Source organism: Ochotona curzoniae, unplaced genomic scaffold (genome assembly GCF_017591425.1).
Source record: "Ochotona curzoniae isolate NIBS_2020 unplaced genomic scaffold, NIBS_Ocur_1.0 contig_3255, whole genome shotgun sequence".
NCBI lineage: Eukaryota > Metazoa > Chordata > Mammalia > Lagomorpha > Ochotonidae > Ochotona > Ochotona curzoniae.
The window spans coordinates 4,165,867-4,234,856 of NW_024465777.1; the positions used below are offsets into that span (position 1 = coordinate 4,165,867).

The 68,990-nt window shown below is 51.8% G+C and overlaps 3 protein-coding genes across 4 annotated transcripts; 2 read left to right on the forward strand and 1 right to left on the reverse strand.

The window, feature by feature from the left end:
• The first annotated feature begins 439 nt into the window (after positions 1–439).
• Positions 440–35,800, forward strand: CEP85 (centrosomal protein 85). Of its 2 annotated transcripts, none has more exons than XM_040979618.1 (13): positions 440–545; positions 3,697–3,849; positions 16,327–17,021; positions 17,774–17,907; positions 18,302–18,419; positions 19,370–19,555; positions 26,306–26,458; positions 26,642–26,790; positions 27,690–27,786; positions 29,114–29,164; positions 32,657–32,764; positions 33,651–33,876; positions 34,209–35,800. In XM_040979618.1, exons 1-13 carry the CDS (start codon positions 440–442, stop codon positions 34,367–34,369), a joined length of 2,337 nt encoding a protein of 778 aa, XP_040835552.1. In that variant the 3' UTR covers positions 34,370–35,800. The 2 variants fall into 2 exon arrangements, with proteins under 2 accessions (XP_040835552.1, XP_040835553.1); XM_040979619.1 differs by having other exon boundaries at positions 17,780–17,907.
• A 962-nt stretch (positions 35,801–36,762) lies between these two features.
• Positions 36,763–38,024, forward strand: SH3BGRL3 (SH3 domain binding glutamate rich protein like 3). The gene is made up of 3 exons (XM_040979620.1): positions 36,763–36,883; positions 37,355–37,522; positions 37,631–38,024. The coding sequence occupies exons 1-3, from the start codon at positions 36,836–36,838 to the stop codon at positions 37,694–37,696; spliced, it is 282 nt and encodes a 93-aa protein (XP_040835554.1). The 5' UTR covers positions 36,763–36,835; the 3' UTR covers positions 37,697–38,024.
• A 597-nt stretch (positions 38,025–38,621) lies between these two features.
• Positions 38,622–54,095, reverse strand: UBXN11 (UBX domain protein 11). The gene is made up of 14 exons (XM_040979736.1): positions 53,661–54,095; positions 53,138–53,166; positions 52,476–52,571; positions 49,037–49,137; positions 48,647–48,701; positions 48,256–48,332; positions 45,673–45,793; positions 41,283–41,497; positions 41,055–41,132; positions 40,123–40,243; positions 39,930–40,033; positions 39,098–39,171; positions 38,886–39,026; positions 38,622–38,805 (listed from the first exon to the last, which is right to left on the reverse strand). The coding sequence occupies exons 1-14, from the start codon at positions 53,840–53,842 to the stop codon at positions 38,622–38,624; spliced, it is 1,578 nt and encodes a 525-aa protein (XP_040835670.1). The 5' UTR covers positions 53,843–54,095.
• Between the last annotated feature and the right edge of the window lie 14,895 nt (positions 54,096–68,990).

Sequence of the window (68,990 nt, forward strand, 5' to 3'; positions counted from 1 at the left end):
ACGGAGCCTCCGGGATTAGAACCTGCACTCATTTGGTATTCTGGCACGTTCAAGGTTGAAACTTTAGCTGCTCGGCTGCCGCACCAGACCCTGTTTGTTTATTTCCAAGGCAGAACAAGAGAGACCTTCCATCTGTTGGTTCACACCCCAAATATCCACAGTAGCCTGGTTTGGGTCAAGCTGTAGTCAGAGTCCAGAACTCCAGCCAAATCTCCTATGCACTTGATCCATCCCTTCTGGTGCCTGGAGTGTGCAGTGGCACGAAGCTGGAGCAATAGCTATGTCACCAGTACCTGAACTGGGCACTACAACGTGGGCCTTGACTGTCCCAGGTGGCAGTGTCACTGCTACGCCCCAGAGACTGAGTTCTTGGCATTCTTGTGTTCTTACGTGGCTTTATAGTTTCAGTTGAGTGAGAACTGTTACAGGGAGTCAGAAGATGCTGGGGTGTCTGACCTGTCATTTCTTTGTTGTGCAGCTCAGGTCTGTGATGGCCATGCAGGAGAAATACACCGGGGAAAGGGTTTCCCATGCCGCCTCTCCAGGTGAGTAGTCAGAAACTTTCTTGGAGTAAAATCTGACCTTTGCTATTTTATGTTTTTAATTTTTTTTAAAAAAAGTTTATTTATTGCAAAGTCAGATAGATATAGAGAGGAGAGACAGAGAGGAAGCTTATTCCGGGTCTGCCTCGCGGGGGCTGGGTCCCAAGGCTTTGAGCTGTCTTCCACTGCTTTCCCAGGTCACAAGCAGGGAGCTGGATGGGAAGCCGGGCCGCCGAGGTCAGAACCAGTTGCCTATATGGGATCCCGGCGCATGCAATGCGAGGACTTAGCCACTAGGTTCCTACACTGGACCCAATGCGAATTTTTCTAAGATTTGTTTTTTTTTTTAAAGCAGATGTTACAGAGAGAGGAGAGATAGAGATCTTCATCTGCTGGTTCACCAGCTAAATTGCCTCAGTGGCCAGAGCTGAGCTGATCCAAAGTTGAGATCCAGGAGCTTTTTCTGTGTCTCCCATGTGCGTGCAGGGTCCCCAAAACTTGAGCCATCCTCTGCTGCTTTCCCAGGCCATGAGCATGAAGCTGAATGGAAAGTGGAGCAGCTAGGATGTGAACCCGGGGCCGATGTGGAATGCCAGTGCCGCAGGCTCGGGATTAGCCTGCTCTACCGCTGTACTGGCTCCTATGATGCAGTTGTTTTTAAATGAAATTCTTAACAGCTCACTGCATTTGTCTCTTTTCATCAGTATGTCATTCAGATTACTGATCTTAATAATTGGTAGGAGACATATTATAACTTTAAAAACTTTAGCTTTCACATTTGAATTTTGAAGTAAGTATAAGCATGTATAAATATACCATAAATATTTTATTTTTAGGGATTTATTTATTTAGTTGAATGACATAGTTACAGAGGGAGAGAGAGAAATCTTCATCCACTAGTTTGTTCCTCAAATTGTTGCATTGGCCAGGGTTTGGCCAGGTGAAACCAGACGCTTTATCCAGGTTTCCTGCATGGGTGCAGGAATCTAAGCATTTGGACCATCTCCTGCTGCTTTTCCAAGTGCATTAGGAGGAAGCTAGATTGGAAGTACAGCAGCTGGGACTTGAACCACCAAGTGGATGGTACATCAAGTGATGGCTGAACTTGCTGCCCCACAACACTGGCCTCTGATTGTTTTTAACCAAATATTTCTTTAGTTTTGGGTAATGGAGTGTGTGGACAGAAAAGTAGTGTTGATGAGAGGGAGGTTAGGAGGAGGAATGGGGCATGGTTTCCAGTGGGGGGCTAGTAGTAACAGGGACAATCAGTTGGAACGGACTGGCTAATGAGATGAAGGTGTGTGGACTTGCCAGCAGCTTGGGTTTCCGTGCTTCAGTCTAGGCTTACACTGAGGTAGTGCCGCGGTAACGCTGGCTCATCTTGGGCTGTGCGGAGGCTTGGACTGGTGCCTGAGTCTTCTATTCAGATACGTCGAATTCACAAATACATATGGATTGGGAAAATTCTCTCAGATCAGGCACTCTGTAATGACCCAAAGTGGAGAGGAGTCCTTGGGGAAGTTAGGGTGAATAAATTAGATGGCAGAAGTAGGGATAACAGGAAAAAGAAAAGAGCAAAAGTGAAAAAAAGTTATTTATAAATAGGAGAAATATTTGGAAAAAATAATTTTTGTTCAAGTATTACTTGCTTCCTGCTAGATCAATATCTGTAGAATCTTATTTTCTGGTTTTAATTTCAGCTTTGACAGCTTAGGTTAAATGGAGGATAAGTCATTGCTGTTATTTTTATAGATCTTTAGGATACGACTTAGGAAGATGGTAGTGATTTTTACTGGCCAGCCTTGCAGGTTAAGTTACTGCTTATGATGCTGGCATCTTGTATGAGTGCTTGTTCAGGTCCTGGCTGGTCTACTGATCCAGCTCCCTGCTGATGTGTCTGCCCTCTTCCTCATCTGGGTCGGCCATTTGCAGCCATCTGGGGAGTGATCCAGTGGATGAAAGAGCCTTCTGTCACTCTTTGAAACTGTGCCTTTTGAATAAAATCAATATTTAAAAATAAGGAAAAAAAAAGGAAAAATTTGTGATTTTTAAAAATTAATTTGTCTTTGCTAGTATGTTACTAAATCAAATATTTACAGAATGCCTCACACCTACTGGCTCTCGAACAGCAAATTTAAAGTCAAATCTTAGACTTTTTATTTATTTGTTTATTGCTTGCTTGCTTAGAAGATTTATAACTTTCATTGTATTAACCTCAAGCCTTGGAGCTGCCATTGTGGCACAGTGGGTTAAACCATTGTGTGTGATGGCAGCATTTTATGTGAGCACTTGCTTGAGTCCCCCCCAGCCCAGCTGCTTGCCAGTGTGCCTGGGAAAGCAGCAGAGGATGGCCCATGTGCCTAGCCCTGCCATGCCCATGGGGAGCCCAGGTGGACTAGCAGGCTTCTACCTTGGATCTGACTCAGTACTGTCATTGGGGAGTGAACCCGTAGTTGGAAAAATCTTTATTTCTCCTTTATCTGTAACTGCCTTTCAAATAAACTAAATATTTAAAAAAATTAAAAATTAAGCCTTGAAATCTTCCGGTTGACTTTCCAAATTTACCTTGATCTGATCTGAATCCACCAGTGAGGGTACCCTGGTTCAAATAATGGAGTCTGGATTGTCTTGTTACTTGAGGAGATATTTGGAAATGAATGGGATATTTTCTACTTTTACAGTGCTGGTAGGATTGGGTGAGGGTTGCTGTTGGCATTTAGTGGATGGGGACCAGGGATGCCAAAGCATTCTGTAGTGTAGGTTACACAGACTTCATGCTGCAGAGTTGTCATTAGCAACAAGTCAGGCTTAGATCCAGCTCTGTCCTCTGTGGAACAGGAATGACACGTGGCAGCAGTGCGTGAGATCGTGTTTGTAAAGGTGCTGAGGCGTCTAGGTTTTAGTAAACAGTAACTGCTGCTAAATATGATTTTCTGTCCCAGCAAACGGGACTTCTTGGTCTTATTTCTGTCCTGAACATTCTCACTTCTATAATTAAAATCAACTAGCTCAGTGTAGCTACAATGAAGCTCAGGAGGGAAAGGGGTACAATGCTGCTCTTTTTGTAGGTTGCAGTGCCTTTTTTTTTTTTAACAGACTGACAGGTAATCTCAGCTGGTTCACACTAACGGTGGAAAATGCCTCTTTGTTTCAGGTCCCAGTGCAGTTCAGAAGGTTGGTTCCCTGGGGGCTGAATGGCAGACCCCAGTGCTCTCGGAGGCGTTTCGGAGCCGCTTCAGCCGCTGCCCGAGTGTAGCTGATAGTGGGGACACAGCTATTGGCACATCATGCTCAGATCTTGCAGAGGGTAAGTTTAGATTAATGTAAAAAGTATTATCTCCCTTATTTTTCAAAAGATAAATTCAGCGAGATTGCCTGTTAACTTATATTTTCTCTTCAGTGCCTGAAATAGCCAGGACTGGGTTAGGCAGAATCTAGGAGCTGAAACTCTCTCTAAATCTCCCTATTGGGTGGCAAAGGCCCAAGTGCTAGAGCCGTTATCAGCTGCTTCCTTGGGTGTGCAGGATCCAGCAGGAAGCTGGATTGGAAGGGAGTCATGGGGACTTGATCTGGCACCTTCTAAATGGGCTGGGAGCAGCCCAAGCAGTGACTTAACTGCTGCTGAAGCAAGTACCTGCCCTTGAATCAATGGTTTGATTATCGACATATTTTTGCTCGCATATTTTATTCCACATCTGTTGTCATTTCCAGAACATTGGTAAGGTCACCCTCCAGTCAGGGTATTTGCTTGATTTTTTTTAAGGATTTATTTATTATTGTTAGAAAGGCAAGGCAGATTTACAGAGAGAAGGAGAGACAGAGAGAAAGATCTTCCATCTACTGGATTACTCCCCAAGTGGCCAAAACTGCTGGAGCTGAGCTGATTCAAAGCCAGGGGCCAGGAGCTTCCTCTGGGTCTCCCACGCAGGTACAGGGTCCCAAGGCTGCTTTCCCAGGCCACAAGCAGGAAGTTAAAGGGAAAGTGGAACAGCAGGGATATGAACCGGTGCCCATATCCTGCTGGATACAAGGCAAGGACTTTAGCCACTAGGCTACAGCACCGAGCTCAACATGCTTGATTCTTACTACTCCATCTTTTTCACATGGGGTTACTTCATCTCATTTTCCTCTGTTTATCCTGAATCTGGAGTAACTTTTTTTTTTTAAGATTTTTTTATTTATTTTTATTGGAAAGTCAGATTTACAGAGAGAAGGATAGATAGGAAGAAAGATCTTCCAAGTGGCTGCAGTGGCTGGCGCTGAGCTGAGCTGAACTGATCTGAAGCCAGGAGCCAGGAGCTTCTCTAGATCTCCCAAGTTGGTGCAGGGTCCCAAAGCTGTGGGCCAGTCTACTGCTTACCCAGGCAGGGAGCTGGATGGGAAGTGGGGCAGCTGGGACATAAAGTGGCACCCATATGGGATCATGGTGCGTGTAAGGGGATGATTTACCCTCTAGGCTACTGCACCAGGCCCTGGAGCAGCTTTATAATAGGTTGCTTGGTGCCTCAGATCTTTGTACTGTCAAGTTTAACTTACTACAAGCTTGATTGCATAGTTGCTTTCTTTTTTTCCAGTACATTGAATATGATTGTATTGCTCTTTGACACTATACAAATATGGAACCCTTCACAGATTTGCATGAATGTTGTCTGTATCATTCTGATCTTATTGTATATGCAGCCTCATGGTTGCTGTTTCTCGGAGGACTTCGGTTCCCAATACTTGGAGGGTAATTCAGAGGCCTCAGGTCTGTGATCTGACCTTACCCAGCCCATTCAAGCGTGTTTCTTGCTATCACCAGGTCTGTGTCTGATGCTATCGAAGTTCCAGCCTCTTTTTTGTTGCCTCAGCAGTCGTACCGTTTCTTGAATCTGGGCGCATTGTGGTGTTACACCTCTCTTGACCGCTTCAAGGCTGTGCTGATCTTACTCTTCAAGATCCAGCAAAGGGTTCCACAAAGATAATCTTTGTCTCTGTAATCTTGCAACCTTATTATCTCTGCCACTTTTTTTTCATTCCAAAGCAAATTTTATTGTCTAACTAACACAAGTTTAATGGGCCTTGCACTATAATGGTATTTTCTGTATTAAGCATAAATACAACTGTGTAAGGTATATCCATGGCCCATTGGAGACACAGCATCTAAATACTTCCTAGGGATTACACCGTGGATTGAAGTCAACTCTACTTAATCGCAGGGTTACAGTGAGCATTGCTTCAAGTTCATATTTTAAAAACATTGTACTGTACATTTATCATTTTTCCTTAGTAATACCAGCTTTATTGTTACCAATTAATGGGGCTTAGTTTTGTGAAAATTACCTTACATTTCCTTCCTTTATAAGTTACATTTTTTTTTGCATTTGTTTTTAAAGATTTATTTATTTTTATTGGAAAGGCAGATATACAGAGAGGAGAGACAGAGAGGAAGATCTTCCATCCGATGATTCACTCCCCAAGTGAGCGCAACGGCCGATGCTATGCCGATCCGAAGCCAGGAGCCTCTTCCAGGTCTCCCACGCGGGTGCAGGATCCCAAAGCTTTGGGCCATCCTTGACTGCTTTCCCAGGCCACAAGTAGGGAGCTGGAAGGGAAGCAGGGCTCCGGGATAGAACCGGCACCCATATGGGATCCCGGGCGTGCAAGGCGAGGACCTTAACCACTTGCGCCACCGTGCCGGGCCCTATAAGTTACATTTGATTTTGTTTTTTTTTTAAGAAATTTTAAAAGGTAAGGTAGTGATGATGTGTTGACATATCTGTCCTGCTACAGTCTGGGCAGAAGGACTTTGGACCACAAGGACCATTTTTATTAATATTGGAGGACAGTGCTCACTGCTCTCTTTATTTTTTATCAAAGATGTGTTTAGGGCCCAGTGCATGGTTTAGTGGCTAAAATCCTCACCTTGCATCTGCCGGGATCCCATTTGGGTACCGGTTTGTATCCTGGCTGCCCCACTTCTTTTGCAGCTCCCTGCTTGTGGGCTGGGAGAGCAGTCAAGGATGGTCTAAGGTGTTGGGATGCTGCACCTGCGTGGGAGACCCGGAAGAGGCTCCTGACTCCAGATCGGCTCAGATCTAGCTGTTGCGGCCACTTGGGAAATGAATCAATGAATCTCTCTGTATGTTCTCTCTGTAAATTTGACTTTCCAATAAAAATAAGTAAATATTTTTAAGAAATCAATTATTTTTTAAAAGATTTATTTATTTGTTGGAAAGGCAGAGTTACAGCAACAGAAAGAGAGTAATCTTCTATTTGCTGGTTCACTCCTCAGATGGCTGAGCCTGACTGAAGCCAGGAACTTTATCTGAGTCTCGTACGTGGGTAGCAGGAGCCCAAGCACATTGATCATCCTTTGCTGCTTTCCCAAGTGTGTCAGCAGGGAGCTGGATTGGAAGTGGAACCGTTGGGACTTGAACTGGTACCCATATAGGAAGGATGTTGGTGCTGCAGGTGCATGTGGCTTTATCCTGGTATGTGATAACACTGGCCCTGATGTAGGTGTTTTTTTGATCATGCACTGGGGACAGGTGTTTGGCCCACTGGCTAAGGCGCAGCCTAGGATACCTGTATCCCATATCACATTCCCTGGGATTGAGTCTTGAAATTGAATCTACTTCCCATTCCAGGTTCCTGCTAATGTATTCCCTGGGAAGCAGCAGCTGGTATATCAGATACTTGGTTCCTGTCACCCATGGAGGAGACCCAGATTGAATCCTCTGACCTTGGCCTGGCCCAGTGCAGTTATTGTAGACTTTTGGAAAGTGAATCAGTAGTTGGAGAATCTGTGTTTTTCTGCCTTTCAAATAAATAAATAAATATCTTTAATTTTAAAGAAAAAGGCCAGAGGTTCTAGGCCAGGTCCATCTTCATGCTTGGAGCCCCGATTCCAGCCACTGCGTACATGCAGTGAACTGTCCCCGGGCGGCCAGTATGCCATTTGGTCCCAGGCTCCGCCTGCTGGCTGCCGAGTGGCGAGTGGCGAGCCCTGGGGTTTGGGGCTGTGAATTGCTGCTTAAGCACCTCCATGTTGAGCCCACTGTGCTTCTGGGTTGCAAATCAATCCTGAAGACTCCTAACAAAGTAACTTTTCCTTTGAAGGTAAGCAAGGGTACTGAGACCTGGTAGGTTGGAGGAGAGGGACCAGATGACCTTTATGGGTAAGACTGATATACCAGCCTCCTTTGAGTCCTATGTAGAACTTGTTATCACTGAATAATGCTGACCACTGTACACCACTCCATGCAAAAGCTAAGGCTGGGGCTTGTCTAGCAGGACCATATCCTAATGCCTGACATAATGATGGATCGGGGACGGATCACATTAGGCAGGGCCGTGACATTAACTAGCACACGAGAGAACCTTTTCCGGGGGGGTAGATTCTGTGGGGGATGTGTGAGCCAAACCCTGTGGAAACACTAGCCCCACTGATTAGCTCAAGAGTTGGGGTGGTAATGGACTAAGCTAAGTGTGACCAAGGAGCCTGCCATCACTCACAGGTAAAGGAACCAACAGCGGTCTGGACTGGTCAAGGCAGTAGCACCCAAATGTGCATCCTGAATAGGGTGTGGGGTGGGTCGGGCTACAACATTCACCAGCTCATACAAGGCCAAATGGAAGGCCAGACTGTACCGGGCACTGGCCCTAAACCCAATGGCATGTATGAGAACTGGGTCTGGGAGTGGATCAAGTGGAGGAACTTGGGAAACTCCTCTGGTGGGTCATAGCTCCTGCGGGTAAACACGTAGTCCAGACCTGGGGGTCGGACAAGCTGGGCAAAGTAGCTCCAGTGGATGGCTGATGTGTGGGTTGGTAATGGAACAGGGTGGACCGGGCAGGACTGAGCAAACCTTAGCTCAGAAGCAAAAATAGAAATCAGAATGGAGCCCAGGTCATGCCGAGCTAGGCTCTTACACCTACTGGTCTGCATGAGCCAGGGACGCTAAGACACGGCATCAAAGGCAAAGGCCAAGACAGGTGAGGGGCTATGCCAAACTGAGTCAGAGCAGCCACTGGCATGCATACAATCTATGGCTGGGAAGGGGATGCACTAGCTGGGTTGCGGTTCCCACTGAGGAGCGTGGGTGCAGGAGTGGGGGCTGCTGGGTTCTGGTCTGGATATGGCTGCAGTCTCTCAGCACAAGTGTGAACTGGGACTGGATGCACCAAGCCGGGCTAGACTCCAACACCATCTGGTGCTCCTGAGGACCAGGGTAGATGTGGGATGAATTAGGCTAGGTCTCTACCTCTGCCGAGCCATGTGTGGGCTGTTTGGATATGGACAAGCCTTGGCTGGGCTGAAACATCCAACAGTAAGAACCAGAATGGATTGAAGGCCATTCAGGAAAGGCCACTATTCCTGCTAGGACAGGAGGTGGACTGAGTAGGGCTGGCTCATGGACCTACCAATATGCGCAAGATCTGACATTGGGAGAAGTTCTAATGGAGGGGCCTGGGCAACTCCTCTGACAGGACACAGTCCCTACAGGTAAGCACAAGAAGCACAATAGGGAACAGCCCAGACCAGGCCATGGAAAGGTATCCACCGGCATACATTTGGAATGGGGCGGGGGGCGGGGGTGGAGAGGAGACAAGGCTGAACCAGTTCACATCACCTGCTGGCGAATCCAAGCACCAGAACAGAGTGTGGGTCGAGCCATGTTTGGTCATGACAAAAACCAGTGCACATTACAGAATGCAAAGGTGAGGTGACCTGTACCAGATGTGGCCACAGGGCCCAAACAGCTTCAGGTGAGAACCAGGGAGGAAGGGGGCAGAGCCGGCAGGGTGAATATGAGGGTGTTCCCCTGCTGGAAACCACTCCCACTGGAGAGCGTGAGCTGGGATGGGGGCATACCAGGCCAGGCAGGGCTACAACATCTGTGGGCCTCATGTGAACTAGATCAGGGAAATGCCAGGTTGGGCTGACTGTTCCGACTGGTGCAAAGAAAAATTAGAGTGGGTGAGGGTTGCTTGGGCTTTGCCACAGCATCAGCTGGAATCTGGGAGTGGGAGAGGCCTGGCAAGGGCTGGCACTGGAGGCTAAATCTGTCAAGTTAAATTCCAGAACCACCTGGAGAGTGCATAATCCAGGAGTGGGAGTGGCCTAGAAGGGAAATAGTGGGCTCCTCCCTCTTGGGTTACTACTCCCACTGGAGAGCACAGGGGCTGGGGTGGCTAGACAGAAAGGCACCCAACAGTATGTGTGTGGGCTAGATAGTGAAGCTGGTTTGGTTGAACTAGGCTTCAATGCCCATTGACATGTATGAGAGCTAAATGGGATGTGGGACAGACTGGACTAGTCTGCTGTACATACTGACAAGCATGGGAACCAGGACGGGGGCAGGCCTGGTGGGGGTTACTGGGGTCACTCCGTCTAGGCTGCAGCTCCCACTGGTTTATGTGAGGGCTGAGTGTGTGCTGGACAGAATCAGGCTGGACTGCAACACCCATTGTTTCCAGTGGAAGATAGGGCTGGAAACAGAACTGACCCAGCAATTGCAACCACTAGCTGATTGGGGCGATGGACTGTACTGGGCCCTGTACTTGCTAGTACATAAAAAATCTGGTCTGGGATCTCCCCAGTTTAATGTCTGGACTCGGAACCCATGGACCTGCCATGGAGTGCAAGTGCCAGAGCCGAGCCTCCTCAGAGGCTCAGACGGAGCAGTGGAGAGCATAACCAGCTGCACATGGAGCATATGGCAGTCTGTCAGATACATGGCATGACATCAGAGGACAGAGCATATCAGTCAACTACCCCAGCCAATAGTTGGCAGTGAAAAACTGGGCAAACGGAGACTCTATCGATGGATTCTGCAGCGACCTCATCGAGCTTGGAATGGCAAGAGTGGCAGCAATTTGTAACTGTTGAACTGTCAAAACCACTTGAGCAGAAGCCTCGGTGCATGCCCCACATCAGGGACCTGGGATGGGTGGGAGACTGGGTGGGGCTTCTCCCTTTATCTCCCCCTTTATCCCAGAACAGGAAAAAAAATGTGGAAATAATAGTCTTAACCACTTTCCTGTAGCCCTTGAACCTTTGTGCCCTAATTAATTATCAAAAATAAAGAAAACAAATAGAAAAAAAAAAGGCCAGATTTGCTCTCCCCATTAAACAAATTGGTTATATTTAATTCAATCAGATTGCAATACAGACTGTATATGTCTCTTGTTTTTTATTCCTTTGGGGAAATACGTATCTTTTCTAGTACATCCTTTTAAAATGGTGGTAGCCTTGAAAGAGTGGTAAAGTCATCGGTATAGGAGGTTTGGGTTTTTTTTTTTAAAGGAAAGTATGTTTTGCCTTTTCTAAGGTCTTTTATTATTAGTATTCCATGATGTTTCTCTCTCTTTTTTTAATATTTATTTTATTTTTATTGGAAAGGCGGATATACAGAGAGGAGAGACAGAGAGGAAGCTCTTCCATCCAATGATTCACTCCCCAAGTGAGCGCAACGGCCGATGCTATGCCGGTCCGAAGCCAGGAGCCTCTTCCAGGTCTCCCACGCGGGTGCAGGGTCCCAAAGCTTTGGGCCGTCCTTGACTGCTTTCCGGGGCCACAGGCAGGAAGCTGGAAGGGAAGCAGGCCGCCGGGATAGAACCGGAGCCCATATGGGATCCCGGGCGTGCAAGGCGAGGACCTTAACCACCGTGCCACCGTGCCGGGCCCATGATGTTTCTCTTAACTTTTGGTTATTTGGCTCATGAATCTGGCTTGGAACCTAGGTGACAAAAAGTATTACGACAGTTACAAAACGTTCATTCTTACATCCTTAAATTGCTTCTTAAAAAAAAAAAGGATGCATGTATTTTAATCTGAAAGGCAGATTTACAGAGAGAAAACAGATCTACTGGTTCACTCCCCAAATGGCCATAGTGGCCAGAGCTGAGCTGATGCAAACCAGAAGCCAGAAACTTCTTGCAGTCTCCCATGTGGGTGCAGGTGCCCAATACTCTGGGCCGTCTTCTAGTTTTCCCAGGCTACAAAATGGATCAGTAGTGGAGCAGCCAGGACGGGAACAAGCGCCCATATGGGATGTGGATGCTGTAGGTGGAGAGTCAGCTGGCTGCTCCTAAATTGCTTCTGATTCTACCCTTCACTTAGATATGTTCACATCCTCAGGGGACCGGGCAAAAGTGAGTACTCAGTAAGCTCAGAATGCTTTTCCCTTTCTAAAGACTGCAAATCTAAAATCAGTAGTGATGGTGTGCAAGCTCATATTTCAAAGCCGAAAAAAACTCCAAAATCTAAAACAGTTTTGCTTCAAATCATTTCTTTTTTTTTTTTTAAGGTTTATTTATTTATTTATTTATTTTGGAAAGGCAGATATACAGAGAGGAGGAGGAGAGACAGAGAGCAAGATCTTCTGTCCAATGATTCACTCCCCAAGTGACCACAACGGCTGGAGCTGAGCCAGTTAGAAGCCAGGAGCCAGGAGCCTTGAGCCTCTTCCAGGTCTCCCATGTGGGTGCAGGATCCCAAAGCTTTGGGCCATCCTTGACTACTTTCCCAGGCCACAGGCAGGGAGCTGGATGGGAAGTGGAGCTGCCGGGATTAGAACTGGGGTCCATACAGGATCCCGGTGCATTCAAGGTGAGGAATTCAACCACTACACTATTGCACCGGGCCCAATCTCAATCATTTCTTACAAGATATTTTGCCCATGGCTAATATGACAGGTGTATAGAGTTGCTGTTGGCATCTCATACAAGAACTGGTTTGTCCACTTGAGTAAGAACCTCAGAGCATGCCCTGCATCCAGGACCTGGGTGGCTGGGAGACTGGGTGGACCTTCTCCCTTAATACCCCCCTTTGCCTCAGATATATGAAGGAAACAATATGGAAATAATAGTCTTACCCACTTTCCTATAGCCCTTGTACCTTTTTACCCTAATTAACTACGTAAAGATTGTCAAAAAAAGAAAAAAAAAAACTGGTTTGTGTCCTGGTGGCTGTATTTTGGATCCAGCTCATTGCTATGGCCTGGGAAATGTACCAAAAGATGGTGCAGTGTTTGGGTCCCTGCACCCACGTGGAGACCAGGATAAAACTGGTTTTAGCTTTCCTCAGCACCAGCCATTGCGACTGTCTGGGTAGTTAAGCAGTGGATGAAAGAGTCTCTCTCTGTACAAGTGTCTTTCCCCCACACTCCTAACTTAGAAATACATAATCCTTTATTTTTATTGCAAAGTCAGATACACAGAGAGAGGAGAGGAGAGATAGAAAGATCTTCCATCTGATGATTCTCTCCCCAAGTGACCGCAACAGCTGGTGCTGGGCCGATTCGAAGCCAGGAACCAGGAACCTCCTCCAGGTCTGCCACGTGAGTGCAGGGTCCTAAGGCTTTGGGCCATCCTCGACTGCTTTCCCAGGCCACAAACAGAGCTGAATGGGAAGTGGAGCTGCTGGGATTAGAACCAGTACCCATATAGGAATCCAGCATGTTCAAAGCTAGGGCTTTAGCTGCTAGGCTACTGCGCTGTGCCCACAAATGTATAATCTTAAAAAAAAAATTAGTTCAAATTATTGTATTTCATAATTGGATGTAAACAGAAGTAATTGAAATTTAGTAGTTGTTAAATTTACCCTTACTGTGAGAAGAGGTTTGCAAGAAAGAATGAAATGTTGGAACCTGGAATCAGTGATGTTGAGACATTTAAAACTGTATCCAACTATAGAGTTCTCTAAATAAAAATCGCATGGTCTATACACTTACTTCGAAACACCTGCGGAAACTATGAGCTCGCACCCCTTTTGAAAATAAGTGTAGGGCTCAGCACAGTGGTCTAATGGCTAAAGTCCTTACCTTGAAAGTGCTGGGATCCCATATGGGCACTGGTTTTAATCCCAGCAGCTCCACTTCCCATCCAGCTCTCTGCCTGTGGCCTGGGAAAGCAGTCGAGGACGGCCCAATGCTTTGAGACCCTGCACTCGCGTGGGAGTCCTGGAGGAGGTTCTTAGCTCCTGGCTTTAGGTCGGCGCAGCACTGGCTATTGTGGTCACTTGGGGAGTGAATCAGACGCAAGATCTTCCTCTTTATCTCTCCTTCTCTCTATATATCTGACTTTGCAATAAAAATAAATCTTAAAAAAAAAAAACAAAAAAAAAAGAAAACAAGTGTAGGACCCTGCATGATAGACTAGTGGCTAAAGTCCTCGCCTTGCATCTGCCAGGATCCCATATGACCTCCAGTTCATATCCTGGCTGCTCCACTCCCTGCTTGTGGCCTGGGAAAGTAGTCGAGGATGGCCCAAAGCCTTGGGACCCTGCACCCATGTGGGAGACCTGAAAAAGTCTCCTGGCTTCAGATCAGCTCAGCTCTGCCTTTTGTGGCTACTTGGGGAGTGAACCAGTAGATGGAAGATCTTTCTTTCTGTCTCTCCTCTCTGTATATTTGCCTGTCTGATTAAAAAAAAAAATTAAAGAAATACCAAGTTGTTTAGCAAAAAGAGAATGAGTGTTGCTTTGTTTCAGAATGTTCTAAAGCACATACTAGATTCAAGGTGTGCCTTGCCATTATATGGCACTCTTTATCAGAATCAGGCATTATAAGTGCAACTGGGAAATACAGACAAGAACTTCACTTTACTGCTTCATCTATAGGTGGACTGTGTGCTCTTTGATTAGAAAAACAGATCTTCGGTTTGGCATGTTATTTTGACGGTTGTGGCGCAAACGGAAGTTGGTGAGTCTTGAGTCAAGAGTAGTACTTTGGTTACAGAATGGAAGGAAGTGTTACTAACTTCCCTGTGACAGCAGCCCTTCCCTCATGGATCACACTTCCCTGTCTTGTACAGTTAGAACTGTCATGGGAGCAGGGACCCTTGGGAGAGCTGACACTCTGGTGCTATTATGGAGGATCGTAAACAGATCATTTACTGTCCTGGAAGCATCTGTCACCTCCACTGGGTCTTTGCCTTGCTGACTAGTCTGACAACTTACATTGTGGGATATCAAAATTGTCTTTGTACTCAGAAATGTCTTCGATTCTTGGTCTGAAGAGGCTATTGTGTGTTCCCAGAAATTAGGCAATTTTTTTTTAAGATTTATTTTGTTTGTATTGGAAAGTCAGATACACAAAGAGAAAGAGAGACAGAGAAAGATCTTCCATCTGAAGATTCACTCCCCAAGCGGCTGCATCGGCTGGAGCTGAGCCGATCCAAAGCCAGGAACCTCTCCTAGGTCTTCCATGTGGGTGCAGGGTCCCAAGCCTTTGGGCCATCCTCTACTGCTTTCCCAGGCCACAAGCAGGGAACTGGATGTGAAGCGGGGCTGCTGGGATTAGAACTGTCACCCATTGGATTAGAACTGGTGCATTCAAGGCAGGGACTTTAACCGCTAGACTACTGCGCCAGGCCCAAATTATGCAGTTTTAAACAGCTGCTTAGAGGGAAAGATTATAATGTCTGCTTTGTTTAACTGAGTGGGCTCTGTGTTGGTTGATTGAAAAAGAGAACCAGATTGGCAATTATTTTTCTTCATGGTAGATGTGCTTGGTTTGGGAGAGGTTACTGGACATATTGAAAGAGCAGAATTTAGTGTTTGCCCTCTTAGTCTGCTTCCTGCTGTCACCTACAGGTGGTGGGGTCTTGCAAATCGCTTGCACCCTACTCTCCTGCCATATTGGTTGGTTCTGTGCCCTCAGAGTAGGGCCTGGAAGCCTGAGGTGAGTAGAAACAGGAAGCTTTTTTTTTAAAGATTTATTTTTATTATTTTTTTATTGGAAAGGCGGATATACAGAGAGGAGAGACAGAGAGGAAGATCTTCCATCCGATGATTCACTCCCCAAGTGAGCGCAACGGGCCGATACTATGCCGATCCGAAGCCAGGAGCCTTTTCCGGGTCTCCCACTTGGGTGCAGGGTCCCAAAGCTTTGGGCCGTCCTCGACTGCCTTCCCGGGCCACGGGCAGGGAGCTGGAAGGCAAGCAGGGCTGCCGGGATTAGAACCGGCACCCATATGGGATCCCGGGCGTGCAAGGCGAGGACCTTAACCACTTGCGCCACCGTGCCGGGCCCAGGAAGCTTCTTTATGGGGCTCATCAGAGCCAAAGGAAACATCGGTGTAGTCGTAGGTTATATATTACAGTTGGGCACAAACAAGGAGGCAAACGGAGTCAAAGCACGGAATCAGTGGGTTTCAGCATGTACACACTTAGAAGTGCTCCCTGTGCTGGAGTGAAACCCGAGAGTTACTAAGAATAGCTGCATATATCCAGAGTCAGGCCTGGGGTTGTGGGAGAGGACAGAGCCTCCGGTGCTGCACTCCGCCCTGGGTGCGGGCAAGACTGTAGTCTGTCTTATTCTTCAGATTATCAACATTCATAGCTCACCTTCACTGGAGAACCTTGGGAGGTTGCAGAAGATTCTGGCAGCCCTTGGAAAAAGTGTTTTTATTTGACTGGATTATAGCATAGATTTGCTCAACTTCCAGAAAAGTAGAATGTAATCCATTTCCTTTAAGTAAGTGATATTTTTTCCTAAGCTTTGTTGTTTGTTTTCCTAAGTTTTAGGCTTTGTTTGTTGATCAGCAAGATGTTTTTTTTATTGAAGAGCAAATTAGAAGTGAAGCTGTCGTTGCCTTTTGTTGGCTTACCTTGTTGGGATGAACATTTGGAAGCCTGAGGAACATTGTCCGGTCAAGTTTGCTTTGCCTTTCTGTCTGATGCTTATAATACTCGCTCTCCTGGCTCCAGGACGGGCAGAGCGCATCGCACATAGCAGCAAACTCCTCAAAGCCTGCTCCTTCCATTGTGACTTACAAAGTACTATTCTTTCTGCAGATTTTTGCAGTTCAAGTGGCAGTTCTTCTTTCCAGCCCATCAAAAGCCACATAACCATTCCAACAGCCCATGTGATGCCTTCTACTTTGGGGACTTCTCCTGCCAAACCAAATTCTACACCTGCTGGGCCTTCTTCCTCCAAACTCCCTTTGTCTGGGTTGGGTGAAAATGTGACGATGACAAGAAATGGAGACCTCGGTGCAATGAAACGTTCCCCGGGCCTGTCTCGAGACCTTATGTATCTCTGTGGTGCTGCTGGAGACAACGGGAATGAGCAGTCTTGGTTTCCAGCAGTGGGCCATGAAAGAGAGGAACAAGTGAGGAAGTTTGAAATTCCTAGCGTGGAACCGACCCTCAATCAGTCAGCAGTGATGGAAACCCTTTATTCAGATCCTCACTACCGAGTCCACTTCCACAATCCAAGAACTGACACGAGCAAGGAGTTGTACAAAGTGTTACCTGAGGCCAAGAAGGCACCAGGCAGTGGGGCAGTATTTGAGCGAAATGGACCACACCCTAGCAGTAACGGGGTGCATCACTTGGGGCTCCAGCCTGCTCCTGGGCTCTCAAAGGCTCTGCCCTCTCAGGTGTGGCAACCAAATCCTGACCCTTGGCATCCTCGGGAGCAGTCTTGTGAACTCAGCACCTGTCGGCAGCAGCTGGAATTGATCCGGTTACAGATGGAGCAAATGCAGGTAAAGCACCTTCCTGGAGGTTCTTTGGGGTTTCTAGAACTGGAAAGCCTTGTCCTGTATGTTTTAACACCAAAGGAAACATTTGTTAAGGAAGAAAGATATTAGTAGATAAGAAGTAAAGGCTTTTGAGCTGTTGAGGATTGAATTTGTTGATGACCTGATTAAACACCAGATAAATTCTCTAAAGTGGAAGGTTATGAGGAAAAAGCCAACAAGGAAGGACGCTAACGCTGGCTGCATGCTTCCTGTGTGTCAGGTAGTAGGTTAGGATCTTTGACATATAGAATCTTACTTAATTCTCATTGCATCCTGCTAAGGTAAATGTAGTCGCTGATTAGGTTTTTAAAGTAATCTGGATTAAGTCACAAAGGTAGCAGGTGGCAGAACCAGGATTTAAAACCCTCTTTGAATCCTGTGTTCTGTCTTCTGTGTTACTATTACACACACACATATATATTTTAAAGTCTTTGTATTAGAGCAGAAAGGGGCGTATTCTCCTTCCCTGAATGATGAGGACATCCTTGCTCCTGGTTGGCTTCTGTTGCCAGATAAAAAGATAATTGACCTTTTCTTAGAAACTGGAGCCCTTCTGAGCAGAGATGTTCCTGGCAGGTTCTTTCCAGTCATGCATCAGAGCTAAAATTACCTCATAAACACTGGCTTTATCAGGCTGAGCCAAATTGGATCCTGAATATAGACCCGGCGGGGTGTGCTCAGGTGTTGAAGCACCTGTGGATTGCTTGTCTTTTCAGCTTCAGAACGGAACCCTCTGCCATCATCCTGCTACTTTTGCTCCTTTACTGCCCACCTTAGAGCCAGCCCAGTGGATCAGCATCTTGAACAACAATGAACACCTTCTTAAGGAAAAGGAGCTCCTCATTGACAAGTAAGACAAGGGAGTGCTGCAGGGCCAGCCTCTGCTCAGGTCTCACTGAGGCACCCAAGGTCTTCTCAATGGGAAGTACGCTGTCTTTAGTTCAGGTCCACACCCTGTTTCAAAGCAGAGCTGAGCTGATGTGCTGCCTAATCTTAATCTGACTAATAAAGGCCAGTTGTGTATCTCTTTGGGGGCAGGAGGGGTGGGGCCTAGGGAATATCCCAAATGCTGATGTCTTGGAGCTCATCTTTCCTCACTTCCCCTGAATCATGTTGGTCCGTTGTGCAAACCATTAATACCAATTCAGTAAAGCTGGTTATTCATCTGTCTAAGGAAAGTAGGGATTCATCTTCTAACAGGGTTTGTGTTAGAACTCCAGACCTGATTCTATTGGCTTTTGCAGGCAGAGGAAACACATTTCCCAGCTGGAGCAGAAAGTTCGAGAGAGTGAGCTGCAAGTCCACAGTGCCCTTTTGGGTCGCCCTGCTCCCCTTGGGGATGTCTGCTTGCTCAGGCTACAGGTAACTGTTGGAAGCTTGAATGGTATTCTGCTTGTCATAGCTCAGTGTATTCCCTGTTGGCACCATTAGGTACCAAGAGATATGGAAGGGATCAAGTGATGCGAGTGTCCCTTCTCTCGAAGAGTGAGCATCTTGACTGTAGCGTACCCTTCAGAGGAGGCATAGGGTAAAACAAGGTCAAAGTTTGGGAGCCTTGGTGTCAGGACATACCTGGGAGAAAAGGAAAGCAGAGCGCAGCAGATAGTAAGTTCCTGGGAAATTGTCATCTGCCAGCTCTAGCCAAGTGGAAGAGAGGCAGCAGGGATGGATGCTTTAGAGCTGGTCTCACTTTTATTTTTCTGTGTCTGAGGGTACTTGAAGAAAAGCAGATTCCCCCTGAGCTCAGTGCTGTGGGGATCAAGAGCTTGAATGTAAGCTTGCTTTGTTGACCGAGCGTCTGCGCCTTGGACTGTGGAGTGTTTAGATGGATTGTGGTACTGGTTTTGCCACCTAGTGGGCTTCCATCTCATAAAATCTTCAAGGAAGGGCTGGTCCTTAGAGAAAAATCTAGTTCAGTCTTCTGTTTTATTGGTGAAGAAAATAGAGGGAGAACTTGGCCTAAGATCATAGAGAGAAAGAGGGGTCAGAACCTGGCCTTGAACCCAGGTCCTCTGATACCCACTGCAGTGCTTTAAAGCTGTGGCTGTCCAACAGGAAAGTGCATTTTAATGGAAATGAGATTATTTGAACCTATCTTCAGAGTTTCTGATTTAACTAGACCTAAGAATTAAACTCAAACATTTGTCTTTTCTAACATTCTAGCATCCGGTAATGTTGATAACATATAGTCCTGGAACCATATTTTGAGATGCCCTGCTTGGAGAAGTTCTTAATACAAAGGGGTTAAGGATGATGGAAGTGGATGGACTGTGAGGGTGGTGACAGTGACACATTGGGACTCTGTCTGGCAGGAATTGCAGCGGGAAAACACTTTCTTACGTGCTCAGTTTGCACAAAAGACGGAGGCCTTGAGCAAAGAGAAAATCGAGCTGGAAAAAAAGCTGTCTGCTGCAGAAGTGGAAGTCCAGCTCATCAGAGAATCTCTCAAAGTGACACTGCAGAAGCATTCGGAGGAGGGGAAGAAGCAAGAAGAAAGGGTAAGCTGAGGGGCTGGTGATGCCCTTGTGGCCAAGGCCCAGGCAGCAAGCTGCTGGTTGCCTGGGGCTGCTTCTGGGCAAGACACTACACTGGCTTCTCAGGCAGGACCAGTCTGCTGGAAATGGAGCCCTCCTTGGCACATTGTCTCCACTGAGCTACCACGGTCGGGGAAGAGTGTGCAGTCCTTCACAGTCTCAGGCGATGACGTGCTGCCAGGGGAAAAACCAGCCTGGGCGGTTCGACCAGACAACACTGTGCCAGGGTGTTTAAATACCTGTGGGAAGTTGGTGTGCACAATGTGGTTTCTCCTCTGAAAAGTAGAGAGAAATTCTATGTGCAGCTAGTTTGAGAGTTTATTTCTACCTGTGCTCTTAGACCTGGCTTAGGATGATTGATTATTGGAGAAACTAATTTTAAATCTTTCAGTTCTGCTGGTGCCTCCTCTTCACAAGTTGCTGCAAATCTAAAGTACTTGTTTTGAGGGCTCAGTTTAATAATGTTTAATTCTGGACTACTTGTCAAAATAGGAGCAATGCTCTCAAGCCTTTTTTTTTTTTTAGATTTAGTTATTTTATTGAGAAGACTGCACTCCAGCTGTTGTAGCCACCTGGGGAATGAAACAGCAGTCTCTCCTCCTCTGCATATATCTGACTTTCCAATAAAAATAAATCTACCAAAAAAAAAAAAAAACCCACACACAACAGGTGGAGCTGAGTTATCTGAAGTCAGGAGCCAGGAGATTCTGGTTTCTCGAGTGGGTGCAGGGTCCCAAGGTTTTGGGCATCATCCACTGCTTTCCCAAACCACAAGCAGGGAGCTGGCTGGAAAATGAAGCAGCCAGGATATGAATCAGTGCCCATATGGGTTCCCATTGCATGTAAGCCTGGAGTTTAAGTGACTAGTCTACCACATCAGGCTCAATTTTTTTTTTTAATAAATAAATGAAATGAAATAAATCAGATCCACTGTGAGCAGTTGGGCTAGTGGTTAAACTCTGATTAGAACACCTACACGTGTGTGCTTAGCAGAGCACTCTTTAGCACCCCTGCTTCCTGCTAAGGCAGACCTTGGGAGGCAGTAGTGATGATGACTCATGTAATTGCGTTCCTGCCACCTACGTGGGAGAGCTGCAGAGGTATTCCTGGCTCCTGGCCCCAGCCATTGTAGGCACTGAAGGGGTGAGTTAATGGATTGGAGTGCAGTTTGCCTTTCTGTCTCTCACATAAATAAAAACTAGTATAAAAATTGGGAATTGGCAATGTGGTGGCATAACAGTTTAAAGATGGCAGCTGCAATGACAGCAACCTGTATGAGTTCTTATTCAATTTCTAGACTTACTGCTGCTATACCTCTGTGCTGATGCACCTGAGAGCAGAGCAGCAGAAGATGGCCCAAGTACTAGGGATCCTCTGCCCACCTGGAAGACCTGGATAGAATTCTAGGCTCCTGGCTTTAGCCTGTCTCAGCACTGGCTGGCAGTGTGGCGATTTGGAGAGTGAACCAGTGGATAAAAGATGGCCTCTCTCTCTGTGTTTCTCTCTCTCTCTCTCACTCTTTCAGGTAAATAAATATATCTATCTTTTAAAAAGGACGAAGAAAATTACAATTAAATAATTTGTGTGTTTTTTAAATGCCGGTTCAGATTCACTTGTGGGAATAGGCATGAAGTCACACATTTTGACAGGCTTCCAGGTGCTGTTGCCATTAGTATAGCAGAGTTTAGAAGGCTTGTTAAAAATGAAAATATTGTATGTATCTAAGTTATCAGATACCAGTGGTTTTATAATAACAATCAGAAGTTCTGTATCCCTGCTCACTCCAGAAAGGTATTCATCCTCAGCTCTTTCTCTTTCCCCTGGAACATGCCTCTGTTTCTCAAAGGTGTGCTTCTACATTTTTTGGTAGATTTTATATGTGTGTGTGTCATAGATAGAGTAGCTTATCTGTAATCCTGTTGACTATGATTTCTCTGGGTGTCTGCATCTACTTACAGTGTTGTTTCTTGTTCCCTTCTGGTCTTTTTTGTTTTGTTTTCCTGTTTCAGTGTCTTTCATGTTGGTGGCTTGGTGGCCTTTGAATGGGCACTCATATGGATCTGTGAGAGTATTGTTTTGGCACAGCCAGGTAGAGTGCCACTTTGACGCCCTCATGTCCTAGCAGACAGAATGCTTGTTTGAGTCCTGGCTGCTCCACTTCCCATCCAGCCTTTGCTGATCTGCTGGGAGGTAACAGAGGGCAGCTGAAGTATGTGGGCCCCTGCCGTGCAAGTAGGAAGTGCAGATGGGCGTCCTGGCTTCTCGCTTTAGCCTGACCCAGTCCTGCTTGTTGCAGCCATGTGGGGAGTGAATAAATCAGTTTATGGATGGATGGTTGAGCTTTATCTAAGACACCTGCATGCCACGTAGGAGTAACTAGGTTCTAGCTTCATGCTGGTGCGTGTACTGGGAGGCAGCAGGTGATGGCCCAAGTGGTTGGGTTCCTATAAAACTCTGAGTTCCTGGCTCCTGGCTTTAGCTCGGTCCTGCCGCAGCTGGTGTGGGCATTTGAGGAATAAAGTTACAGCTGAAAAATCTCTGTTTCTGCCTCTCTGCCTTTCGTGTATAAAAGTTGGGGGAAAGTCCTCACTGTAAGGTGATCAGCCTTGGACTTTGTGTTCCATTTCAGGGTCTGGATGTCTCTTATCTCTAGTGATTGTTCGGTCTGCTGTTGCTGGTGGAGAGGGCTGGGCAGGAAAGCTTTTGTCCTTTGAAATCTCAGTGCTGACAAGGATGTTAGGCTTAGATCCCACAGTTTTGTACGTAGGTTTTTATTTATACTTGTTTTCCACCCCGAACCTACCCTCTTTGTTATGACTGTGTTCCTTACTTGATTGTCCTGTTAATAAAGCCCGGGTGAGGGTAGTGTTGGCTGGCTGGTCCTCGGGCGTCTGGTGGTCTTCCCCGGGGTTCACTCTCGCTGAGACCTATCTGCAGAGGTAGGTGCTTGTGGGAGTGCAACACCTAGCCGACCGGGAGAGGTCCACCATCTCCCACGCTGTCCCTTCCCTTTGCCTACTCTCATCTTTGAAAGATATTTTACAATATCCCATGTGCCTTTTCGTTTAGTATCTTTTTTTTGTTGTTTTTTAAAGTACTGATTTATTTAAAAAGCAGAATTACGGAGAGGGAGAAAGAGTCAGCTCTTCTGTTAGTTCGTTCCTTAAATGGCCACAAGCCAGACTTAAGCTGGCACTCATACGTGATGCCTGCAATGCAGGCAGCAGCTTAGCTCACTGCATCTCAGTGCACCCTCCCCTATATGTATGTCATTTCTGTTGCCTTTTTTTAGGTTAGTACCAAAGATTTATGTATTTTGCAAGTCACAGAGAGAGAGAGAAACAGATCTTCTATCCACTAATGTGCTTCCCAAATGGCCGCAACAGTCATAGCTGGGCTAGTCCAGAACCAGGAACCAGAAGCTTCTTTGGGTCTCCCACGTGAGTGCAGGGTCCCAAGGCTTTGGCCCGTCCTCGACTGCTTTCCCAGGCCACAAGCAGGGAGGTAGGGGGGAAGTGAGGCAGCCAGGATTTGAACCGGTGTCTGCATGGGGTGCTGGTGCAGCAGGCTGAGGATTATGATTTACCACGCTGCTGAACTCAGTTTATCAATTTATTTTTAATCCAGAGTTGATTGCCAGTTTTGTTGGTAGTTTTCCAGGTGATTCTAATCCTTACTGAAATGTGAAATCAGAACTGGAAGGATATGGATTAGACCTGTGGTCAAACCTTTGGCATATTTTCAGGGAATTTTTTTTAAAAGATTTATTTTATTTTTGTCGCAAAGTCAGATGTACGGAGAGGAGGAGAGACAGAGGAAGATCTGTTGATTCACTCCCCAAATGGCTGCAATGGCCGGAGCTGAGCCAATCCAGGGCAAGGATCCAGGAAGTTCCTCCACGTCTCCCATGCAGGTGCTTGATTCCAAGGCTTTAGGCCTTCCTCGACTGCTTTCTCAGGCCACAAGCAGGGAGCTGGATGGGAAGTGGGGCCTCTGGGATTAGAACCAGTGCCCATATGGGATCCCGGCACATGCAAGGTGAGAACTTCAGCCACAAGGCTACAGTGCCGGGCCTAATTTTTTTTAAGTAAGATTTATTTATGTATTTGGGAAGTCAGCAGTACAGAGAGCGGGAAAGACAGAGAGATCCTCCATTCACTGGTTCATTCCTCAAATTGAAATGGCCACAATGGTCAGAAGTGAGCCAGTTCAAAGCTAGGAGCTCAGAGCATCCCCCGTGGACTCAGGGGCCAAGGACTTGGGCTTTCCTTCTCTGCTTTCCAGGATCTTTGTTAGTACTATCTTTGAATAAATGCCTCTTTGATGTCAGTGGTACTTTCTCACCTTTGTCTTGTTGATTTGGCTTATTTCAGCTTCCTTTGTTCATAAGCCACAGAAGCCCCTGTAAGTGTGGATGAGAAGTCTCCTTTCAGCAGCTCTTTATTGTGTACCTTCATTGTGCTCAGCCTTAGAGCCAGGATAATTAAAGTTGACCCAGCCTCTCTAAGCTGGGAGTCTCAGTAGACCTTTCAGATGAGTGTGTGGTGTTTACCTGTCTCACCGGGACAGACCAGAGTGCTGTGTGCAGTTTAACTCTGGAGTTACTGGCCAGCTCATCTTCCAGGCATCGTGTCCGACAAGTCTGCACATTAGATGCCATCTGTGAGATCTGGGGTCCCCAAGTCACCCACGCTTTTAAACTTGCTTAAAATATTGTCTTTTAAAATATTTACTTGAAAGCAAGCCTGGCATGATAGCATAGTGGTTAAAGTCCTTGCCTTGAATGTGCCAGGATCCCATATGGGCACTAGTTCTATTCCCAGCAGCCCCGCTTCCCATCCAGCTCCCTGCTTGTGGCCTGGGAAAGCAATCGAGGACGGCCCAAAGGCTTGGGACCCTGCGCCCATATGGTAGACCTAGAGGAGGTTCCTGGTTCCTGGCTTCAGACCAGCTCAGCACTGGCTGTGCAGCCACTTGGGGAATAAATCATTGGACAGAAAATCTTCCTGTCTCTCCTCCTGTCTATATCTCTGTCTTGGCAATAAAAATAAATATTTTTTCTTTTTTAAAAATTTAAAGCAGAGAGAAAGAGATCTGTCCATTTCCCATCCATTGGTTTACTTCTTTGCAACAGCTAGGGCTGGACCAGGCCAAAAACAGGAGACAGGGACTCCATCCTGGTCTCCCCCACGGGTGAGGCTCCACGTGCTTGTGCCATCTTCCACTGTTTCCAGACATGTTAATAGGAAGCTGGATTGGAAGCAGAGCAGCCAGAACTTGAACCAGCACTTGGATACGGGATGCTGATGTTACGAACAGTGGCTTAACCTGATGCACCATACTGCCAGTCCCCACTCAGACTTGTGATCACTGATTCAAATTCAGTAAGTTCCCTAGAACAGACCCCACAAGCCCACAAAGGCCTGTACTACTTCATTATAAACTCAGTCCAGGATTAGCCAAATGAAAAGAAGCATAGAGAGGTCTGGGAGAATCCTGGGAGGAGGCCGCTTTCCCTGGGTATCAGGTCCTGTGACCTTTCCCTCTCATCCATGTATGTGCCAGCCTGGAAGCTCCAGCTGGCTTTGATGTGATGGTGTTTCCTGGAGTTTGGTTGTGTAGGTCCTTCTTCCCCCAGGAGGTGACACTCAGATACACCTGCCCTGCTGGTGACCAACCCTTGTGCTTGTTAGCACAGATTATTCTCTGTGGAATTTGGCCCACTAGAAATGATAAAATCTATTGAGTGGGTTGCTGAAGGCCTAGAGGTTAACCCAGGAACCTAGGACAAAGACCAGATATAATACTGATTATACAATAGAAATGACAACAATTTAAATTTTTAGAAAAATGTGGCTAAACAGGCTAATCCTTTACCTATAAGTGCTGGCATCCCATCTGGGCACCAAAGTTCTGTCTATTCTACTTCCCATCCAGCTTCCTGTTTTTGGCCTGGAAAAGCAGTAGAGAACGGCCCAAAGCCTTGGAATCCTGTACCCATGTGGGAGACTCAGAAGAAGCTCCTGGCTTCAGAATGCCCCAGCTCCAGCAGTTGTAACCATTTGGAGAGTAAACCAGTAAATGGAGGATCTTTTTCTTTATCTCTTTTTCTTTGTAGACCCACCTTCCCCTAAAAATAAAATATTTTTGTTGGAAAGGCAGATAAACAGAGAGGAGAGACATTCCATCCACTGGCTTATTCTCCCAAATGGCCTCAGTGGCTGGAATAGGCCAGGCTGAAGCCAGGGGCTTTTTCACTCCCAAAATACCCACAGTGGCCAAGGTTGAGCCAGGTCGAGGCCAGGAGCCCGAGCTTAATCCTCCTATCTGGGTAGAGTGACTCCAATACTTGACACATCACCTGTGGTCTCTGAGTGTGCGTTAGCTGTAAGCTAGAATGCTGACTAGAACCAGGAGGCAGAAGTCCCTAGCAGTGACTTACCTGCTATGGACTTACCTGTCCCAGAGCTACCAAATTTTAAAGAATTGTTTAGGGAGCCATTTGATTCTGCCTTTACCTGGAAAGTTCATATGTGTTTGCTTTGCAGTTTATGCCTAATCCCAAATGGCAAAATCTGATTAACCCTCTGCATTCACTGCAGTAGACTCATATGCACAGTCCCAAGGGCAGACAGTGGCCACTTGCTAGGATATTTGAGGATCAGGGTCCTAGAGGAATAAATGCAGACAGACTCTTCAAAAATTTTTTTCCAGGTAAAGAGTCGTGATAAACACATCAATAATTTGAAAAAGAAATGTCAAAAGGAAACAGAGCAGAACCGGGAGAAGCAGCAACGTATTGAAACCTTGGAGCGCTACTTGGCTGATCTTCCCACACTGGAAGACCATCAGAAGCAGAGTCAGCAGGTAGCAGCAGTATCTGCATACCTGGGGCGCCCAGGGGGCGGCAGGAAGGCGAGCTTTCTCACTGCCTCGTTACACGTGCCTCCCAAAGCAGCCACACCCAGATTCACATCTTGTGACTCTGTCACTAGACTGCTGCTCTTTAGAGGTGCCCAGGCAATGTACGTATTAGCTTTTGTATCTCAGCTTCAGGATTCTGAATTGAAGAGCACAGAGCTACAAGAGAGAGTGACTGAGCTGGAGAGTTTGCTGGAGGAAAGCCAAGCGGCCTGCCGGGAGAAGGAGGTTCAACTGGAAAGCCTGAGAGAGCGGGAAGCAGAATTTTCCAGACACAAGTAAATGATGTGCTTGTGGGATTTGGGAAAGCAATAGAGAACTAGGTTCTTGTCCCAGCTACCCCACTCATTACTTACATGATTTTGGAGAGAAATCATTGTCCTCTAAATTTTCTCTTAGCAATGAATGGATTGTGACCATTGCTTATGGGCAGACACTGTATCTTTAGAATGGTGTGTGAATGTGGGTACTGAAAGTGGAGGTAAGTACTGAATAAGTGAAAACACATAATAAACTGAAAAAGGGACTGTGTGCACATTTTTCCAGAGTCGATCCTGGTGCTGAGAGTGAGGCGTTCCCTACATTGTGAACCTTGTATGTGAAGGGCTTTCAGGAGCATCTGTTTCACCTTAGCCCTCGGGGATGCTCTGACTGCCGTGACAGGTCCGAGAACAAAACAAGATGCCACAGTGTGCTCCCAAGGTGCTTTGGGAGCCTCCTGCCTATTAGTAACAGTCTCTGAGAATGTGATGGTTTTGTTGCAGTACTTCTTGGACCAAATCCAATTTCTAATGGAGTTGATTGGATTTCTCATCCCACAGTCAACTACAGTGGCTTCTTGTTGGTCTCGGCAGAGGGGCTGTGTTGGAAGTGATTTGTGGGCGGCCCGCTGGAGAAGACAGAGTCAAAAGCAGAGTTAGGGAACAGTATCTATACCCCCAAAAAAGAAATGTATGTGAAATGTAAGAACAAGAATGGGGCAAATGGAGGGAGAATCAGTGGTATGTTGTATAGACCTGACGTGGGCAGCAACTTCTCTATGACTCAGCAGCTACAGATACCAGACAAGAAGCCTCCCCAGCCAGAGCTTGGAGGAGCCCACGTGGCTTGTCCTGAAACAGTAGACAGAGGAACATCTCTCAGACTTCAAAGTTGTTGAAGAGCCATTGTCTTTCAGCCTGCAAGAGAAGCAGTCCATGGAGAACACCAGTGGAGGTGAAGGCCCCAGCACGGACGTAGAGACCTGGCAGCAGGAATGTGACTCCCTCCGCAAGGTGACTGGGTGGGGGCTGGGAGGGAGAAAAGATGGTGTATTGAGAAATAAGCACACATTCTCAGTCTGGGGCCACCTTGGATTTACTGCTGAGTGCTTTTATTTTCTGAGAAGTTACTCCTGCGTGCTGAGGGTGCATTTGAGTTATCCATCCTTGGGACAGGCAGACTTCACTCATCTAGAGTACAGGCAGAAGACTTGAATTTACTCCAGATGACTCAATGTGAAGTCAGTTTCCTGCTGTAACTTCTAGCCAATGAGTGCCCTGCTTGCTCAGGTCAGCAGAGACTGACTGACTGCAGGTCCAGGTCAGTGAAACCAAGTCCCAAGGATGGTTCAGACTGCCTCAGGTTCTAATGGACCAGAGGTCAGGATGGTACAGGGTCTCTCCTTGGGTCATTAGTGTGACTAAAGCTGTAAGTCTAAGGAGCGATTTGAAGGTCGTCATGGAGACCTGCCACCCTAGACCCGGAGCCATTTCCTCTTCAAGGCTCATGAAATGTGCGCTGGTCCACCTGTTCATCAATCAGACAATCCAGCATCACTTGAAAATCTAATCCTTCATCTCCCAGCCCCACCCCGCCCACTTCCCAGTTATCCTCAGGCATTCATTTGCAGACACCAGTCCCCTGACCCCTGCCTTCAGTCTCTCCTGAGCCCCTACCCCCTGTGCCTTGCGGGCTCACCTGAACGTAATGAGCCCCAGGTACCTATATCTGGCCTTCCCCTTGCTGCCTTTGCACCACTTCAGTCCTGTTCCTGCCCCGCTGGAGGTGCCTTCATGTTCCCTTTTCCTTGCTGCTCTTCCCACCACCTCGGTCCCGTTCCTGCCGCGCTGGACTAAACCACCTAAAGTGCCTCATTGCGTCTGGTGTTTTCGGCTAACGATAAAAGAACCAGGCTGCAGGAATTAGCTGCCCATATAGTGTAAAAACCGGAACTCTAACTTTTTAAATAACTAACAGTAACAATAACCTGAGTGGGGCAGGATTTGTGAAACTGGAGGCCAAAGAAGCAGTGTTTACTGACGGTGTGTAAAATTGGTCCCACCAGCTGGGAGTTATTAGTGTGAACATCTCCCTGCACCCTGTCCCTGTCACATACACCGCCGTGGCCGTGGGTCCACACTGCAACTCCTCAGAGGCCCCTTTGGGACTGTGTGAAGCTAGTTAGCCAGACCTGGGAGTCCTTAGGCAGAGCTAGCTGCACTCGCCATTCATGCGCTAATAAGCCATCAGTGTTGTGGATCCCCTACCAGGCTGTGAGGTGTCCCTTTGCCCTCTGACCTTTGACCTCTGCAGCCTTGCTCAATAACTTTCCCTTGTCAGGTCGTGGAGAAACAACAGCAGAAGATAGATCAGCTGCACTCACGAGTGCAGGTGAGTGGAGATGGGATGAGAACACTCTAGAATTCAGCCACATTGAATTCTGTCTTCTGCCCTGGCTGGGCATGGATGTTAAGGGTGCAAGAGGAGTGACGCCTGGCAGTGCTTTGGATCCCATAGTCCTGGAGGGACAAGCACAGGGGTTCCATGGCAGGAATGGAACATCGGGGATTTTTCTGGACACCCTGAGCCTTGAAGGATGAGGAAGAGCTAGGTGGGATGATCCTGGACCTAACGTATGTAAAGAACAGCATGAATGGGGCATCATCTGTGTGAAAGAGCATAGTTTGAACATAGACCTGCAGACACTATGTATGGTCCAGCTTACTGAAGGGGATGGAATGCGTATGGAAGAAATGCACTGGGCATTTTTTCTTTCTTTTTTTAAGATTTTTTTTATTATTATTAGACAGATACACAGGAGGAGATATAGGAAGATCTTCTGTCCACTGGTTTACTCCCCAAGTGGCCACAGTGGCCACAGCTGAGCCAGTCTGAAGCCAGGAGCCAGGAACCTCCTCCAGGTCTCCCATGTGGGAGCAGGGTTCCAAGCCTTTGGGCCGTCCTCTGCTGCTTCTCCAGGCCACAAGCAGGGAGCTGGATGGGAAGCGGGGCTGCCAGGATGCAAACCGACACCCATATAGGATCCCAGCAGATGCAAGATGAAGATTTAGCCACTGGGCACTTTCCCTGCCATGTGCCCATCATAGTGTGCTTGCACTGATGAGACCACTGTGACATCCCCAGAGAATTGCTGTCACATAATTTGCTCTATGTTTGGGGGAAATGTGCTCCTGTCACTTATGACTGTTGGGTTTGAGGTAGTGAGTGGACAGGTAGGGCTCCAGGTGGTGGAGGGCTTCATTTGTCCAACCTAAGTTAGCTTTTATTCTCCAGGTATGTGAGGGACTCTGTTAAAACATCCAACTGAGGGCCCGGTGTGGTAACCTAGTGGCTATAGTCCTTGCCTTGCATGCATTAGCATACCATATGGGTGCCAGTTCTGATTCTGGCTGCCTCACCTCCCCTCCAGCTGCTTGCTTGTGGCCTGGGAAAATAGTTGAGGACGGCCCAAAGCCTTGGGACCCGACATCCACGTGGGAGACCCAGAAGAAGCTCCTGGCCCTTGGCTTCATATCGGCTCAGCCCTGGCTGTTGTGATCACTTGGGGAGTGAACCAGTGGACAAAAGATGTTTGTCTCTCCTCTTCGTAAATCTGAATTTCCAATAAAAATAAGTCTTTAAAAAATAAATCCAGCCGAGGCGTGATGTGGTTGGGTTTCAGTGTAGAAGATTGGCAGCCTGCAGAGAGGCAAAGTTGCAGAGTGTGAGGAAGAGGGCAGGGTAGAGGAGGGGCTGAGGGACATTGCAGTGACTTAGGAGGAGAGTCGGGGAGTCAGTGAACCGGGAGAACTCTCGGAGGGTTCCTGCCAAAGTGGCAGTGCTCTGCCATGGAAAACCAGTGGGAGGCAGGTTCCCTGCATTCTATCAGACCCCAGGACGCATGAACTTCACTTACTCTGAGGGGCAGTCGAAGGTTGCAGTCAGGTTTATTCAGGCTTTTAGTAGAATTTTTATGGAGACTCCATATAGATTTCCTGAAATACTGTAATTCCACAATGATTGAAAAAGTCTGGAATTGTTAAGTTAGCTGTTAAGCCTAAAATGTAAAATGTCAGTGGAGCCAGCAGGGAAGGGGAGTGGTGGCAGGCAGCGGGGGAGGGAGGACAGCCCCCCCTAGGATGCCACATCCCACATGAGTATTCAATTAAGTCTTAATCCCTCTGCTTCCAGACCTTCTTGGGCTTCCTGGGGTGCAGTGGGGATGGCTCCTTGGACTTGGAGTTACCACCCAGATGGACTCCCTGCCTCCTGGCCTTGGCCGTCCAGGAACGGTGTTGGTATTTGGAGGGTGAATCAGTGTGTACTTCTTTTGGCTCACTTTTTTAAAATAATTTTTTTCCCTGGAAATGCAGATTTTACAGAGAAGGAGAGACAGGTCTTCAGCTGATCTGAAGCCAGAATATTCTTTTGGGTTGCTCACATGTCTGCAGGGTCCCAAGGCTTTAAGCTGTCCTCCACTGCTTTCTCAGGCCACAAGCAGGGAGCTGGATGGGAAGTAGGGTAGCTGGAACACAAACCGGCACCCATTTGGGGCTGACCAGTTGAGCCATCACACCAGCCCCCAATTTTCTCTTTTAAGTAGATGGCAGGAAATACATATTTTTTAAATCTCAGATGAATTTGTTAGAATACAGTGGGTTCATCATGGTCATCTTGAGTATTTCATGTAGTTATATTGGCAGTTACATTTTTTTAATAGAAAAATTTCAAGAAATTTTCTTTTTATAAGCAGTTAATGTTTATTCCATTTATTTTTATTTAAGAGGTAGATTTTTTTTAAAGTGGATAGTGAGATACACAGAGAGGAGGAGAGGCGGAGAGGAAGATCTTCCATCCCTTGATTTGCTCCCTAAGCGGTCATGATGGCCGGAGTGGAGCTGATCCAAAATCAGGAGCCCAGAGCCGCTTCCGATCTCCCATGCAGGTGCAGTATCCCAAGGCTTTGGGCTGTCATTGACTGCTTTCCCAGGTCACAGGCAAGGAGCTAGATGGGAAGTGGTGCTGCTGGGATTAGAACCAGCGCCCATATGGGACCCTGGTATGTGCAAGGTGAAGACTTTAGCTGCTAGGCTACCATGCCAGACCCTCAAGAAATTCTTTATTCTGATGAATTTCAAAATAAATTAGAATGAAATTAAGAAAATTATCTTGCTGCCTCTGACCCTGACCATGCCAACAAACGTACATACACTTCCACATGTCCACACTGTCAACAGCCTAGTGGGTTCTCTCCTTCTTGTCACCTCCATTAAAAGCATTCAGGCTGCATCATCTTCCTGTGCACATAGCTGGTACTGTTAGCACCTCAGAGACAGAGCTGTTTGTTGTTCTGTGTAGTGCTGGGTGCCTGTCACAGTAAGTGCTCAATAAATTGAGACCGCGTGAGAATGACCTAGTGCCTGCCCCCCAGAAAGCGGTGGTGGGTGCAGCTGGGATACTTTGGGGTCACAGGTGGTGTGAGTGATAGGGAGGGATTTGGACCACCTGGATTTCATTTGCTGGTGGAGGAAAATGGGGTGAGCATAGAGATTTCCTGTGGTGACAGAGCAGAAGAGCAATTGGAGTGGCGAGGACGGGGGCTGAGTGGAGGCGTTGGAGCATGAAGGCGCATCAGTGCCTGTGCCAGGATCAGGGGCATGTGTGGGCGATGTGGGCGATGAGACAGGGCTGGGAGGTGAGGAGGGCCTGTGAGAAGCTGCTGTCCATCTGTCTGTTAGGGCTGTGGAAGACGGATTGGGAAGTCGGGGTCAGAACTGGTCTGTGGCAATGGCAGCAGAGTGTGGGTGGGCCAGAGATGAGGTGATCTGAATCAGACTAGTCACCCTGGTGTGTTCTTCTGCAATCCTGTGCCTGGGGATGCAGAGCCTTGAGCAGGAAGTGGCTCAAGAAGAAGGAACATGCCAGGTCCTGCGAGAGGAAGCCCAGCGGAGAGAGACAGCTCTGCAGCAGATGCGCACAGCTGTGAAGGAGGTAAGTGGCCTCAGCCAGGCCTCCCCACTCCCACACCAGGGTTTGCTGTCTGCCATTTCCATCCCTGCAGCCCCCTTTATGTCCTGCTGTGTAGCAGAGGCCCTCAACCCACCTTAGGCAGACCATAGTTGCCAAGGAATGTTGTTTGGATGTCTAAGAAAACTGTCCCAAGATGATCACATTGTCCAGGGGTGGTTTGCGGCCAGGACTGAAAGAGAAGGTCTGTTCACAAGCGTTAAAACAACCGAGAGAGGGAGGCAAGGAGAGTGGACTCCGGCATCGGGGAGGGGGGCAGAGTACCTGCAGTCAGTGCACAAGAGCCTGAGTCACTGAGGTGAAGGTGGGCCTCGGCAGGCTGTGACGCAGCTCAGAACCCCCAGTCTCCAGCTTCTCCTGCTGTGACTTGGTGACCACGCCCTACCAGACTGTCTTCCTGGCTCTGCCCCGTCAGTCCTTTGACTGGCTGGTGGCCACCCACTTTGGTCTGGGTGGCACGGAGAGATTGAAAGCAGTGTCTCCTCAGATTGCAGCCTTGACGGTGAGCCGTCTCTAATAGCCTGACTAACAGAGTTGGCTGAGGGACTGGCTTCAGATAGAGTTCCTAGGTGTGGGCGCATCTTCTCTGGTTCCTGCATAGAAGCCCAGAGGCTGGTGAGTCAGTCGGCTGGGAGCAGCAACTTCCTTTCCAGCGCTGCCTCCCCAGGGGCCTACGCAGCCCCTAGGGGAACCAAGCCAGTTCTGGGGCAGAAGGTGGAGAGCTGAGGAAGGGGGACATTGTCTGTGACTCAGGCCTTCCCCCACATGCACATCCATGGCCACCCACCCTCAGGGAAGGAAGCTCTGCCTCTTGGCATGGGTACATGTTCTTGCCCATCTTTGTGCTTAGCTTTCAGTACAAAACCAGGACCTGATTGAGAAGAATCTGACCCTGCAGGAGCACCTGCGCCAAGCCCAGCCGGGGACCTTGCCTTCAGCAGACACAGCCCAGCTGGTGTCTGAGCTGCTCCAGGAGCTGACTCGTTGCCTTCAGGATCTGCAGGCTGTCTGCAGCATCATCACCCAGAGGGCCCAGGGTCATGACCCTAATCTCTCCCTGCTCTTGGGCATTCACTGTGAGTTCTCGGGAGTGTGTGATGCCCATAGCAGAAGGATCTTCCTCCTCTCACCCTGAAAGCTTTCCTGTTGAGACGGACAGGCAGGAGCCTAGAGGCCTGATCCCTGCTCTCTGTGGCTTGCTATGTTTCACAGAGTTGATGCTCCATCAATCTGCTTTGGAAATGAGCATCCTTAAATACCTTGCATGCAGGACAAACAAAGTTGCTCCTGGGCAGCCCGTTTGCAGCCCGCTGTACACAGCTGCCTTTTAAAAGGTGCATGTCCTGAGGTCTTGGGCCTTTTTGGGTTGCAACCCTTAATGTCTCTCTTGAAATGCTCTCCTCCCCAGCTACACAGCATCTGGAGACACAGCAGGATTTTCAGAAGCCAGATGTGATCAAGAGGAAGCTGGAAGAGGTTCAACAGCTACGCCGGGAAATCGAGGACTTAAGGACCACCATGTCAGACAGATATGCCCAGGACATGGGAGAAAACTGTGCCACACAGTGAGGAATGCGGGGCTGGGACTGGCTGCACCACAGGGCCTGCAGGAGCCTAGTGCAAGGGATTCCTGCCCTAACACTGTGTTGCCTTCTGTGTGTGGCTCCCAGGGGAGAGCCTGCATCTGGAGGCTAAGGGTTGCTGAGGGAACTGTTGCCCATCCCAGCTGGCTTTGCCTTGTGGGATTGCATTTGTTCTGTTACCCTGATTGACCTCCCGAGGGTGAGTGACTAACTGGCAGGTACAGTGGGTGAGTCCTCCCAGGCCGTTCCGAGCCCTAGGCTGGCATCAGAAGCCAACAGTCTGCTCACCTCCTCCTCTCTTCTGGGATGGAGCCACATGCATTCCCACTCCCTGCCTTGGCCCTGTCAGTCCCTGCATCTCACTGGAAGGGCTGGAAATCCCAGGTATCACGAACAGCGATGATTTGAGGATCCCAGGCCCCTCATGGCAGCCTTCCTGGGCCCTGAGCTGCCTGGCTGGCTTCCCCAGGCTTCTGCTGCTTCCTCAGGGCGAGTTCTTCGTTATCAGAGTACCCACTTGGATTGTGAGCCTAGGGGTTCTGCCAGGGTTCTTCTGCTCTTTGCTGCCAATCCTACAGGGATCCCCTTTCCCCAGCTATCCTGCTGTCCCCTGGATCCTGGCCATGTCTGCAAGAGCTGCCTCCCGTGTTCTCAGGCCTCCCAGGTAGCTCCTGCCTTGGGCTTTAACTACAGACTCCTCTGTCTGGTCTGGGAAGACTTTTCCCCCAGCAGGCTCCAGGGCATTTGTCAAGCTGCTTCTGCCTTGCCCCAGGTTTGAGACTGCCTGGCCTCTGGATTGTGCCTCCTGTCTTGGGGGAGGGGAGTGCTTTCCCTGTTCTGGCCTCCCAGAGTACCCAGCCTAGGCCAGCTTTGTGAAGGCACAGCTTTTGTTAACTTAGTGTTTTTTGTTTGTACCGGCTGCTTTCTTGTTTTTTCTTGCCTCCTGTTTAGGGTGCATCTCACAATTGTTTTTATGTGGTGGCAAGGCCCACCCCAGGCCTTTTTCTAGACTTGGAGCCTGGCCAGGCAGGGACCACATGTGAGTGTAATGCACTGGGCAGATCCAGGGACCTAGAAGCTGCCACTGCAGTATTGTCACTAAGCTTCTCAGGCTGATGGCCACCTCCTGGACTGCACTCCTGGGCCTGAATGAGGCTCCTTCCTAAGTGTTTTTGCAAGTTAGTGTTTTATTTATGGAGTGACTTATCCCTTCCATTGAAAGGAGCTCCACCCGCTGGCCTTCCCTGAGCCCCTGGGCTTCGGCCTCCACCCTGTGCTGGGAGCCTGGCCACACGTTCACGGGTGGTGCTCTGAGTGCTCTAAGTGTTCAAGTTTCCAAGCGGTTATTTATATGAATCTTTGTTATGTCAACTGTTTGTATTGCCCATTTTGACTACAGAATAAAGTACTTAACAGACTCCAGCCCTCCTAATCTTACATCAGCATCTTCCCTCCACCCCATCCCTGGCTTGCTGGAGACAGATGGTGTATGCCTTGGCCCAGTTCCCCAGGGCAGCAACCATGGGGACCTTCAGCAAGGCCAGCCTCTTGCCCGCCAGTCAGGGGGCAAGCCAGGTGTTTTCTGTGGCACAGAGCTACCCAGGGAGGAGGCCACATCCCTGTGGCCTGACTGGGCCCCGGGTGTGGAGGGGCTTCGGTGAGGCTGTCTCTGATGCTGGGCCAGCCTCCTGGTGCCTGCTCAAAGTGGCATTTTGGGTTGCCATCTGCAGCAACGAACCGGGCTGAGCTGGGGCTGCCCCAAGCCCAGTTGCAGGTGCTCAGCAAGGGCCACCCCAGCCCAACCTCGGGCCAACCTTGTGGAGCGCTCAGCTTCCTTCCTTGCTCTCTGCAGCTTCCTCAAGGTGGGGCTCCCTTCCCACCTTAGTAGAGAGGAAGTTGAGGAAAACCCCTTGGCAGGGGCCGCCTCAGCTATGCCTCCCATCGTGAGGACGGTGCCTTGGAGCTAGGCGCCTTGTTTGGGAACTTGGGGTTTTCAAATAGCGCAAGGCTCCCAAAGTGCCACACTTTGAACCCTATTATCAAGACAATCGTCCTGGTACCGCTGGGCGTGAGGAGGTGGTTGCTGCATCAAACCAGGTGGCTGGGGCGGGGTGTGGGGGCGTGCAAGCCCCTCGCCGGGCACCGGATCAGGGGAGAGCACGGAGCAGAGCGGGTGGGAGCAGAGGGCGTGGTGGCGCGGCTGCAGGAGTGTCCCAGTGTGCGTCTAGGGTCCCGCCGCGCCTGGCCACCGTGGGGGAAGGGGGGCCTCGGCGCGGGGCTGGGCCGCGCAGGCGCCGCCCCTCCGGCCGCCCGCGCCGCCCATTGGTCCCGAGCGTGGTGACTCGCGGGCGGAGCAGGAAGGAAACCGCTCCCGAGCGCGGCCGCGTCGTCTCGGCCGTGCAGCTGCCGCCGCCGCCTCCCGAGCCTGCTTACCCGGCTGTCCGCCTGCAGCATGAGCGGCCTGCGCGTCTACAGCACGTCGGTCACCGGCTCCCGCGAAGTGAGTGCGCGCCCGCACACGGCCGGCGCTGGGGTCCCCGGGCGTCTGGAAGCCTTCCCCGGGACGGGGGCGGTGACGAGGTGCAGAGCCCGGCCCCCAGGGACCACCAGGTCCACGGCCCCAGCCTCAACCCCTTCCTGGGACGGGCTGGGTTCTCGGCAGCCGGAACCTCCCACGCCCATCCCCCAACACAGACCAATTCTCTGTACCCCGCTAGCAAACTGACCCTGACCTCGTCCTTAACCCACTCGTGCCTGTGGCGATGGGGGTCCTTTCCTACCCTCAACCCAGGCCTGCCAGGTCTGCCTGCCGCCCCACTCCCTGAATTCCTGGCTCCCCCAGCCCCTCCAGCCTGTCTCTTTTACCCTGAAACCATCTCGACTTGATGTCACCCACTCCCTGGTGGGGCAGAGACCCAAGCTCCTGGTCACAGGCTTGTTCCTCCTGCCCTCATTCCTACCCTCTGCCCAGATCAAGTCCCAGCAGAGCGAGGTGACTCGTGTCCTGGACGGAAAGCGCATCCAGTACCAGCTAGTGGACATCTCCCAGGACAACGCCCTGCGGGACGAGATGCGGGCCCTGGCGGGCAACCCCAAGGCCACCCCACCGCAGATTGTCAATGGGGACCAGTATTGTGGGGTATGGGTCAGGGGATTGGGCGTGGGGAGTGTTGGGACAGGACTGCTGCCTTGAGGGACACAGCACTGGGGTCCTTTGGGTGACCACATACTCGTCCCCTGCCCCTAGGACTATGAGCTCTTTGTGGAGGCTGTGGAGCAGAACACGCTGCAGGAGTTCCTGAAGCTGGCCTGAGGCTCTCCCGGACTTGGTCCCCATGTCCTCCCCACAGCCCTCACCTGGCTCCGAGGACCGTGTGACCAAGCTGTCTGACATTCCTAACCTTTTGGCCTTGGAGTCCCTCTCCCTCACCCTGGCCTCCCTTCCCTGCTCCAAGGCTGTCTCAGAAACTGTCTTAAGCAACAGCCCCAGTGCTGGCGGTTCTAGCCAGTCCTTGGGGCCGCCACCTGCCTGCCTGGCACTGACGGGGCACTTCTGCTGGTTCCCTCAGCCAGGGCTCTGCCAAAGGCCCCACAGTCCCTTTCCCAGGAGCACCCTGGAGACAATTAAATGCCCCCTAATAGTGGCTCTGTGTCTGTGTGCTTGCGGGTCCTGCCCTGGGAGAGGCTGGGCCATGGGACCAGTCAAGCTGCACCTGTGGCTGTTACTAGATGCTTGCCTGGCGCACACACACCTTGGTGGGCCACCCTAGAGTGTGGTGGGGTCCCTGTCACTGCCATGCAGAGGCCCATCAGGGTGTACGGCTGTGCCATGTCGCTCGCTGTCTGCCCGGGATGAAGCAGGGCGGCTGGGTGTGGGTGTTGTGGGAGTGGGTGCACAGCTGCAGTTCTGCCATTTGGGGGACATGGGTGCAGCCATGACAGTGCTTTGCACGTGGGGCAAAGGAAGGGAGCCCCGCAGCTGTGGATCGCAGCCGTGGGTGCCCAAGGTCCTTGCTGTAGTCCCTGCCGGCCACACCCTCCTCCCTTCACTCACCCTTGCTGCTTTCTGTGAGAGAAAGGGGAACTTGGAGGACAAAGACACAGCAGCCAGGCCCGCCAGCTGGGGCTCGGGTTACTGCCTGCAGGATCAGCACCGCCCCCTCCCCAGCCTTCCTCCGCCCCGGACTGAGCCTCGCCCCGACTGAGCCTCTCAGAGCCGCCAGCCTCGGGAGCGCGCTTTATTGAGGGTGGGGGCCAGGACTGGGACTGAAGCCGCTGGTGCTGGCTGGCAGGGCCCTGCGTCCCCGCAAAAGCAGTGTGGCGTTGGGCACCAGGCCAGCGGCCCGCAGCGTGAGTGTGTCGTCCTGGTAGATGGTGGGCGGAAATGTGCTGAAGATCTCGAAGGTGGTGGCATCTGTGCCCCTGGGGAGTGGGTGAGGCTGGTCAGGTGAAGCCAATGAGGCCCTAGTTCTTGGGGGCTGCCAGTCATGCCCGCAGCCCACCTGGCCTGCGCCAGCAGGGCGCGCACGTCACCCATGGTGTCCTCGGCCCGCATCATGAGTAGGAAGGCTTGTTCCCCATTCTCAGACTTGACACGCAGCATGGAAAGCGGGGGCGCAGGAGCATCGGGGGACACGTGACTCCTGAGAGCACAGAAGTGTCAGCTCTTGGGGGATCTAAGCCCCACAGCCTCACCTCTCTACCCTGCCCTCACCTCTCTCGTTCAGCGGCCAAGGCAGGTGTCTCCACTATGATCTCCTGGACTTGAGCCGGCAGTGGGCAGCAGCTCTGGAAGGCACCAAAGAGGCCCAGGTCCCACTTTAGCCATGGCCCCAACCCTCACAGGGAGCAGCCAAAGGAGAAGCAGGTACTCTGCCTGAAGCCTAAGGGGAGGAGGCCCCAAGCAGGCCCCTCCAGGTGGCGGGAAAACAGCCCCACACAGGTGTTGACCAGGTGGATACCCAACCTAGCCTGGAGCCAGGGAAGCCTTCCCCAGGAAAGGTTGAGGGCAGTCTTTGGATGGGCAGGGGGGACAGGGGGGACAGGGGCAGCACACAGAAATCCCAGGGTCAGGGGAAGCTTCCTAGAGGACATGATACATCTGGGAAACAGCCAGCAGCTAATGTGGCTGAGCCAGAAGCAGATCAGACTGGGAGGGAGGAAAGTGTAGAGGTGATTGGGGAGGGTCCAGTGGTGTGGGCCAGGCCCTAGGTGCCAGCACAAGGACAACTGCCAGGGGAGGTACAGGTGGCAGGCCTAGAGCAATTGGGGCAGTGCATAGCAAGGAAGCAGGCGGCTGCAGGGCTGGGCTTAGGCGCTGGGGGTACAGAAGGTAGGGCAGCCCCAAGCAACTGAGGTTTGCATTTTTCAGGGATGGAGGCCTGGGAAGAGAAACAGGATGGGAAATGGAGAAGGGGAAACTTCAGGAGGAGCCAGGGAAGCGGCCCTAGGACTGTGCCGATGGCTGCAGGGGATGGCCTGGCCTCTTGACTAGGCTCAGAGATGGTGAAGAGCCTCACCTCTAACAGCTCCAGGGCTGGCCTCACCTGCAGAGTGTCCCTGATGGGGCCCCGGATGTCCACCACCTCTCCTTGCCGGATCACAAACTTGGGGAGCTTGTTCAGGAACTTCTCAGCGGTCATCGTGGAGCCTGCTGGGCCAGGGAGGGACTGCGAGTGGAGGAGGCAGCAGCTACCTGAAGCTGCTCCCGCACAGCCCCCAGCCCCTGGCTCAGCTCACCTTGCTGCTTCTCTGCTCTGTCCGAGGCCTTGCGCATCTTCTGCCAGCCCACCACACGGCCCTCCCCTGGGAATGGGTCCAGCCCGTTCTCCAGGTAGACCTGATTGCGCAGGTCGCTCACCTGGCCAGAAGAGGGCACCGGAGGTTGGCGCAGCTCTTCAGCCCAGGGTCCTTTCCTCACCCTCCTCCCTGGCCTGCCAGGAGGCACCCTGCCCCCACAGACCTGGGGATAGTATGACACAATGATGGCCTTAAGAGGGGAGGAGAGCCACATCCTGGGCCCAACCGTCTTCCCACCCGTTACCCTTCACCCGTGCCAGGGGAAAACAGCCCTGACAGCCCCTCAGGAACCTTGTCAGAGCCTCCCCCAGGGAAGAGATCATGGTCCCTGCACGGCAGACCCTGCCCCATCAGCCTGCAGCTAGCTCTCAGGTCCTTCTCTGGCAGGCATCACAAACGCCCCCCAGCCATGACTCATGCTGCTTGCTGCACAGTGGCAGCACGCACTGCCTCACGCCTCACCACAGAAATCACCCACCACTCTGGTGGGCACACTGCCCCAGGAGCTCCATGGTGCACCCTCGGCCTTAGACACAACCTACCTCAGCCAGGATCCAGCTCAGGCCTGTGGAGCCCAGCATGCACCCCTCTGTTCTGTGCCCATGGCTCAAGGCAATTTCCTACTCTGGCCAGAAGGCTTCAGAAGTTCTGGAGGATGCAGGCCGCTAGCTCAGACTCCTCAGGAACCCCAGACTAGCAAGGTGTCTAGCAGGAGGTCCCAGGACCAAGGCTGGGCCTTCCTCCTGAGTGCCAGCAGAGGGCACCACCTCCCTTGGCAGCCTGGTCTCAGGCTCACCCATCAGAATGGCTGATGCTTGAGGAAGCTGTTGGTTCCTAGGCCCTTCCAAGCCCAGGCAGGGAGGGGTGGTCACCTTAAAGGGAACCCCATCGGGGTACAGTCTTTGGAGCTCTGAGGGGAAGAAGCCATCCAGGATGTCTCGGAGGCAGCGCTGCAGGGAGAACATGGAGGGTGGGGTGGTCAGGACCTAGGGGTGGGGGAACCCCGTGGCTACTTGCCCTGGGTTCTGGGCATAGACCCTTGTATTCACTCAGGTGATGTGGCCCCATGGAGGATGGGCGTTCCCCACCCCAGCTCCTACCTGAGTCGAGGGGTCGCAGAAAGGCCGGAAGGGCCCATCGAACATCATGATGCCATTCCGGTATAGTTTCAGTGGGATGGGCTCAAGGGCATTGAGCCGTGCTCCACCAGGCACTGGGGTCACCTGCATTTCCCCCTCTGTCACCAGCTCACTGAGGTCCTGCAGGCTGGCCAGGAGCCTGTCAAAGTCCACCTCAGGGGGCACCACCGAGTCCCCTGGCAAAGAGGAGAGGCAGTGTGAGCCTCGCCACAGCTTCGTGGGTGCACCTGCCCCACATTGAATGGTGGCCTGTCTCCCGAGGGGCCACCTGAGGGTGAGGGTAGTCATATAATCGTGCCTTCAGCACTTGCTCAGTGTGGGCTGTTTGACACCCCCAATCTCACAGCAGGGACTATCAACATCCCCTTCTCTCAGATGAGGAAGTGGAGGCCAGAGGAATATGGCTTGCTTGGGACCGCATGGCAGGAAGTGGTGGAAGCAGCATCTGAACCCAGCTCTGGGTCAGACCCACCTCTTCCTCCTCTCTCTGTGTGACCTGAAGCAGGCCACTCAGCGCTTGGTGCCTTAGCACTCTGTCCTAGAAGGGCTGCCTTGGTCTCCAGGGCCGGGCAGCTGAGACTCTAAGGAGGTGAGCATGTATGAGCAGAACAAGTGCCCAAAGCCCGGGGACAGAAGCCGTTTCCATGTGCTGCAACAGGATATGCAAAATGGCTCCCCCTAGGGCAGGTGAATCTGGACTAGGGATGGAGCCAGGGTAGACCCCAACCTGCTGCAGTGCCCAGAGGAGGGGCTAGGGGTCAGAAGTCAGAGGCTTTTAGGATACTGGAGCAGCTGCTGGACAGAGCAGGAAAGGGGGGTGTCCGCTGGGCACAGACCCTTTTGAGAGGCTAATAAAGCTTTCGCTTCCTCTGCTAAAAACTCAATCTGGGGCTGAGCAGAAGCAAAACGGAATGTGATGGCGTGTGTGACAGCAACAGCGGGTGCTAGAGCTAGGCGAGGACCCAGACCAGCCGGGGCCAATGGCGCGAGCTGAGGGGCAACTTGGTTCCAGATAGGTTGTCCCCACCCAAAACCTCTCTCTGGGCCTTCTTGGAAGCTGTTTATCGCCAGGACTACCAGACTACAGCAAGCTATGGGACCAGGCTCTGGGAACCCAAGTCCCTTCCCCACAGCAGGGCACAGCCTGTGCCAGGGGGCAGGGACAGGCTGCAGGTGCAGGCTACTGTTTCCTGTTAGCTCCGCAGCTGCTCTCCGAGACGGTTGGTTGGCCCCAGCTGGCTGCCTCTGCCCTCCTGTTTCTGGCTGTCCAAAGGGCTTTCCTTGATCCTCCTCTGGGGTCCCCCAGAGAGTCAGATACCCCCAGAGAAAACTCACAGGACATGCTGCCTGTTCCTGGGAGAGCTCAGGAACAGGCAGCCCAGCATCTTTTCCCTGAGCCTCTAGCGACTAAAAACAGAGAGGAGAGCCTAAAAACAGCAATGAGCAGTCAGGGGCATCTCCTGCGTTGTGCCTGCCCTGCTTCTCTTCCTGGCCACAGCCAAGGGCAGGGCAGCACACAGTGGCACTGACTCCGAGGCCAGGGCTCCCACCGCCCAGATGGACAGGAGCTGGCCAGCTGGGGGAGAGAGCCAACAAGTGAGGAGAACTGGCCCTGCCGCTCTCAGCCAGCTGGGTGGGTGAGGGCACGGTGGAGCAGAGGGGAGACCCGAGGCCAGGGAAGGAGGAATTGCAGTTCCTGGCAGACCCTGGCTGAGCTGCCAACAGGAGGAATCCAATATAACCAGCCCATGGCAAGGCCTTGGGAGGCAGGAAGTCCAACAGAGGACCGACCCCTGTACTAGAGGGATGGACAGACAGTGAGGAGGGGGAATACGGGGTGAGGAAGGTCAGAAGGCAGGTTCCAGCTTTGGGCCCAAGCTGAAGGAGGGATGGGGTGGGGTGGGGAGGCACTTCCTGTCTGGGCCCTAGTTTTCCTGTGTGGAATGGGCAGATACCCATGCACCAGTACCAAGGAGCAGGAGGAGGGTACAGGCCTCATGAGGCAACCTGCCCTGGCTGGTAACTCAGCCTCAGGCCTGACACTGCTGGCAGCCCTCAGCATTGAATTTTAGGATGCCAAGCCCTTGGGTCCCTTTCGCTGGAATGTGCGTCAAGGCTGCTGAGAGCAGCAGGGAGGTGAGCGGATCAGGCTAGCACCCCTGGGCCCAGCCTAAGCTTCCCACAGCCTCCTGTGTCCCTACTTCCCAAGGGCACCTCCATGGGCCTTACTTCCTCTTCTGGGAGTGAGGCCTGCCAGGCCCTGCCTGCCAGGCTGTGGTGAGGCTTAGAGGAAGTGCCTGGCAGCCTGTGGTGGCAGTTGACACCAACACCTATTACTCATCACCCGCCTCTCGCCCACCCTCACCATGTCTGTGAGACCTGGCCACAAGTCCCTCCCGCTAGGCTGTGCTCCTGGAGCCCTGGGCCCACGCCACATGTTCTTACTTCCTGCCTGCCACAGTACACCACACTGGGCACTCACTCCCTCAACACGGGGCTGATGGCCAGGCCTGGCCCAGGGTAGGCACCCAAGAGGCACAGTGCTGATCAGAGTGTGGGTTGACATGGCCTGAGGCCTAGCCCCTCATTGGGCTTCCCCTTCATGGGCCCCCTAGACGTTCCTCCCCAAGTTGGGGAGTCCCACACTCCGGAACATTCAAATCATCCCCGCCTCTGGTCCAAGGCAGAAGCTCTGGCTTCCCCCACCCCACCATGGGCCTCTGGCTCAGAGCCCCTGGGGAGGGGTGCCTGCCAGGGGAGAGCCACGGGGGCCAGCACTTAGGGTCCCCAGGGTGGGGGCAGGCTGGAGTGTGGGGGTACTGCATTGGGGGAAGTCTCAGGAAGAAAAAACGTACAGGAAACACAAACGTGTCATTTGCTGGCAGGGGGTTCCAATGTAAGGCCCTTCCCCACACTGGAAATCAAGAAGTCAGATGGAGGCGGCCAGGCAGAGGGGCTGTGTGGTGTGGGTAGGGCATGGGGGGGCAAGTTGCAGGCTGCAAACCAGATCCAGAAAACAAAGGCCTGTTTGAGCCTTCCCCAAAGCAGCGGGGAGGTCCCCACTGTCAGGACAAAGGCACAGCACCCAGATGTTTGCTTAGCCCTCCCCCTGGCTGGGAAAGCTCCAGCCATGGCTGACACCAGCTCTGGCTTCAGTCAGGAGGCCTGGTGGTGGTTGGCGGGGGGCATCTTGCACCTCCCAGCCGCTCAGAGTCTTCCCCACAGCCACACTCCCTCCACTGTCCCAGCCCTCGTCTGCCCTTGCCTCACACGCAGTCCCCAAGGCCACACATCCCACCTCCCCAGCTCGTGCTCCACCCGGCGGTGCACCCACGCTGAATCTCGTCCCTTCCCTGCCCGACGGGGGTCCCACTTCCAGGTGGGCTTGCAGTCGGCCACAAGAGTCTAGATTCTTTGCATGCCTCAGTTTGCCCATCTGTAAAATGTAAAAATTCCTGACCCACACTGAAGCTGTTTATGAAAAGTGCTTTGAAAGCTGCTGATATTCCTCAAATGAGGAATGAAGTCTTTTTAGAACAAGGTAGTGAGGTGGGGGAAAAAAAAACAAGGCAGTGGGTGGGGTGGGCTGTGTGTCTGACAGTTAGAAGGAACCGGCCAACACCTGGGCCTCAACACGCGGTCTGCAAGCCAGCTCTTTGCTGAACAGGTCCCTGTGACGCTCCTGCATGGGCTGGGGAAGCAGCACTGGCACCTGCTCCAAGGCTAGGCGTCCTGTGCTTGACTCGGCCTTTGCAACAGCAGTGGGGCAGAGCACACACTCACTTCACTGAGGCCGAATGTGCAACTTAGGGCACAGGTATCGCTTGCCCAGCACACAGGAAACAGGTGGAGGAGTGGGGCTGGAGACCAGGCCTGCCTGATGCCAGAGCTGGAAAGGAGCCTTGTGGGCAGTCAGCACCACCCCATTTCACAGATGACCAGCAGGGTGAGGGGCACACCGTGAGCCCCCAACACCGAGAGCCCCGGCCATGACAACCCAGGAAGGGAGCCCAGGCAGCACCCACCCCTGGGAATAGCAGAGAGACTGCTGGGTAAGGGCAACAGCTTTGGCCTGGGGGGAGGGAGGTATCTGAGGACTACAGAGTCCAGGCAAATGCAAAAGTCTTGTCCCCTGGCCTCTGGGGCCTTTGCAGAACAGCAAGGCACATCCAAGGCGAGACCAGGAGGGAACCAGCTGGCTGGCTGGGCGGTCAGCACAGGAAACAAAAGAGGCCTTTCCCGTGCAGGGCATGCTGGGAGGCCAGGCCTCTAGAGATCTGTGGGAAGTAGGTAGCAGATCCTCCCCGCAAAACCTTTCCCACTCTAAGGGAGCTGGGGGCAGGCCCTCTACCTGGCTTCCAGAACTTCTTGGCTGTCATCCAGTCCTTCCCGCCGTCCTCCATGTCAGCCTCAGAGTCTTCCTGGTCCATAGGCTCACCCACCCAGTGCAGCCCATAGTCACCGAGGAACCGCTGTGGGGGAAATGGAGGTGACATTATGGTCACCTTCGGTTCGGTCCCTTCCTGGGGAGCAAGCGGCCTCGACTCCACCCCAACCTGGGCCCTGGAGTGGACTGAACACAGAGTCGTTCTGAGGGGCCAGGGCCACTTCCTGCCTGTGGCCTGGGCAAGCCTCAGGAGATGACAGCAGCTAGGTATCTGTGCATCACCTGGCAGGAGAGCCCTGGGCAACTGCGTGGGTCTGACCTGAATAGGAGGGGATAGGGCCACGCTGGCTCTATGGCCTGAGGGTACTGCCCGCTACGTGCCAGCCTCCCCAGGGCCTGGTCTCACTGCCCTCTGCCACAGCAGGGCTTCTAACTGTCATACTTCCTGACTTCCCAAGGCTACTCTCTTCTCTCCCCTCCTTCCCTCAACCCACGCCATCCCCACACTCACTGAAAACTGCTCACGGTGCAGCCACCAACTACCCACCTGTTGCCACACCCAGTGGCCACATCTCTAGCCTCATCTCTTTTAACACCTGCTGGGTTTCCTCCCACCCTGGCTACTGCTTGGCCATCTCAGCTGCTTCCCCGCTTCTGTCGACACCGGAAGGTTTAAGGGGCTCCACACTGTCTACTCTCCGTGTGTGTGTGTGTGTGTGTGTGTGTGTGTGCGTGTAAGAGATTTATTTGACAGGCAGAGTGACAGTAAAGATCTCCCATATGTGGGCTTGCTTCCTTAAATGGCTACAATAGCCAGGACTGGGCTAGGCTGAAGCCAGGAGCCTGGAACTCCAATGGGATTGCCTACCAAGGGTGGCAGGGGTCCCAGTACTTGGGTCATTTTCCACTGCATTCACAGGAAGCTGGGTCAGAAGTGCAACAGCCAGGGCTTGAACCAGTGCTCTGATGCAGGATGTTGGCATCACCAACAGCAGCTTCACCCACTGAGCCACAATGCCGGAGCCCACAGTTCTTACGAATGCAGATCCCAGCCCTGACATCCATGCTCCCATCTCTGGGTAATGAGTAACTCACACTCAACAGTCATGGCTCCCCACCCCCACACCACCTCTCACCCCCACTGGCTGGTCCTCCCATCTGTCAGTGGCACCCCTGTTCCCAGGCATCACGCAGGATCCATTCCCACCCCTGCCACCACACCCTGACGGCCCACAGGCCTCAGGCTGCCACCCCCACAGCAGCCTCCAAGCCATCCCTTTCGCCCCGTCTGCTACTCCTGGCTGAAACCACGGACACTGTGTCCTGCTCCTGGGCTTCTCCCCCGACTCACACAGCAGAGCGGTGCTTCTGTCACATCACTCCTCCGACACGTCCCATGGTATCCCCTTCTTTCCTGATAGAACCCACTCACGCCCTGGGCAGTGAGTCCCACATAATGTGGCCCTTCTGGCTTCTGGGCTCCCGCTGCCCATGCCCATCAACTACAACCAGCCAAGTTTATGTGACGACAGGGGAGGCCTGGATTCTTTGCCCCCACTTCATCTCAAGTGTGTCACCCACTGGATTATTTTAGGGTGCCCTCTGTGTCTCCCTCTGCCCTCCAGACTACCAGCCCAGTGAGGATGTGGAGTAGGTCTTTTTCATTCAGACCTGGGGCCAGGCACTAGGATGGGTGCTCCAGGGTGCCTGTCACCAGCACCTGTTAAGTCAATCAGGCCATCAGTGATGTGTGAGCGCCAGTGACACCCTCCCCGGGGACTGCAGCACCCCCGAGGAACCCCGGTGGGAGTGGGGAGCTGAGTTAACCCACAAACCCAGCATGACAGGTGCTCCCAGCTGTACCTGACGCTTCGGGCTTTTAGGAACCCACTCTGTGCAGGGCGAGGAAGGCTGGCTCCTGCCAGGGTAGGTGAGAATGCCAGGGAAGCATGTGTGCCTGGGACCCTCCCTTGTTCCTGGCCTGACTGGTGCAAGCTTCACAGTCTGAATTGAGAGTGTGAATGGGAGGAAGACACCCCGTGCGGAGACAGAGGGAAGCCTGGATCAGTCCACACCAGGTCCTGGGTGCCCAAAGGGACCCTGCCCTGGCAGGAGGCACTAAGAAAGCACAGGGCAGGGACCCCGTCTGCCGGCAGGACATGGCTCGGGTGGAGTGAAAACTTGCCAGGGGCAGGCAGGAAACATGTTTCAGGTAGAGGGAACATCAACAGGCCCAGTCCTAAGCTGGGAACCAGTGGATGTGGTCGGTCCAAGAACCAGAAGCACAGCCCGTGGCTGGAGGGGAGAGGGGCTCAACCGAGACCGCACATGTGTAGAGCCAGGCTGCAGTGGCCACGGCAGGGGCTCAGCAGTCGGCCCAGTGGTAAGGGACATGCTCAGAGCTACCCAGGTCGCCCTGGAGACCTCGGTGGAAATCCTGGGTAGAAAACCACAGGGCAGGGTGGGGAGGGGCCCAGAGACGAAGACCCCGGCTGGTTCCAAGGGGCAGACGGCCGGAGCCGGGACTGCTGGCCGGGCTGCTTTCACCTCCATCTCCCCAATCTGCCGCTGCAGCTGCTCGCACATCATCTCCAGCTCCTGCTGCCGCTGCTGCGAAACCTCACCTTGGCGGGGGAGAAGAGGATGGGGTCTGGCTGCCCCAGCATAGAGGCTTCCAGGAGACCATCCACAGGACCCCTCCCTCTGTCCTCTCCCCCAGGCCAGTGAGGAGCACTCTGCATCCCTTGGGTCTGAGCCTCCTCCATGAACCCACACCTGTAGGACTTGGCCACCACAGCACTCTCTGCACCCACCAGGGAGTCAGCTGGATCCACTGGGGCCTTAAAGCCCAGATGTCACCACCCACCCTCCAGGAGCCCGGGTCCAAGGGAAGTCCCGCCTCCCCTTCCTTTCCCCCCTCCTTCCCAGGGCCACTTACCCTGATGTTCCTGGAGGGTCTTCACCAAGTCCTCCAGGGCCAGAATCTTCTGATCCTGCAGCAGTGAGGCCTAGCGTGAGCGCAAGGCCTGGCGCTTCCCCAGCTGCCTTCCAGATGGGAAGATGTAGACACTTGCTTGTGGGAGGCGCTGGGGAGCACAAAGGCTGGGCCCTGCCAACACAACGGCCCAGCCACTGCTCCTGAAAAGTACCACCCACACCCACCAGGTACTGCCTCAAACTCCATTCCCTACAAACCAGGGCCAAGGTCCACTGGGGAGAAGCCCCCCAGCCTGTCTGTGCAGACTCAGGGAGCTGGGTGTCCTAGGCCACGCTAGGCCATGACACTGGGCCGCTGAGCTCACCCAGCCCCTCACACCGGGGGTCCCACCTTGGTCAGCAGCTCATCCGTCTGGGCCTTCACCAGCAGCTCCAGGTCCCACAGCTTCTTGGCCATCCTGGTCATCGCCTCAGAGTCCTGGGAAATAGAGCCTGCCGAGCAGACAGAGTCTCAGGAGCCCAGGCCGGGGTGCGGGTGCCCAGGATCCCTGGACAGGGGCAACACTCCCACCACAGAGGCTGTGCCCAACTCCACTGGGGTCAGTTCCCAGACCCTCACACATGCCCACTTCAGGAATCGGAGGTACTGAGCTCAGTCCTGTGACCAGTGCGTGTGACCAGTCAGCTGTGTGACACATCAGTCACCTCGCCCTGAAGTGTTGCCGGAAAGGCCACCTTCAGTCTAAACCAACCCTAACATCTAAGCTCCGATCTGCAGAAAGCAGCACAGCCTGGGGAAGATGGCAAACCTCGGACAAACTCACGAGGTGGGATGCACTGCTGCATGGCTGGCTGAGAGTCTTTTTTTTTTTTTAAGATTTATTTTTATTGGAAAGTTAGAGATACAGAGAGGAGGAGAGACAGAGAGGAAGATCCCTGAGAGGAAGATTCACTCCCCAAGTGAGCACAATGGCCGATGCTATGCCGATCCGAAGCCAGGAGCCAGGAACTTCGTCCAGGTCTCCCACACGGGTGCAGAGTTCCAAGGCTTTGGGCTGTCCTCAATCGCCCTCCCAGGCCACAAGCAGGGAGCTGGATGGGAAGTGGAGCTGCCGGGATATGAACTGGCGCCCATATGGGATCCCGGTGCAATCAAGACGAGGACTTGAGCCACTAGGTCACGCTGCTGGGCCCAGACTGGGAGTCTTAAGAAAAAAGTCAATGTTTGGTTTGGCATGGTAGCTTAGTGGCTAAAGTCCTCGCCTTGTACACTTGGGATCCCATATGGGCACTGGTCGCTGTGCCTGGCCGCTTTACTTCCCATCCAGCTTCCTGCTTGTGCCCTGGAAAAGCAGTAGAGGATGGCCCAAAGCCTTGGGACCCTGTACCCATGTGGGAGACCCGGAAGAAGCTCCTGGTTCCAGGCTTCAAATGGGCTCAGCACCTACTGTTGCTTGGGAAGTGAACCAACAGATGGAAGCTCTTCCTCTCTGTCTCTTTTCCCTCTGTAAATATGACTTTCCAATAAAAATAAATAAATCTTTAAAAAAGAAAAGCCAATGTTGGGGCTGGTGAAGCACAGCCTGTGGTGCTGGCATGCTGTATGGGCGCTGCTTGGAGTCCTGTCTGTTCCACTTCCAAGCTAACTCCCTGCCAATGCACCTGCGGAGGCGTCTGTACTCAGCCGGGAGACTCAGAAGGAATTCCTGGCTCCTGGCTCTGGCCTGGCCCAGCTCCGGATGCTGCAGCCATTTTGGAAGTGAAACAGCGGATGGAAAATTCTCTCTCTCTAATTCTGCCTTTCAAAATAATAAAAAGCAAAACTGAAAAGAAGTGATAGATTCCTCTTTGGAAATGTAACAATCAAATGCAGTGTCTGGCTCGCGATTAGACTAGTGGGAGGAAGCACTGTAGGAGACTTCCGGGGACACCAGTGCGCCTGAGCGGAAGAGAGAGCCATTGGAGAGCCAGGCATTTTCCACCGGCTTCGGTGTGAAAGCAGTGCCGGGAGCGAGTACATCTTTCCTTGTCCTTTGGCAAGGCACGGCCAAGTAGCTGGAGGTGAAGTAATGACTTCTGTAACTTGGTTCTCAATGGTACAGCCACACTGAACAGCATCGTCAATGGCCAAGGGATGGCAGAGGACAACCAGGAGCCCACTGTCCCGTTAGCACAGATGTCCCGCATGCCAGACATGTCTCAAAATAAAATGTTTGAGGGCCTGGAGCAATAGTGTAGTGGTTAAAGTCCTTGCCCTGCACACCCGGGATCCCATATGGGTGCCGGTTCTAATCCCGGCAGTCCCGCTTCCCATCTAGCTCCCTGCTTGTAGCCTGGGAAAGCAGTCGAGGACGGCCCAAAGTCTTGGGAGCCTGCACCTATGTGGAAGAACTGGAAGAAGCTCCTGGCTCCTGGCTTTGGATTGGCTCAGCTCCAACCATTGCAACCGCTTGAGGAGTGAATCATCGGCCAGAAGATCTTCCTCTCTGTCTTTCCTCTCTGTATATCTGACTTTCCGATAAAAAAAAAAATAAATCTTAAAAAAAAAAAAGATAGCACGTGTCCTGACTGACACCTCTCACCAAATAAATAAATAAATGAATAATAAAATGTTTGGGAAAAGAAGCCGGAGATGGGAAGGAGCAGGCCGGCCACCCTGTCCTTTCCACATGTGTGGCAGGAACTCCACGGTCACGGCCAGTGGCGTGGTGGGGGGAGGGCTGCCAGCCGAGGCCGGCTCCCGGACAAAGCCCTGCCTTCCAAGGCCCCAAGGAAGAGTGACAGCCAGGCCTCCTGACTGCTCATGCCAGCTTTCCTTTTCTTTTTCCACTCTCTCTTTTTTAAAATTTTAAAAAGATTTAATTTCTATTTAAAAGACAGGTTACAGAGAGGAGAGACAAAAAGATCTTCCATCTGCCGCTTCACTCCCCAAGGGCTACAATGGCTAGAGCCGAGGTGATCCTAAGCCCAGAGCCAGGAGCTTCTTTCAGGTCTCTCTCATGGACGCAGGGGCTCAAGGACTTGAGCCATCCTCCACTATTTTCCCAGGCACATCAGCAGGGAGCTGGATCAGAAGTGGAGCAACCAAGACACTGGGACACGGACCGGTCCCTGGATGGGATGACAGTGCTGCAAGTGGCTGCTTTACTTGCTATGCCACAGCGCTGGCCCCTGTCCAGGTCAGTTGAGTCATAAGTGTCTCAATGGAGAGAAACCTCAGGGAGCCATGGCACCAGGTATGCAGGCAGGAGGAGAGAGGGGAGGATGCACGCACGTGGCTGGCCCAGAGCTGCAGGGGCTCTGCACGGGGAGGGCCAGGACGGTACAGGTGCTGGGTTCCAGACCTGAGGAATCCCCCTCCGGAAGCCTTCCTGATTAGCTCCATCATACAGTAGGCACCCCCACAAGCTTGGTGTTGCCTCAGTCCTTTGCAGATGGCATAGGCCAGGCTGAGAGCTCCTCAGGGGGCCTTGGGCATTTCCAGGCCCTGCCGCACAGGAAATAGATGGCCAGAGGTTGAGCTGGCGCCACAGGCCCCTCCCTCCTTTCGGGCCCTGGACCCTGACCCAGTGACATCATTCCTGATGGGAATGCCAGAGGCTCTGGCCGCAGGCTGCATGTGGCTTGGCACACTTCTTGGACTAAAGGTAGGGCTCATGCCAGTCTGGACAGTACCAGGAAGCAGTCAAGGTCAGCCAGGAGGAGGAGTGGCTGCCTCAGACCCCAGCATGTGGGGAGAGGGCTTCTCAGGACCTTGGCCCTCTTTGTGGGGCAGGGGGTTGGGGACTTCTGCTGCCAGGAGCCAATCCCCATGAGGCTTCTGCTCTCACCTGGCCTACCCACAGGGGCGCCTATGCCGCCATAGCAGGAAGGGACAGAGATCCTTTCTTCCGAGCCATTGCCATCATTTAGCACATCCTCGTCTTCTGCAGACAGGGACAGCTGGGTCACAGCCCTGGGACGAGGCCCAAAGGACGCTGTGGCCAAGAGGAAGCAGTCTGGCTATCCATGGTACCCTGGGGCAGGCGGGAAGAAGACACGGAGGCCAGGAGCAAGGATCCAAGCGAAAGGGGCCTCTCCTGGAGTTCTCCCAGTCCAGCTGCCAGGGGAACGAGGGGCCCATGGCAGTGCCAGAAGACAGCAGGTGCAACTGGGATCCAAGGCCTGGACATGCAGAGACCAGGCCTGCAATAAGAGGACAGGGCTTTGGAGAAAAGGAGGAGGCTGGGATCTACACCTCTGTGCAGGGTGGGCTCATGATCTCCCCACATGGCTGCTTGTCCCTTTTCAGTAAGACCTGCCATGGGTCAAGGGTTCAAGTGTTAATGAAGACCCCTCTGCTAAGGCTGCAGGGCCTCCTAGACTGAGGCTCCAGGGAGTGAAGGGCAGGCCTTGGTTCAGTGCCTTCCTCAGGCTCTCCCTCCTCATCTGCCCCCTGTCAGGGGACCCCAGGCAGGTGAGAGGCAGGACACCAGGGCAGCATCATACTTACCGTCTCCGTAGATTCTTACCCCACGCCTCCTAGGAGCCCAGGCAGGAAGGAGGAAGAAATGTGTTATGCCACCAGGAAAGGGGTTCTAAAAGGAGGCTGGGCCTCTGCCTCCTGGGGAACTTCCACACTGTCCCTTCCACCCCCTCATCCCCAGCCTGGGGTAGCTGAAGGACAGCCCTTGCATGTCCAACTTGGAAGAGGGGCAGGGCTGGGGAAAACCACAGGACTCACAGCCCTAACTCTGCTGGGGAATGGTGGGAGTCTCCCCGGGCCCAGAAGGACTCCAGTGGTACTCAGAAAAACAAGAGGGAAGGAGAGGCTCAAGAATGATTTGCAAGGAGAAGTATAAAGATCCCCTTCAGTGCAGCTGCTGCAGAATTAGGGCTTCCTAAGCAGGTGCTGCCCACCCCCAGGACCCGGGCCTTCCAAGCTGCACAGGGCTGCTGGAGGTCAAATCACAGGGCCCTCCTGGTAGCCCCCAGGACGCTGGGGGTCATCCTCCCTGGCCACGGAAGTGTCCTACCCGGGATGCCCAGGCTCCGACTGCAGCGGCACTTTCCGGGTCTTGCTCAGGGAGGCCAAGGGTGAGCTCATAGCTCTCCCGCGAGATTCTGTCAGGAACTCCCTAAGGGGCGAGACAGACGGGGGGCCCCTGAGTGCCCACACGGGCCGGATGCCCAGGGCTGCTGCCTGGACCCTTCTCATTCCTGGTTCTTCTTCCCTAGAGGGGGCACTGTGCAGGAAGCCCTAGCCCTAGTCTCATGCCATGGCTCAGCAAAGATGTCTTCAGAGTTCTGAGGTTTGCCTGCTCCTCTCAGCCCTGACCCAAAGGGTTGTGGAGGTGAGGTTGGGGTCCAGAGATGGGGCAGAAGTCTGGGGCTTCCCACACAGGGGATGGGGCTTTTGTGCATCTTTCAGCCAGTTGTGGCCACCAAGCCCAGGCTTCACCCCTCTGATCAGAACCCCCAACCCTCAGAGCCAATCAAGAGATGGCTCATGTGATATGGAGGCGGTAGGCATCCATGAGGCTGCCAGTTTGTGTTCTGGTTGCTCTGGTTCTGACTCAGCTGCCCCTCATTGGTGGCCCGGGAGGAGTGGTGGAGGATGGCCTGGGTGCCTGGGCATCTCTCACCCGCACAGGAGACCTGGAGAAGGTTCCTGGCTCCAGTCCCAGTTGCTGCGGCCATCTGGGCAATATACCAGCTAAGGAAAGATCTCCCTCTCTCTCTTACTCTTGCTCTCTCACTCTCTCAAATAAATCAATCTTTTTTTTTTTAAATCACAAAATCATTTAAAGTAATTTTTAAAAGGGGTAAGGAGGTTTTGGGCTCTGAAGTCCCAGCTACTCCGAACAGGCAGCAGGGGACGGCCCAAGGAGTTGATGCCATCTACATGGGAGACCTGGTTGGAGCTCCCAGCTCCTGGCTTTGACCTGGTCTAGGTCTGGTTGCTGCAAGCTTTGGAGGAGTGAAGCAGCAAGTGTTTCTCTCTCTGATGCTCTGCCTTTCAAATAAATTGATAAATCCATCTATCTTTATAACTGTGGGCTGTGGTTGTGATGGGGCGCTAGTGCCAGCACACAGAGGCACTCTGACAGGCTGGCCTGCCATCTCTCCCTCCTTCCAGAGCGCAGAAGGCACATCAGTAGCCAGAGCCCTGCAGCTGCCTAGCAGGGCATGCCGTGCTGCCCACAAGGGGCTTACCATCCCTCATGCCGGGGCGAGGACCAGGCCCACTGCCCTCTTCTCTCCCCAGATACATCCCCATCCCAAGCCCAGCACTGCCTGCACAAGCATGCGGTTTGTAAGACCAAGCAGGACAGCCTCGGGCTCCCCTCCTCTGTTTACATGTGCTGCCACACAGATGGGAAGATGTGAAGCCGGGGTGGGCATCCGTGCAGTGGTGAGGGTGCCCGTGTCGCACTCTGGAGTACCTGGGATGATTCCCAGCTCTGGCCAACGTCAGCTTCCTGCTAGCACAGAGCTGGGAGGCAGCAGTGGTCAGTCGAGTAACTGAGTTCCTGCCACCCACAAAGCAGATCTAGATGGAGTCCCTGGCTCCTGGCCTCTGCCCTGGCCCGGCCCCAGCTGTTGCAGTAATCTGGCTAGTGTGGCAGAAGCCAAGAGCTCAGGGCCAGCACTGTGGAGTAGCATGTTAAGTTACTGCCTGCAGTGTTGACACGCCTTATGTGCACCGGCTTGAGTCCAGAGTGTTCCGCTTTGGATCTGGCTCCCTGGGAAAGCCATGGAGGATGGGCCAAGCACTTGGGCCCCTCTACACATGTGGGAGACTTGTATGAAGCTTTCAGTTTCAACCTGGCCCAGCCCTGACTGTTGCAGCCATTTGGAAAGTGAACTAGTGGGTAAAAATTATCTCTCTCTCTTTCAAATAAATAAATACATAATCAATCCCATGCAAAGTCTACATATTACTTCTCTACATGAAATCTCCCAGTGGTTCCTTTTCACCCTAGGAAAAAAAAAATCAAGCCTCCTTAATAAGGGTGATCTGATTCCTGTCCCTGTCTCTTGACCTCTTCCCCCACCTGAGCCAGTGCCACTGCTGGCCACACCAGACACCCACATGGCTCACCCTGCCTGGAACACCTGCTGGAGCAGTCTCCTTTTCCTTACCCACTTCCTGTCACTGGCTAGACTTTCGGTCCTCTCAACTTGCAATGCCTTTGCTCCATTGCAGCTTTTTGCTTAAAATTACTGGGACTCCATTGTGGTGTAACACACGGAGCACTGTTGTGACAATTGTACCAACTGTGACACCAGCTTCCCACAGCAGAGAAACTATTGTAGTCCTGAATGCCCCACTGCTGACCCAGCGCCCTGCTAATGGCATGGGAAGGCAGCTGAGGATGGCCCAAGTGTTTGGGCTCCTGCACCCACGCAGGAGACCAGAAGAAACTCCTGGTGAAAGAATAGGCCTGACATGAGCGACACCTTAGGCTCCATCTTAGGCAAGGTTACCCACCAACACTCCAACCTGTGATACTGTAACCCACTGAGAAAACCGCATCCTGCTTAGCAAGAATGCTAGAACCCATGGCTAGGCTGTTCAAGCATGACTAGAAGAAAACTGAGTTTCATTTGATACAGTAACAAAGGCTTCAGCGTTAGAAATTGGTTTTTTTTTTTATCTCTGGGCCCAGCACGTGATGCTCAGTGGCTAAGTCCTTGCCTTGCATGGGCCGGTATCCCACATGATACCAGTTCCATTTCAGATCCAGCTCTCTGCTTGTGGCCTGGGAAAGCAATGATGAACTGCCTAAGTCCTTGGGACCCTGCACCCAAACAGGAGACCCAGGAGTTGTTTCTGGCTCTTCACCTCAGACTGGATCAGCTCCTGGCCACTGCAGCCACTTGGGGAGTAAGCCAGAAGATAAAAGATATTTCTTTCTGTCTCTCTTCCACTGTGAAAGTACTTTTTCAGTAAAAATACATAAATCTTCCAAAAAAAAAAAAGTAGGGTCTGGCACAGTAGTCTAGTGGCTAAAGTCCTCGCCTTGCTTGTGCTGGGATCCCATACGGGCTCCAGTTCTAATCCTGGCCGCCCTGTTTCCCATCCAGCTCCCTGCTTCTGGTCTGGGAAAGCAGTCGAGGACAGCCCAAAGCCTTGGGACCCTGCACCCAAGTTGGAGACCCGGAAGAAGCTCTGGGCTTCTAGCTTTGAATCTGCTCAGTTCCAGCGATTGTGGCCACCTGAAGAGTGAATTAGCAGACAGAATATCTTTCTGTCTGTCTCTCCTCTTCTCTGTATTTCTGACTTTCCAATAAAAACAAATCCACAAGATAATAATAATAAAAGAAAGTTTATCCTTAAGGTAGTTCCACATTAGCTCAGTCCCCCTGAACCCCCTTGGTTTGCAGTTTTTACCTCTATAAACCCCACTGTTCCATGGTTCGGGGTCAAGAGATCTTTGGGACATGAGACTCCCCTCTTTTATTACACAGGTAATAAAGGACTTCCAAATACATATTTTTTTAACTTGGAAAGGCATATTTACAGAGAGAAGGAGAGACGGAATCAATGCCCATAAGGGTGTCTGTGCTTGGAGGTAGAAGATTACCCAATTCAGCCTTCGCCAGGCCCTTGGCCTTTAAAATCTCATCAGTGCACAGTGTTCTGTATCAGCTCACTCGGGTACACCACTGGCTTCTGGCCAGCCCACCTCCAGCCACTGTGGCCATTTGGCAGGAGGGGAACAAGCGAATGGAAGCTAGCTAGATTAGAACTGGAGAAGCTAGGACTCAAACTGGTGTCCATATAGGCTGATGACACCTCAGGGAGACTTGGCTCATTGAGCCACAGTACTGGCCGTGATGTTTGCAATTGATGTCAGCTTAACACAAGATCAAAATCAGGAAACAGACTATTTTTTTTTAAGTCTGTGGGGATAGTTGCATGCCGTCTGACCACATAGGTGGGGTGACGTAAGCACCACACTGCCCAGGCAGAACTGTGCTGAACCACCTGTCCGCTAGCCCAGCCTGAACACACTACCGCTTCCATGCCTGGCATCGTCGTCTTAAATCCAGGAAGCTGTGTAAATGGGGACATGCAGTGGATGTCTAGAGACCTTTCCAAACAGCAACTTCACTGAGAGAGAATTCGCACTTACTCTACCCTGTGAAAATGTTCATGTCGGGCTCTGGTGGGCTCAAGGTATTTAGTCACCGTCACCATGGTTCCTTTTGCTGTCACCTCCCATTTACCAGCTGGCCTCCAGCTGCCACCTTCCCCAGCCACCTCGGCTGCCACTAGTCTATTTTCTACCTTTACACATTTTCCCATTCTGGACACTTCATACAGTCCTTTGCGATACATGGGGGGAACTGGTTCTAGAACCCACTGAGGATAGAAAAATCTGTGGATGTTCCAGTTACTTCCACGAAATGCCGCATTTGTGTACAACCTGGCACATCATCCCGTATAATTTAAAATTCTAAATTGTTTATAAAGAGCTGGCAATGGTAGAACAGTACTTTAAGCTGACACTTAAGACAGGGACATCCCATGGCAGAGTACTGGTTCAAGTCCCAGCTGCTCTCCTTCCGACCCAGCTCCCCAGGATCCACCTGGGAAGGCAGCAGAGGATGACCAAGTGATGTGGCCAGGCCACGGACGTGGGAGACCCAGAGGGAGTTCCAGGATCCTCTGTATTTGACCTGGCCAAACTCACCTGTTACAGTCAGTTAGAGTGACCCAGTAAACCAGAAGATTCCCCCTCTGTCTCTCCTTCACTGTGTAAATCTGCCTTTGAAACAAAATAAATAATTTTTTTTAAATTTTAAAAATGTTTATTATAAAGTCAGATATACAAAGAGGAGGAGAAACAGAGAGAATATCTTCCATCCATTGATTCACACCCCAAATGACCACAATGGCCAAAGCTGCGGTGATCCGAAGTCAGGAGCCTGGATCCTCTTCCAGGTCTTGGGTCATCCTCGACTGCTTTCCCAGGCTACAAGCAGGGAGCTGGATGGGAAGCGGAGTCACCAGGATTAGAACCAGCACCCATATGGGATCATGGCACAAGCAAGGTGAGGACTTTAGCCACTAGGCTACAGTGCCAGGATCAAAAAAATATTTTTTTTAAGCTAAATATGTTTTTATTTGAAGGATGGAGTGATAAGAGAGGAGAGAGGGAGACAGAGAGACTGATCTATCACCTGTTGGTTTGCTCCCCAAATGGCCACAATGACCAAAACTAGGCTAATTTAAGTCTAGGACCCAGGAGCTTCCCCCAGGTCTCCCTGTGAGGCGCAGGGACCCAAGGACTTGAAACATTCTTTGCTATTTCCCAAGCCATAAGCAAGAAGCTGGATTGGAAGATGAGCAACTAGGTCACGAGCCAGTGCCACATGGAACACCGACACTACATGTGGAAGGTTAACCTATCATGACATCAAGCTAGTTTCAATATTTATCTTTGTAAAAAAAAAAAAGTTTTACTTTTGGGGGGGCTGGTGGCCATGTTTAGTGGGGCTAGGCTTTTACATGTGGCAGCAGCATCTCATGTGGATGCAGGTTCAAATTCCTGCCATTCCACTTCCCTTCCAATTCCTTGCTTATGGCCTGGGAAAGTAGCAGAGGATGGCCCAAAGCCTTGGGACCCTGCACTCATATGGAAGACCTAGAAAAAGTTCCTGGATACTGGCTTCAGATTGGCTCAGTTCCAGCCATTGCAACCATCCGGGGTGTGAACCAGTGATGGAAGACCTCTCCCTCTTTCTATCTCTCCTAGGCTGTAGCACCTACCAGCATGAGCTAGAACTGGGAGACCAGGCCAATCCAGGCTGCAGCACCCTCCAGCAAATGCTGAGATGAGGCAGGCCATGCCAGACCAGGCTGCAGCATCTACAGCACACATGAGACCAAGGGGGAAGAGGACGAGCCCAGAAGGGAGGTTACAGGTGCTTCCCTGCTGGGTCACTGTTCCCACTGGTGAGTATAAGAGTTGGGACTTGGAGTGGACCAGGCTGGGCAGGGCTACAAAACTCACTGGCCTGTATGTAAGCTGGATTAGGGGAAGAGCTAGACTGGGCTAAGTGACCATACACACTGGTACATGCATGAGCAAGAGTAAATGCAGGCTGGTCAGGCTTCGCTGCAACATCAGCTGGCAAATGCTGGGACTGGGAGCAAGTTTTGTCAGGCTAGATAGCAGTACCACCTGGAAAGTGCAAGTAGGGAAACTGCAGTATGTGCCTTTGATGGACTGGAGCTCCCACCAGTGGACATGAGAACAAGGGTTGGGGGCAGGCCTGGCTAGACAAGCAGTAGCACACACCAGTGTAAGTCAGCTGGACAGCAGGGTCAGTCAGGCTAAGCTAAGCTTCAGCACCCACCAATATAGACAAGAACCAAATGGGATGCAGGACTGACTGGACCAGTCTGTTGCACATACTGGCATGTGCACCAGCCAAGGTTGGGGGCAGGCTTGGTGGGATTTTGGGGGTGGGTCACTCCAACTAGGCTGCAGTTCCCACTTGTGTGTGTGAGGGCCAAGTGTGTGGTGGGCAGGGTTAAGCTGGGCCACAGCAACCTTTGGTTTGTGTATGAGATGGGGCTGGAGACAGAACTGACCAGGCAACTGCAACCACCAGTGTGTGTGTAGGCTGATGTGGGTGATGGAATGAGCCAGACCCTGCACTGTTTGCACCCATAGGCAGGCCTCTAGTGATGTTTCTTTGAGGACCCCCTAGACTGGACCACTGGACTCAGAACTCCAACCACATGAAAAATTAACAGGATCTGTGGTCTGACTGTGGAATGCATGTGTTGGAACTGGGTCTCCTTGGCGGTTGAGGCCTGCGCAGTAGACGGCATGCTCAGATGCACACGGGGGACATGGCAGATCATTGAGGCCTGCTGAGGACGTCTAGTACTATGGAGGGTAGAACAAACTGGACAGCTCTCCCAGCTAGGCTTTGATAGAAAGTATTTGGGCAAATGGAGACTCTAAGGGGGATTATGTCAGCCAAAGGACCTTGGAAGGATTTCCTCAAACTTGGAACAATGAAATCAACACCAACTCAGAACTATCAAAACCACTTAAACAGTACCCTCAGAACAGGCTCCACATCGGGGACCCGAGGGACATCATCAAGTGACCATCCCACATCCTCTGGTAGTGGTGAGGTCAGGCTGCTTGCTGGGAGCTGTCCTCTCCCCCTCTCACCCCTCTTCTCTCAGACACAGGGAACAGGGAGAACAGAAAGATTAGAAGCAGTTATCTCACCCACTTTCCCCTATACTTCGATCCTTCCCACCCTAATTGGTGATCCACATGGGATTCCTTCCTTGTCAGCTATGTAAATATTATCAAGAATAAAATAAATCTATTATAAAAACAAACACACCCACTTGCCAAGGCCCACGAAGGGTGAGAGTAGCCAACATCCCTGTCTCATGCCTCATCGTCCCACGGGAGGGCTCCTGAGAAACAACACAGGTAGAGCTGTCACCTCCCTCCACAATGCCTCCTCTGGATCCTTCCGGAAGGACTCGCCTTCCGCTGTTTCGCAGCTAACTTTTCAGATGTAATAAGAGGACAACAACACAGTGGCTTATTTGACCAATCTTCAGCTTGTTAGCACCAGAATCCCATATGGGCACAAGTTTGTATCAGGGCTGCTCCACTTCCCATCCAGCTCCCTGCTCAGGACCTGGAAAAGCAGCGTAGTACGGCCTAAGTCCTTGGGGCCCTGTACCCATATGGAAGGCTGGGAAGAAGTTCCTGGCTCCCACATTTGGATCAGCTCAGCTGTGGTCATTGTGGTCATTCGGCCATTAACAGATGGAAGATCTCAGTGTGTCTTTCCCTCTGTAAAAATATGCCTTTCAAATAAAAAATAAGTAAATCTTTTAAAATGTAGTAAGTACACTCTACAACAAGCCACTATCATTACCACCTGCTATCGTATCCATCAGCACGCTTCTGCTACTTCCACGTGTATTCAGCGCAGATCTGCTAATCCCAGCTTCACCACTAACACAGGAGGAAGGGGTGCCCTGTGATGTCACCACGGCCACGAGGTCACTAGGTCGTAGGATTTGTTCAGCTCCATTAGCATATTATGGGACCACCAACATATATGTGGTCTGTCCTCAGCTAAAATACCCAACTGTGACACCTGATTGTAGCTATTTACAGCTTTGCTTAGAGAACAATTACAAGATTAAGAAACCCATATCTTGAAGATACAAAGGAGGGACTGTACAGACCATGACTGAAATTTACATAGCATAAGGGTGAAGGCTGGAATATCTGTCTTCTATCTCAATACAGCTGCTGAAAAAAAAAATGTTTTTCTAGAAGGAACTTCACTCTTCTCAACCACACCCCACAGTCCAACCACAGAATGCACTTCTTCGCTCCTGGTTCCCCTAAAGTGCCCCTCACACTCAGCTCTTCCTTTCCATGCCCACGGTCTGCCAACAACTGCCCTTCTCTGGGGCTGACACATGTCACCACGGCTGCCACCTGCCTGACCCACCTGCAGCCTCACTCCAACACCTGTGTCTAGAAGAACCTCCGCGTGGGTTCCAGGGAGCAAACGTGGGATCTCCCTGTCAGCCCGGGGACTCCTGAGGACACAGCTGTGCTTACTCCCACCCAAGCTTGGAACGTCCTGAGGATGGAGTTTAGGGGCTGGCAGGCGCTGAACCCTAAAACTGGGGCTGCCTTTCCCTGCAGACCGGGATTCTCAGGCTCAAGCTGTGTTCCACGCCTCGACACTTCGGGTACAGAACTTTTCACCGTGCAGGACGGACAATGAGCCTGTGGCCTTTTGCCTTCATTCCCCAATCTCCGCGGGAAACGTCCATCCCTCTTCCATCCTCCGCACGTCGTCGTCGTGGTAAACGGACCCAACCCGCTCCCATGACGCCTGCTGGGGAGGAGTGAGGCAGGCCCGCGGAGCTCCAAAGCCGTGGGAGCTCTCCCGGCGAGAACTCCTGTCAGCTTGGGGGCCTCCTGAGGTACAAAAGCCTTGGGACGGGACTCACCAAGCAAGGCCGAGGAGCCGTCCAGCGGCGCCGCCATCTTGTTGTCACACGGTTTCCATGGCGACCAGGTACCACGCACTTTTCATTGGCTACTTCGACGGAGCCTCTGAGCAGCCCGCAGGCAGCGGAGGCGGGTTCTTCGCTCGTGCTCGAATGCTATTGGACCGCCCTGGTTTGCGAATCCCAGGATGCACGGCCCTGAGCAGCCGTGCCTCTGCGGAAACGGTGTTGGAACAGGTCGGGAGATGGCCGCATGGGAGCAACCGGGTAGCCCGTTAGTAGAACTGCTGGAAGCCGCCAATCCGAATGTGTGTTGCCGACCGTGCCTCTGGCAGACTGAATTTTGGTCCTGACGGGAATTCCTTCTGAATGTCCTTTTCCCAACTGATCAGTGGGGGGGGGGGGGGGGGGGGGGGGGGGAGGGGCTGTTTTGAACGTGAAATCAAAGAAGCAGGTGCTTCAAACGGTTCTTGAATTGGTGGTTTCTGCTAACCTCATGACCAGATGACACCCTGAAGGGAGGCCCAAATTTTAGTTCCTTTGTGGAAGAGCTGGGATAGGCACTCCCTACCTGCCTCCCTGAGCTTCCGTTGTAAAATTAAGGTTTAGAGGCGCCTTCCTTCTGCTGGCGCCTGCACAGCCTCTGGGGTCTCTGGCTATTGGCCGGTGGAACGGATCCCGCCTGGGAACTCCCGCACGCTTTTGGGTCCGGGGAGAGAGCTGGGAGAGTGGGGAGGGAGGAAAGGGGTGTTAGGGCCCCCGAGCTGGCATGCAGGCGAGCTGTGGACTGAGCTTGGGTCTCACGTGGGCGCAGGGGTGGGGACCCAGGCCGGTGCGTGTGCTGAAGGACTGGCTATGGTGTGCTGCTCCACACAGCGGCTGTGGATTGATCAGGGAAGGGAGGATCCAACGTGTGGGAGTGGGAAGCACTGCGGGAGTATGTTACAGGTGAGGAATGACTTCTAGGGAACTAATGCCGACAGGGCCACTACTTGCAGGTAAGCAAGGGGGCTGAGACCCAAAGATAGCAAGGAGGGAAACTGAAGGATCTTTCTGAGTCAAACCAATGCATGTGGGAGACCAGAGCTGAGCTAGTTAGCATCGACCACTGCCCACCAGTGCAGATGAAAGCTAAGGGCTGGGGAGTTTAGCTGGCAGGGCTGGTCCACAGTGCCCACCAGTGTCAGAGCAGGGGATGGGTCATGTCAGGCTGGCCATAACACTAACCAGTACACTACAGAACCTAGACCACACTAGGTCTGGGGGCAGATTCTGAGGGGAATATGTGGGCTCACACATGTGAGACTGCGTTATGCTCAAAAGCTGAGGGTGGTAATGGATGCAGCTGCAGGTGCACTTCCAAGAATCGGGAGTGGGGCTGGCTAGGCTGCAACATCCACCAGCACACACAAAGGCCTATTCTGAGGGGTAGATTATGCCAGGTAAGGGCCAGCACCCACTGACATGCATGATATTTGGGTCTGGGAGTGGGCCTGGTGAGGGAACTAGGGAACTCCTCTGGTGGATTGTAGCTCCCGCTGGTAAGCATGTGAATCAGGGTTGGGTGTTGGTCAGGTGGGCAAGGTAGCCCCACATCTCAGCAGGTTCTGGGGTGGCAAACCGGGCAGGGCCAGGCCAAACAGCAGCATACTGGCATGCATAGCAGCCAGGATAGGATGTGGGCCATGTCAGGCTAGGCTACCAGTTTGCATGAAAGCCAAGGGATGAATGCCAGCTGGGCAGAGTTAGGCTGCAACACCCACCAGCAAGAGTTGAGACTGGGAGCTGGACAGGCTAGGCTAGGCTAGGCTACAGCATGTAAAGGCAAAGGCCAAACCAGAAGATGGGCTATGTTGGGCTGGGTCTGAGCAACCATTGGTGTGTAGAAGATCTGTGGCTGGAAGCAGACCTGATCGGAAAGCAAAAGGGACACCGGGGGTGGCGATCTGGGCTGGACATGGCTGTAGCATCTTTTGGCGCGGGGGAATGGACTGGGTCTGGGTATGCCAGACTGGACTAGGCTCTAGCACCCGCTAGTGCTTGTAAGAATTGATGTAAGATGGACTGGGCTTGGTCTCCTACTGAGCCACATGAAAGTTGGGTTTGGGGGTAGGCCAATGTGGAGAGGGCTGTAGCACCCAACATTAAGAGCCAGAATGGGTATGGGCCAACTGGGCAAGGCCTCTTGCCAACACAGGAGGCAGGCCAAGTCAGGCTGGACAAAGAACCCACTGGTGTATGTGAGCCTCAGTTCTTGCACTCACATGCAGATGTAAGAGCTTAGAATAACCGCTTGATTTTGCTTCTGTATATTGCTTTCTGCTGAGCAAGAGTAGAGCCATGTTGGAATAAATATAGAAAAGTTATTTCATGAAGCAAGTAAAAGTTTCAGTTTCCCAGACATGAACAAGGCAGCTGCAGGAATAAAAGAGATAAAGTAGCAAGGCTGGAGCAGCAAGGCCAACACAAGAATGTAGTGGATAAGAAAGGGAGGCACAACAGTCTGAGAAAGTGCAGACTGTTATGCCAAGCCAAGGGAGCCCTGGCGCTGTCTAATCTTAAAGTAAAATGCTAGCTGTTATGCGAAGTTTGCAGTTTTGTCCTTTAAAAAGGTGCTTTAACCTGCTTGGGGCGCGCAGAGTCCTGGGTGCCTCCAGATTACTCTGTTGCCCATTCGCGAATGCTCAATAAAATCCTCATGCTTTTTACAGCCTCTGCTTTGTGACTTGTCTTGCCGAACGGAGTGGCTCCCCTTCCACGGGGTTGGACTCTCCCCGAGTCTAACACAGAGACTGCATCTTGGCAGAGGAGTTCCCCAAGCTCCTCTCCTCCCGTGTGGGAGTGCACACCAGTCCTGGCTTGGGATTGGCACACTTCTGGCTGCTTCGGGAACGAATCAATGGATGGAGGATCTTCCTCTCTGTCTCTCCTCTGTATATCTGACTTTCCAATTTAAAAAAATTAAGGTTTTACTAGTTGAGGTTGGTGCCATGAATTGTAGGCTAAGCTTCTACATCCCTTATGGATCAAGACCTGGCAGCCCCACTTCCCACCCAGTTCCCTGCTTGTGGCCTTGGAAAGCAGCAGAGGATGGCCCAAGGCCTTGAGCCCCTAAACCCACGTGGGAGACCCAGAAGAGGCTCCCGGCTCTGAGCTCCACAGCTCAGCTCTGGCTGTTGTGGTTATTTAGGGAGTGAACCAGCAGATGGAAGATCTTTCTCTCTCTCCTTCTGTCTGTAAATCTGCCTTTCAAATAAAAATAAATAAACCTTTTTAAAAATTGGGTTACAATCCAGGCAGCAGAGCCACATGAGGCTGACTAGTTCAGAGTGAGCAGTTGGGTGTCAGTAGTCCCGCAAGTGCCCTTGCGTGTTGTTGAGTTTACTCTGTTAGCTTTCGCACTTGCTGTGACAAATGAGAACATGCAAAGTAGGAAGAGGAAGTTTTCATAAAACATTTCCTGCCATAATCGTCATGATGGGCTGGAGTCGGTGTACTATGAGTCAGTTTACTGGATCCTGGCAGCTCTGCGGAAAGGTAACCAACTAAGAGCCAGCGATTCCTGCAGCTTGCAAGTCTGTCTCCTCCCCTCCCCCAGCCTCCTCTGCACCTCATCACCTCCACCTTAGATGAGGTCTCACCGTCTCCCCCTTAGCATGGTATTTGGAGCCTCATATTTGGAGTCCTGCCCACTCTCCTCATGCTCCAAAAACTTTCACACTCTTCCCCAACTTCTGGCCTTCTCCTCCCAAAGGCAACAGGCTCCCTTGCCTCGGACCCTTGAGAAAATCTCAGTCCTTCAAGAGCCAGCATCAGGGCCCACTGTCGCCACAAAATCAACTCCGGGGGCCCGGCAGTGTAGCCTAGCGGCTAAAGTCCTTGCCTTGAATGTGCCAGGATCCCATATGAGCGCTGGTTCTAATCCCGGCACATCCCGAGCAACAGGGTGACTGTCACGGTAAACGCCCCCTCCCCACTTGAGCATCTCTCACTCAGCTTTCTGATTATTACTCTGTGGGCTTCTCTGGATGCGGAGCTCCTCAAGGGAAGGGACCCTTCCTCATTCTTCTTGCCTGACACAGAGCAGGTGTCAGTAAACAGGGGAAGAGGGCATGAGCACAGGAGCAAAGCGACGGGTAGTCGGAAGGAGCAAGGAACGAAGATGCAGCTGGGAGTCTCACTGCTGTGGCTGGACGCCTCAGCCAGGGCACCCCTGCCACCCTCCAACCCCTCTGGCCTTCCTTGCATCACTGAACAGGTGCCTCCCATGCATCTGTCCCAGGTGGCATTGTGCTAGATCCAGGACAGTCTTGAGGGAGCACTGAAAATGGCACAAGTTGGTGGCCTGAGATGCTAGGCATGACTGCGCCCGTCCAGCTCAGCAGGCCTCCACACAAGTCCCTCCTTAGAGTTGCCCCTCCTGACCACTCCCGGAGCAGGTCCTGCCCTCTCTCACATTACTCCCATGCTTTAAGAAAATATTTATTGGTAGTCGAGGTAAGTCTTAGCAGTGGCATAGCATGGGTGTCTGGGTCCCCCTGCCACGTGGCTGTGGCTGGGAGTACCCATGTCAGCCCAGGCTTCCTGCTAGGGATCCTAGCTCCCCATGCAATGCTGCATGCTGGGCTTGTTGGTAGCAAGAGTGCCAACTGACGCCAGGCTCTGTCAGCTGGCTACCCGGCAGCAAGCTCCGAGCCCTGTGGTCTTGAGGGTATGGAATTACTGCCTAGGAACATCCATGGATAAGGCCACAGTACGTCTAGGCAAGGAATGAATCCTGAGAGACACCCAACGACATTGTCACTGTACTTGCAGTTAAGCGAGGGCACTGAGACCTGGTGGTTTGGAGGGGAGAGACCTGAAGATATTTTTGGGTCAGACTGAAGTTTCTTTAGGAATCCCCCTCTACTGAACCACTGGACTCAAAACTCCAACCATGGAGGAAATTGTAGGTTCCATGGTCTGACTGTGGAATGCACGTGTCAGAGCAGGGCCTCCTCGGTGACTTAGATGGAGCAGTGGACAGATATCCAGATGCAAATGGAGGATTTGGCAGTTCACTGGAGCCTGCAGAGGACACCTGGTACCATAATAGAGGACGGAGGACAGAACAAATCAATCAGCTGCTCCAGCCAAGAGTGGGCAGTCAATACCTGGGCAAACGGAGACTCTAAGGTGGACTATGCCAGCTGATGGATTTTGGAGAGATTCCATCGTGATTGGAGTAGCAAGATCGGCAGCAATACAGAACTGTTGAACCATCAAAAACATTTGAGCAGGACCCTCAGAGCATGCCCCAAATCGGGAACCCTGGGATGGTTGGGAAACCAGGTATGGCTTCTCCCATTATCTCTCCCCTCCCCCCAGATAATACAAGAAGGAAAAAAGAATGTCAAAAACAATGGTCTCACCCACTTTCCTCTAGCCCTTGACCCCTTACACCATAATCAAATATGTAAAAATTATCAAAAATAAAGTTTATACAATAAAAAATAAAATTATATTAAAAATATTTATTTGGGTCAGCACTGTGACATCGCAAGCTAAGCTGATGCCTGAGAACCAGCATCTAATATGGGTGCCAGTTCAAGTTCCAGCTACTCCACTTCCCATCCAGCTCCCTGGTAATACAACCAGGAAAGCGGCAAATAATGGCCCAAGTCCTTGGGTCACTATATTAACATGGGAAGCTCCTGGCTTCAGATCAGCTCAGCTCTGGCCATTGTGTTCATTTGGGGATTGAATCAATGGATGGATCTTTATGTCTGTCCTTCCCTCTGTAAATCTACCTTTCCCATTAAAAATAAATAAATCGGGCCCGGCGCGGTGGTGCAAGTGGTTAAAAGGTCCTCGCCTTGCATGCCCAGGATCCCATATGGGCGCCGGTTCTAATCCCGGCAGCCCCGCTTCCCTTCCAGCTCCCTGCCTGTGGCCTGGGAAAGCAGTCGAGGACGGCCCAAAGCTTTGGGACCCTGCACCCGCGTGGGAGACCCGGAAGAGGCTCCTGGCTTTGGATCGGCATAGTATCGGCCCGTTGCGCTCACTTGGGGAGTGAATCATCGGACGGAAGATCTTCCTCTCTGTCTCTCCTCTCTGTACTTCCGCCTTTCCAATGAAAAAAATAATAAAAATAAATCTTTAAAAATAAATAAATAAATAAATCTTTGAGAGAGAAAACTTGTATCCACTGGTTCACTCCCCAAGTGGCTGCAGTGGTTGGGGCTGCATCAGGATGAAGCTAGGAGCCTGGATCTCCAATTGGGCCTCCCACATGGATGCAGGAGCCCAAACACTTGGGCCATCCTCCATTGCTTTACTAGGCACATTAACA

Excerpts from the sequence above, each read along its gene's own strand:
- CEP85 (XM_040979618.1), top strand. The coding sequence starts at position 440 with ATGCTGGGGTGTCTGACCTGTCATTTCTTTGTTGTGCAGCTCAGGTCT. Across the intron at positions 17,022-17,773 it reads TACAGATGGAGCAAATGCAG|CTTCAGAACGGAACCCTCTG; the intron begins GTAAAGCACCTT and ends TTGTCTTTTCAG. Across the intron at positions 32,765-33,650 it reads TGCGCACAGCTGTGAAGGAG|CTTTCAGTACAAAACCAGGA; the intron begins GTAAGTGGCCTC and ends CTTTGTGCTTAG.
- SH3BGRL3 (XM_040979620.1), top strand. The coding sequence starts at position 36,836 with ATGAGCGGCCTGCGCGTCTACAGCACGTCGGTCACCGGCTCCCGCGAA. Across the intron at positions 36,884-37,354 it reads CGGTCACCGGCTCCCGCGAA|ATCAAGTCCCAGCAGAGCGA; the intron begins GTGAGTGCGCGC and ends CCCTCTGCCCAG. Across the intron at positions 37,523-37,630 it reads ATGGGGACCAGTATTGTGGG|GACTATGAGCTCTTTGTGGA; the intron begins GTATGGGTCAGG and ends CCCTGCCCCTAG.
- UBXN11 (XM_040979736.1), bottom strand. The coding sequence starts at position 53,842 with ATGAGAAGGGTCCAGGCAGCAGCCCTGGGCATCCGGCCCGTGTGGGCA. Across the intron at positions 48,333-48,646 it reads GACCCTCCAGGAACATCAGG|GTGAGGTTTCGCAGCAGCGG; the intron begins GTAAGTGGCCCT and ends TCCCCCGCCAAG. Across the intron at positions 38,806-38,885 it reads GCCCTGCTGGCGCAGGCCAG|GGGCACAGATGCCACCACCT; the intron begins GTGGGCTGCGGG and ends CCCACTCCCCAG.